The sequence below is a fragment of the Acanthisitta chloris genome, unplaced genomic scaffold (genome assembly GCF_000695815.1).
Source record: "Acanthisitta chloris isolate BGI_N310 unplaced genomic scaffold, ASM69581v1 scaffold64, whole genome shotgun sequence".
In the NCBI taxonomy this organism is placed as follows: Eukaryota; Metazoa; Chordata; class Aves; order Passeriformes; family Acanthisittidae; genus Acanthisitta; species Acanthisitta chloris.
In genome coordinates this window covers 112,970-183,276 of record NW_008668543.1, presented here as the reverse complement: position 1 = coordinate 183,276, position 70,307 = coordinate 112,970, and the positions used below count along the sequence as shown (strand labels likewise).

Sequence of the window (70,307 nt, the reverse complement as noted above, 5' to 3'; positions counted from 1 at the left end):
TTTCCCCTGCCCCCAGGAAAACTGTCATCTTATTTAGGCAAAAGAGTTGGTGTATTACTATAGGCATTAAAAATCTACCTCTTATCGCATAGAAGAGCTTTCTAATAATATAACAAGATGTCAAAATTATCTTTCTCCTGTTAAAAGCGCATTTTCCTCCCAAGCAGAAAGTCCCACATATTTTGCCAAAGGCATGTTACTCAAAATTTGGTAAAGGTCAAATACAGCTAAATACTCTTAAGACTACTGGTTTTTTTCTCCCAACAAAACAAACAAACACACAAGAAGCTTGTGTGTTGCTTGTCTCTTGTCTCCTCTCTGATAGAAAAGTTGGCAAAGATTTTGGAGAATGAAAAGAGAAGTTATAAAAATGAGAATCATAGAATCAACCAGTTTGGAAAAGACCTCCAAGATCATCAAGTTCAATTCAGTTAATTTAACTAGATGTTTTCAACTACCACAAACAAACAAGAATGAAGACCATATCCAATTCAGTTTTTGAATCAAAATTGCATTTCTTACTCTGCATTTTATTTACTCATCCATAATGTACATGAGCAGAACTATAATTACCTTCTACACATGCAGTTATTAATTCTATAACAATTTACTTATTAAAAAAAACTCTGCTCATAAAATATTTTTAAAATCCCAAGAGTAAATTCATAATTTTTCTATTGACTGAGTATACTATTTTTAATCAAGTTAATGCAAGTTTTCTGCCCTTTGATACTGTGAAGTACTCAGTTTAATAAGGGAACCAGGTCAGCTGGCGTTTTTTCTCAGAAGAGTTACTTTGCCATACCTTCAAAAATGGAAAGAAAATTTTCAAGTCATGAAAGTCTTCTAATTTGGCCAAACCCCCCATAATTTATATTGTCTGGGTTTGTTCTATCTTTGAATTAAGTAACATTTTTCAGAACTGCTGTTTTCAAAAGACAGGTCATAAACAAACAAGTGACATGGACAACTAGATGAAATTATCATGTTTCATATGGAACTATTAAGTAATAATAGGACACTGAACTTTTATTTAGACTATTTTCTTCCAATTTACATATACTGCAGTCCAAAATAAGACATTTTCAGTGCTTTGTGCTTTCTGTCCATCCCCTAGAGATGGCATATGTACCTGTATATATTTCTGAGTAGAGTTTATCAATCACTGTTCTCTCATCTTTATGTGCATATCAAAACCACTATGACAGATCATGAAGATGTTCATGAACCACATAGACAAGAAGACACCTGGCATAAAACAGTACAGAACTTACCTTTTGAAAATATGAGATGTAATCTGCTAGTAGCAGAATAAAGAGCTGCAGAGCATATGCAAAAGTATTTTGAAGTGTCCTTGACTTTTCAGAAGACAGAACAGATCTTTCAAGTATTTTTCTCCAGTCTTTTGAGCCTCTTGTAGTCAGAACAGTAGCTGCACAGGACTATTTCTTTAAGTGTATAGCTTTTTATTTGTGCACAAGAGTAGGGGGAAAATGAATGCTTTACCTATTGTGATCACATAATTTCCAGTAAATGTCACATTATCCACATTTTGCAAATATCTTTTCTTCCTTAATCTCTGTTCCTGCCCTCCCATTCATCCTAGGAAACTGTCACTCCTCAAATGTGATCAAAAAGTCTAGATATTGCTGGCTGTATGAAAAGACAGTTCACCTTGCCTCAATTTTTCTTCTTCCTGATGGTGTCAGAGTAACTCTTCAAAAAACTGAGTTTGCTCATAAAAATCTAGGTATTTAAAAAGAAAAAAAAAAAAGCAGATGCAACCCACACAAAAGAATGAGCCTATTTCTATTTAAATTAGCTTATCACAATGCATTTTTTGCCCTTTGCCAAGTTATTCATGAGTGACTGTTTGATTTCTGAATGCTAGCTAGCTCAAAAATTCTGAAAAACTAATGGAACTGTTTTGAAGGAACAAAACACCTGGAAAATCAAAACAGGCTTACACTACACTCTGCCATTGTGAGGAAGGGTGGCTGCTCGGCTGGAGGCTGTGACTAGGTGGGTAGGTGCTCCCTTGGCCCCAGAGAAGCAGTGATCTCTACTGCCTCCATCTGCAAGGAGTTATTTTTGTGGTGCCTTTCTCCCCAAGCTTTGGCTTGTCTGCTGCCACTACCTGAGTTCTGCCTGGGGTAGGATGCAGAGATTGGTAGTTTGCAGGATGACAGGAGTAACCACAGCAGTAATTGTGAGGGGGCTGTGTGGCCCCTTCAGAGGCAACTGGTGCTACTGCTGCATATTTTAGAAGTGACACCAAGACCCAAAGTGGTCTGTGCTTTCACAGAGCAGGCTGACAATATGAGAGAGGCCACTTCTGGCCAATCACCAACAGTGCCAGATTCAGAGGAGGTGGTATGTCAGGACAGGTCCAGCATGGGATGCTGAACAGCACCTGGTTTTGGGTTTCCAACACTACACTCAAAAGCTGTGGAGGAAGTAGGAGTTGTTCACAGTGAGCTACACTTCTCTCTTGTGCTGTGTGTGGGAGAGATAAGGCTTCCTGGCAGAGCTATATGACAACTAAATGAAAAAATGCAACTCTTCTCAGGTTCTTTACCCACCTGGGCATTAAAGACAGGTGATAGCTACATTAAAAATCCCCTGCTAGAAGATACCTGTAAGTACTGAACAGAAGTAGTAGTTTAAAATAAATTTACCATCTCTACACTGAAGCATCACAACCCACATCCTTCCTAGTAAAACATTTACTCTATTTACTGCAACTCTCAACCCAAAACCTTTGTTTACAGAGAGAACTCACTTCTCTTTATGTTTAGTTTGTGTTGAATTGAGAATAGTAAAGTACAAAAGGAAAGTTTCCAGTTGTCTTGCAACCGCAATCATCACTTTCAAAGAAAGCATAGAATGGAAAAGGGAACACTGTGATACACGTGAAGCACAGTTTATTCTACCTGCCAAAATGAATAAAACCAGCAATATTTTAATAAAAACCCCTATACTTGTTTTGCACAATGCAGCTAGTTTAAAGAAATGCTTGCTGTGATTCCATCCTAAAAAAACTTAAATACCATGAAAAATAATAGTAATGTTGCCTTCGACACGATGTCTTGGACAAAACAAGGTATAAGCAATATATTTTATGAGACCAACTGGTATATTAAGCCCCTGAGATTTGAAGACAGCCTTGTACACTCAAAAGCTTGCCCTTTTTTTGCTTTTGGGTTGTTTTGTGGGGTTTTTTTCTCTTTTCAGCAGTACATCTCAGTTTAAATAAGAAACAACTTTTCTACTAGAGATTTATTCCTGTTTGATTTGAAAAGCTGACATTAATTTTTCAACTTATCTTATAACAACAAACATTATGCAGATCCAGCTTACCATTTCCAAAGATTACAAACATAACAACTGTGGAATCTTAAAGTAGGATTCATATAATTTACATGCTTATGTTATAAATCTACCTTTGAGTTTGTCAACTAAAGCTCCTTGGAGAGTCAAGAGATGGAAGTGGAATTTTGTATAACACAACTGATCTGATGTTCAGTGCATCAGCATAAAGAAGATACAAGTTATGCCATGGAATTGATACCAAGAGCAGCTACCTCATGTATCGATGTAAAAACTAAACTTAGGTGAGAGGAATCTTAAATCTAGAAAAAAAGAAGCACACAACAGATCCTATACTTAGCATAAATAAACCTCCCAAAACTTGAGTAGAATTATGTTGTGGGTCTAGTGACTCCATACAGGGTTTATTAACACTGAGAATGTTTCTTGCCATATCCTGTGCCTGGAGAAATACAATCCTCTTGCTTAACATATGAACAACACAGGGAGCAGAAACAGGATGATTTCAAAAGAGGGAAAACTGACAGGCATCTTTGTACTCTAGTTCCTCTCTCTTCACTTTGTTTAAAGAATGTGGAGTAAATCTACTGATTTATACAACTTCTCATGTTTCTATGAAGTTAGATCTAATATTTTTCAATTAATCCAGTTCTGGATGTGAATATAATACTCCAAAGTGAAAGGAAAAACTGCATTAGAGAAATAGAAAATCTCATTGCTAGTTCCAATTTCTTTCTCATATTCAAACAATTATTGTGTTATCAGCTTCCCACAGAAAAAAAAAAGCAAGTTGGTGAAATTGTTTTCTGATATTAAGCTCCCACACAGATAAGTAAAGCATCAGAAGTTAAACTATTATATAATTTTGATTTAGTAATTTCTATTCCTTTCCACATATCCTTAATTTTTAAACTTTTCAGATAAAGTGCCCTAGAACACATTAGTTCTCTCGACTGCTTCATTCTAACCCTGCAGTTTTTCCAGTAAGTCAGTAGGTGTTTTACTCATGCTGATTCCAGAAAGAATTGAAACAAACTATTCACTGAGTGAACTACAGTTTCAGACAGATTCAGAATTAAAATCTACATTTTATAGTAATGTAGAAACAGATGAGCAGGTTTTCCCTTTTTATTTTGGTTTAAAAAAAAAATTTAGCCTATGAATGAACCTCTACAGTTCATCCTGTTTTGGAGGGTCATTATGCAGGTATCGTGCATTTTTCCTTTTACTAAAATGTTATGAAAGTATTTTCAAATTCCTTTTATAAAGATAGTTCATGAACTAACTGATATAAATTGCATGTCAGAATAACCAATAAAACATCCATGTGATATGCAGAGAAGGATTTTTTAAAATCTGATTTCAATTTTTAAAATTAACTCGAGTTCTGATCGTTCCTAACAAGAAAGTCAAGGGATGAAGTATTGACTCTGTTAAGTCAATGGGCAAACTGACATGGATCTCAAAGAAACTTAGATTTCAGTCTTCATTCACATTTGCAAAAGGATACCAAGTAAAACTTTTTTCTTAAATTTGATATGCACTGTTTTCCTATTATTTATATACAATTATATTTTAGATGGCTAATTAATACTGTGAGACAACAGAATGAAAAAAAGCCTGATCACTTTTTCAGAGGGGTGGTAAAGGGGAGAGGACAATATTTCTGAGGTCATCTCGGGAGGTGAATAACCTTTAAGAGAAGTTGTCCTTTTAATGCAGTGGAATATATCTGAGTTACCTTCTACATGATTTTGAGGCTATTATTCTGTGGACACTGTACTCATGTGATATTGCTGCATATGTAAACATAAAAATGACATATCTTTTGTTTCTTCTTTAGACAAAGTTTTTTCTGTCTCTAACAACTGAAATGGTTTCAGATACATGTATTATCTGGATTTTTTCTTGAACATCTGCACTATTAATATAATTTCACTTAGTATCTCAGGGTTAAGAATTTGCCTAAGCCAATTGAAAGACATTGAAAACACTGTAAAATTGCTCTCTGTTTTAAACCTAAATATTCAGTTAGCGTAATCGTGTATAGATTGTTTTTAAGGATGTGTACAGACTGTTTTTAGGATGGAGGCAACACAAGGTCCATATGCTACTGTACTTGCATATTCTTCACTCTGTTTTATTAAAGTACTGGCTTGGAAGACTCCACTGTACACATAAATTATGTGAAGCTTTAAAAGAAATGCTAAGGAAATGACAAATGCTCGATTAGGACAGTATTGGTGGATTTAAAATCCTCTAGGGGAATGTAAAGTAAAATGAAATCTTCTGATTCCATAGCAATAATGTGCAACATTAACATACATTGCAATTTATCTACACTTTAAAAGGTTCTTTAACAAGCATCTTGGGTGCCTTAACAACAGATTTATTTAATTTTTGTAAGATATTATTGAACTAAGGACTTATAAGTCTTTTATGTCTTTAGCACTCACTAGCACAGTTTTGTGATAAACATATCTGTCTACAGCTTCTTTCTCTCTGTAGAATGGAGTTCATCTTAAGAATTTCACCACACTATACTGAAACAATGGAAAACAATGTCATGGTAACAACATCCACTCACACTGTTTGCATTTCAATATTCTTATATGACTCATGAAGACTGGGAAACTAACTCACACAAACAGACTTCCATACCTCAGGAAATGGCATTTCCTTAAATATTTTTCTCAAGAGAAATAAAATCAGATTCATTTGGAGTTAGTATTGTTACTTTAGTTTTTAACCTTACACAAAGCCGCAATTGGAAAAAAGAAACTTCAGAAAAAAAAGCTCTTAGTACAAGTTAAAAAAGTTGTCAGGTTTATACCAACAACACTACGGCTAGAAATAAGTCATAATTTGAACAACAGTATGCACAGAAACACACTGTACTTCTTGCATAATATCTTATTTCAGTGGAATTCATTTCCATTAGGGACTAAGATTTTTTCCTAATGGTTACCTCGTATTAAAACATCCTCCTAACTTTCACTGACACTGTATTGCCTACAGGATTCCAACAGAAGTCATGCCTGCATCATCAATTGCATTGTTTCATAACATCTGTCCAAGCAACTATCACAAGCCATACACACTTTTTCCATTCATTAACAATGTATGAGCTAAGCAAAGGTATCAAGGGCCAGGGCACACAGTGAAAAAAGGATGTTTAAAATAAGTTTGTAAATACTGAAGTTTACTTTAAGGTACTAAACCCACAACTTTGTAATATATTTTAGGATTTTCATAACTAATCTTCTATTTTTACATTATCCACAGAAAAAGCCATAATAGACTGATCACTTCTCTTCTGAAGACATGCTATCAGGTATAGGGGAAGGACAAGGCTATAGCAAGGGCAATAAAAAAAAAATTATAATTGTATAAAAAAATCAGTAAAATAAGAAAAAATCAGCAAGAGTGACCATGTCCTGGAGGACTTTTTGATGAGTAACTGAAAAAGAGCAGTATGCTATGCATGAATTAAGACATTGCCCAGAATGGCAAGCATGTAAACGTATTGCCCAAAAGGAACAACTTATTAATCAGATCTAATTTTAGGGAGAGAAAACTACTCCTTCCAAAGCCCACAGAGACTGTTTTATTAAATAAGTTTTGACCACCCAGCTCTGTGTGCCTCTGTGAATTAACATCTACAGGAGCTTTTCTCTACCCAGTGACCACAATGGGAATAATCTCTAATAATTAAATCTTGTCTTTGTGAGCACCCCAATTTAGCATATCACAAAGGAAGAACTGTCAGAAGGTTACCAACAGCAAGGTTGAAAATTAAGCTGTGAGTTTGTCTCCCTTTAACCTTTGCATCTATTCTTTTGCCTGATTGCTGAAGTTAGTTTTCTAAATCATAGTTTCAACCTCTAACAGAGAATACATGACATCATTTGCACTTCCTTACATAAAGCTTTGCTCACTGCTGTCTTCATATAAGGCTGGTTTTGAATAACCCACTAAACTCATTTACAATAAATATGTTAAATGAACATTTATAGCAAATGTTTTAATCAAATATCTATATAACATTCTGATTTTTATTACTCAAATGCACACAGGAGATTAATTTAGGCCCTTGTTTTCAGACCTACAAAAATGATTGTACTATAAAAGATCACTCATTTCTAATTAAAAAAACCCATCCAGCTCACTCTTCAGCCATGAATTTGTTAAACCTACAGCATTTAATGTATTGTAAAATGCTAGGTTGGTATTTTGAACATGCTGATTTCATGATGAGTCTCTTGTTTGTTTTATATTTTATTAGTCTTTGCACAGAATAATGGTAAATAGAAATTCTATCTGAGTATATTCTGGAATTGAATTAATGATGAACAAAAGGAATGAGCATCAGCTCTGATAACTATTAGGATCAGCTGAAGCAAAGAGGGGCTGGCTGTATTCAAAATGGTTCATCCCTGTCACTAAATGCAGAAACCAAGCAGAGGTTATACTCAAGCTCTAAACGCTTGGGAAACAACTCCTTTTGTCCTTTAACACTTTTCTCACTTAGCACCTGCTAAAAGTAATGAAGTGTGTGCTTATTGCAGCACCTTTCTGCATTCCAAGGTATTGAGTGAGAAAGAGCAGCACACCTGGAAAGAATTAAGGTCAACATTGGGGAGGAAGGAATGGTGAACATTTTGTCTTATGCAGTTAGAACACAGTCCACTTAAAGTAGGCTATAACCTTCAAAGTTTGTGTTTGTCCCCTTCAATTTTTTTTTTTTTTGGTTTGGTTTTTTCTCTTCAGAAAATATGGCAGCTGGCCATGTAGGTAAGCTCTACATGTAGTGAGTTGTGGGGCTAGGTATGTAATTTCATTATAGTTATTTTTCATACTATTTATTTTTACAGTGAGCTTTTCAGGACTAAAAATACATACTTATGTGCAGACATTTCAGATTTTCTACTATGCTAATGAAGACTAATTCTGTTGGAAAGCAAAAGACATTAATCTTATTTGACATATCTCAAACTTTAAGCAACACTAAGGGTCAACTACTCTATAACTGTGAAACAGAAAAATTGTGTTCCTTTTTTTGCCTAAAGAATCGAAAGATGGAAAAAGTCATGGGCAGAAGATGGAAAAGGGTAAACTGTCACTTCCAAGATTGTTGCAGAAGCTTGTTAAACCAAACAGGCTAAATTTAAATAATAAAAGTAATTCTGTCAATTTGCATTAAATTTAGTATTGCTATAGCTGAATCGTGAACATGTTGAAATCCGTAAATCTAAAATTGTGCTCATTCCATCAGGAGCTGCTTTCAGGGAGACTCTAAGGGGCCTACTCAATGAATAAGGACCACAAAGTGTGTCTCTGAGGAAAGGCTTCATGAGTTAGAATCTATTGATTAGCTCTGATTCCATCTGCGACAAATAAGATCTTTTTGCTTTCAAAAGAATGGAAAAAATATTTTAATATTTAAAACTAAAAAAGTAATAGAGGAATTATCTAGGTAACGCTCCAACTGCAAGGCTGATGGGGTCTGTTTGCTTTATTATATTCATCATGGAAAACGATTTGTTATTGCACTGGAATGTGCAATAACACATTCCAGTGTGTGTATATATACCAATATACTCTCTCAGACACAGGCTGGACTTCATTTGACCTGAATGAAATCCTGGAAAAGTGGAGTTTGTGCTTGCCAAAGACTTGGTACTATAAGTAACAAAGAGAATATTATTAAACCTAACATTCAATTAAAAGAAATCACTGCAGGAAAACATCTTTGACCTATGTTGTGCGCTATGACTAAATTGATATTATGCTGTTAAAATACGATTCTTTCCCAAGTCTGAACATACTCTTAATTAAGTATGTCAGAGAGGGCAGGTATGCCTTAATTAAAATTACACATATAAAAAACCCACTGCTAATCTGACCACTCTGAAAGTACAAAAGTCTACACACGTCTTTGTACATTGCAGTACATTTTAAAATGTATGATTGCATAACCACAAACCAAAAATACTACCAATTACACTGTTTATGTGAATATTTTCATTAGCTACAAGCTGGAATAATCAGTGTATGGTTTGTGCTTTGCAAAGCAAGTAATTTCTAAGTCACATCTCAGAACAATATAGAAATTGATTCAAATCAATTAGACAATAAAATATTTTCATTGTGAGATATAGATCCTCCAAAAGGTTAGAGTTTCCATTAAGAGCAAGGAAAAAACCCCAAAACAAAACACAAAACAAACAAACCAACAAAAATAAAAAATGTGAGCTCTAAAATAGTTATTACCTTAAAGGTGTACCCAAGTTGGCATGGAGTGCATAAAATTTGAGCTAAGAAAGGCCAATTTTCTTCTTCATTCTTTAAAAGAAGGAAAAATCATCTTTTTCCATGGCTTAGGGTTTTTCACCAGCTATACTCAGATAAGCTGGATACCACCTATAAAGTGAGTTTGCTCTTTTTGAAAATGTGTGAATTCCCATCTTATTTTTCAAATTGAATACAAGATGAGAATATGAGCCATTCCACGTTTCACTATGAGGTGCACAGGTATGTAAGGTGTAAAACACTGAGGTTATCATAACTAGAATACATAACACCAATACTGAAAAGAATGTGTGTATATAATTATACCCATACTTAACAGCCTGTAATAGCAACTGTGGCTTCCCTATAGGGCACAGAAAAGATTCCAAAGTGCATTGTGTGGGAAAATAAAGGGGATTCTTAAGTCAGCAGTCTCCCACAGCTGCCCAGCAGGAGTGGTGGTGAGGGCAGTTTGCTGCCTCATCCCACCAAAGTCATTGCTGGCTCACCCTGCCTTCCTTGAAGTAATCCAGGAGCTGCTACTTAATTTACAGTATTGCAGTTTCTTATACATATGACCCTGTTCTTCCAACAAACTCTTGTGAAGATGTTCTACCTTCTACTCTAGTTTTCATGCATAATACTAGACAGAGAGCTTTCTACAAGTGTTTATAAGGTCAAGAGAGTTATTTCTATCCTTTCTCGTGCTGTCTGAAGACATCATATCTTTGCTTCCCCAATAATATTTATTTTATTCTTCCTTTTTAATGGAGAGACACACCCACATTTGCCTTAAAAGATCACCAGAAACTTCAGATTACTCCAAAAGTCACTGTACTTTCAGCATACTTACAGGACACATTCCTTATATGTAGTTGTATGCGTATGTCACGTGAGTATTACGTCTGCCTTAATACAATTCTGTGTTAGATCTATGGTGCCTATGACTTTAAAACTGGAGATTCAAACTTGTGTGTACTTAAAACAAAGAAAATATAAATTATTTGCATAGAGTAGCACAAAAGTCTGTGAGAGAAAGGTTTAGTATGTCTCCTGCACCAAAAAATTCAGCAACAGATCATTGTCAGGAGGTCTTAATAGTTTCTATTTTAATTTCATTTACAGAACACCTAAATTCTCATTTGCTTGAAAGACTGTTTACAATAAATACCTTCAAGTTGTTTCTACAAATGACTGCCTGGGCCCAAACTCAAGTTTCCAATGTGAAGGAAGGTTTTAATTAAAATTGGTCAGAGATAGGCTATGCACTGAAATTCTGCTGCTTTTCAAAATCCTAATTTTTATTCCTGTGAATGTGTAACTCTACTCTCTGCATATTCTTCCTGTTTGTCCTTGTTTCTGACAAGTAGAATGAAGGTCAGGATGCTGCTTTATCCCAATTCTTCTCTCTGTTTGAAACACTGAATGCTGCCCTGTCAATAACCTATGATTTCTTAGGAAAATATTTAACCATTTGATTTCTTCCATGGCAATGGTAATAATGAAGGCAGAGCTTCAGCTTCTAGAGAATACTACAAAAGTATATATATAACTTCTGGCTCGTGGATTTCATTCAGCAGAGGTGTGGAGGTTTTTTTCTGTTTCTAGAGGAAAGGTGGTATATACCAGGAAAGAAACGTACAAAATCCAAATCTTGTTTAAACACGTGCATGGAAACATGGCATACAGAAAATGGGAAAAAATTAATGACTGTTTTCTAATGACAGGTTTATGATGGTGGCACACTTGCCATTATCACATAAGGAAATGCTAATGAATGCAGAGAATGACTTTCCATAAATTCCAATTTGATAAACATGTTACAAGTTGATAAACACATTACAATTTCTCATATGTTTTGAAAAGTCTGATACAAATTGTTAATTCTTGTTCATATTTTTAATTTCTTTTATTATAACTAAAAAGTATGTTTGGTAGAGAAATTTCAAATGTCTTAGAACAAAAAATATAAGTCCTGGAGCTGATGAAGTTTGATGGAATATTTTCTCAGCAACAGTTCACACAAATGTCACAATTTTTTGATACTGCCTGGAGACACATTGTAGACTACGTCAGAAAGACACATTGTTCCTTATTTCAATTAATTATGTTTTCATTAACATAGCAAAGCAATCAGCTATCAATCTAATTCTTTACTTTTAATTTGATATCTGCAACATTTATTTCTCAGTTCCTAAATTAAAGTTTAATTAAAGTTTAATTCCTTTTCCATATCAAACAAACAGTCCATTCCACTCCCTCCATTTATTCCATATATTCATCAATGTATGTCCATGGCAACTCAACCTGCTTTTCAGGTCACAAAGAAAGCATGACAGGCACCTAAAGTGTGAACCTCTACCTATAAGCCATTAAATAGAAGTCTTATCAAGGCATCAATGCAGGTGTAATAAAAATTAGTGGTACTATGAGTAAATCTGTTGGTTTTGTTTAGTTGCATAATATTATAAAGATGATATGAAGACCTACAGTACTATGCAAGGAGTATACTAATTTTGAGGTTGTCCTTAAATTGGCTGGGGTTTGTAGAGGTGAAAATTGAATAATTCCTTCCATATGCATTCATTCATTTTTAGCACATCTAAATCAGCCAAGTCTCTTTCTGTCTTGTTAAACATTAAATACTGAACTCCTACCTACACTACAAGTGATGAATTATGGTTTTTTAAACTATTTCTACAAATAGTAACATGCATCTGGTTCCAATCTTTTTTTCTTCCTCTTTTCTGTCGGTCTGAGCCTGTTAAAATACTGCTGTGCAGTGGAGCACCAACCATAGGCATGGAAGGAAACACCCGAAGACTGGGGGAATATGTACTCTTCAAATCTATATATCATATATTGAAAAAGAAAACTGACAACCTCCTTCTGGTATAAATCAAATGCTCAAAGAATCTGTCTCTGCTTTCTTGATGTCGGAGTCAATCAAACAGAGGATATGGATGTTTACTGTGAGGTTAATCACTTGACAGCAATTGTCTGCCTGTACTGACCAAATAAATCAATTCCATACAACAACAACAAAGAGACCTTGGTCATTGAGCTTAAATAAATATGATTCATTACTTGAAATCTCCCAAAACAACATAAACAATGCTATTTCCAGACTTCTCTAATAAAAAAAAAATTACATACCATAATTCACTATAATATCTGATAATTTGGAAGGCAAATGAGACACATCAAAACAGAAAACTTTACACCATTAAAGGAAACCGTTGCAATTCAGCCTAACGACCAACATAAGTATGTTACTAGCTGTCAGTGTGCAATAGATTTATATACTGGATACTAAAAAGGAGCAAGAAAAGCCCACAGAATTCTCTATGACTTGCTTCTTGGTTTATTAAATTTTATTTATATTATTATTTATTATTTTGAAAGTGCAAGAATTTATACATGCAAGCATCTTTGCCAAGAACATGGATCTAGACCACTTTTAGTTTCCCAGAAAAATCCCAATCCTGCCTTTTTTAGGAAATACATTGTGGAACTACACAGCATTGCATAGATCATGATGTATCCACAGGCATCCTATAATTCCAAAGACCTTAGCTATATGTTCAACTATATGTTTTACATGTTTGTAAAACAGAGGTTATACACCTGGTGAGGAACTGCAAATTTAATAGACCATTCTTCATACTGTTCTGCCACTGTGAACATTACTATTACAGTATATATTTTGTTTTCCTCTATAATGGATTTTACAGATTGATATGGTAGTTTTAAATGCAGATTATATTTGATGCATTTTATTCAATTGCTGTTTGCTAAATTATAGCATTTATTTATGTTACATAATTACTCTGAGGAACTTGATACTTCAAAATGTTTTTTGAAGTCAAGACTAAATGGATTAAAAAATTATTCAGACTAGTGGAAAATAGGTTAATTGGTAACCACAGCACTTGATGACAGAGATAAAGAAGTTCTTGAACTATAAACTATGTAAAGCAGGGAGAGAATACCAGAGGAAGAATGCTACCATCCCTCAGTCATGTGTTGCTCAAGCACCTCTCAGCCAGTTGCAATGGTCTCACTGGGATAGAGCTACTCCTATTTAGTTGTTCCTACAGCTATTTTTGTGTCCCAAGGCATTTAATCACATGAAGCATAACGGACTTAATGACCTTATTTTCTATTATAGTTCATGGTTGCTGATTTACCTGTTCTTTGACCACATTTTCCAGTCAAAACAAAAAGACTGACCATAAGCTTTCGAAACAGACCAAAACTCAGACTCACCAAGGTGTTAGAAGTACCACTGTGAAGTACTCAGGACAGATTCAATGTATCGACCTTTCATATCTAGGCACACAGCATAATGTTGTGCAAACGATTTAATGACTCAGATGTGCTCATTTCAAATCACACTAATCAGTGGGAATTTTTCTACATATAAGAGATAGCAAGAGCTTGTAATTACCTGTAACAGTTAATTCCGTAGTTCTTCTGACAACAAAGAATCCATATTTTAACTCACAAGTGTAATTTCCAATGTCATCCTCTCTTACTTCCCGAATGACAAGAGTGTCCTTTTTAAACACAATACTTGATCTCCATGTCTTTGTCTTGCATTCCTGTTTAAAGATAATATAACACTTCAGTGACTGTGTTCTTACACATAAATCTGACCACTGTTGACAATGCTGCTCAAAGACAAGATGGCTAAGCAAGAGTCTGGGGTAGCTATAAACATTGCATGCACTAAATATCTAAAAATAAAATTCATTTAGGTGTTGATTAGAAAGAAAAAAGACGATAAAATTTTATCAGCTGATTTAATATTTGTGCCTCTGGCAAGAAAAAGGAGTTGATTCCTTTGGTAGTTTTCTTCTGACATTACTTCGCTGAGGAGTTTCTATTGAATTTACTTATTTACCATCACACTTATGTCTGTGATCTATGACTTTTATATGACCAACATCTACAGGCTGCATGGGAGAATTATTTTATTCTTTTTAGTTCATCTTTTTAAAAATTCTAATTAAAAAATATAGAGAAACAGAAGTTGATGTGAATGAGGAAAAATAAGAATGCTGTATATCTCTTTCTATAAACATCTGAGAATCAAAGCTCTCTGAATTTAGAACAGGTGAGGTGTTAATCTACAAAAATATTGTATTACAAATACCAAATCCAAGATAAGAATAAGCAAATAATTGGTTACATTACTCCTATCTTAGATATGCTGTCAGTTATTTTGGCCAGTATATTTCTAGGTCACAATTTTTTACTTATTAGATAGCATAGTCTTGTGTACCATATTTAAAAGAATTTATCTTATCTGGTAAAATATGCTGTGTGGAGACTTCATAGCACCTTTTCAATATCTGAAGGAGCCTACAAGAGGACCCAGAGAGGGACTCTCTGTTAGTAACTGCAATGATAGGGTGGTGAGACATTGGAACAGGTTGTCCAGGAAAGTAGTAGATGCCCCAACCCTGGCAGTGTTCAAAACCAGTTTGGATGAGGCCTTGATCATCCTGGTCTAGTGGTGAAGTGTCCCTGCCCATGGCAGGGGGTTTGTGAATAGATGATCTGTAAGGTCCACTCCAACCCCTAAAATTATACGACTCTGTGAAATTATTTCACTTCAAAAAATAATTAAAATGCACATAAGTACATACTTAAACTAGGACTTCCTATATACACATCTGTAGAGGTCTGTGCAGACAAAATACACAGGGCATAAATTTCAGATTTACTGAACAGTTTGCGGTTCATAAATGGGGAACTGAACTACTGAGTACATGTGAATAGTAACAATTGCAGAACTCAAGCTACTGTTCATGGAAATTCTAGTGCACTGCCCACAGGCAGCACTATTAGCAAGAATTAGGCTCTTAGTAATGATCTAGAAATCAGTACACAATATTGAAGTTATTGATAACAACAGTGAACTTATATTTGCAAGTATAGGCTTAAATATATAAGTAGCAACCAAAGTTTTAGTAGTCTTTGCTGAATTTTATGCTGCAAAATGAAGCCATTCATTCAGGTAATAGCATGCATAGTTATAAAGTTTACCAAAGGAAACATTTGAATTTCTCTCTTGGTTCCTTCTTTTCTCTCCTTGATTCTGTTGCCTGTTCTTAACAGATTTTAAAACAATCCAAGTTTCTTAACACATTTAGATCATGAAAATCATAAGAACATTGAATAACATATTGTTGAAGGTATAAATCTCTTGCATTCCTTACCTTATACCACAGAATTTCAGGCTCCCTAAATGGAAGTAAAAAATCCTCAATTTCAGGGCATGAGATTTCCTTGCTTTTGCTAAGTTCAGCTTTTTCAAAATATTTCATCTTTGAATTGTAGCAGAGTCCAGTGTCATTTTCACCCACCGTCAGCGAAATGGACACTTTCATACAGTAAGTTGAGTTTCTGTAATGCAATAAAAAGAAAAGTCTAATATGTAAAAAAAATAAATGCCATATGCATTAGAAGAAAGTTAGAAAATGTAAAAAAAATAAATGCCATATGCATGGCATTGTTTTTCATTCAAACAAAAGTTAGAATATCAGACATTGCATTTTGTGCATCTTTTATAGCTGTTCACCATCATTTTACTTATTTCTTACCACTAATTACAATATTTAGGTGGTGTTGGCTTGGCTTACTCTATGACTAAATGTTTCTCTCTCCCTTTGATCAAAATCCTTGTAACATTAGTGCCCTTACTGTGTATTTGAGAACAATTTTCCCCAAAATAAGTAAAGAATAAAAGTTCCATGTATTTACCAGTGAACCCAGATAACTTGTTTGTTCACAGACACCATAATAGCACCTCTTAGGGGTGAAGAGATCATGTCGTAGTACCACAGGAAAATGCCAAACTGGAACTTGAGCACCACACCAAGAGTCACCTATTCATCATCTCTGAGTATTTATTAAAATGAAACTGGTAGCCTTTTTGCAGCCTTTACTTACAGTGAGTCCTTGTGACCCTTTCAATTATAGAATGAAGCAACTTTCTAGAGAAAATGTGACCCGGAAAAGGAAGCTCTATAAGTAACTAACCAATTAGAGAATAGTCTTAGAAATTTAAATTCTGGAACAGAATGACCCTTAGCTATTCAGCTCATTCATGGACTTGTAAGGAAAACAAACACAAAATTATTTCCTTACAATGAAGCTGTAAGTATAATTTATTATCCCACTGAAGAACCTGGTTGCTAAAAGCAAATAAAGTTCTTTAAATTTCTATGCAAAGCAAAGAAGGAAGCCACTGAATATGGATCACTCTTGCTACTTTTAAGGTATTAAAAAGCTGATCATCATTATTACCTTTACTTGCAAATTAAAAGAATCCATTTTTAAAGACTTTTTAAGGCAGTTTTTCATTAATGTGCCTTATGTTATTCGTCCATCACCTAGCACATTGGAATATTTATTTATTCATTCATTTATTTATCCTTCCTGTGGCTCAAAAACATCATAAAAAGTCATCCAAAACAATTTTTACAAATTGGCAAAATTCATTTATTTTGTTCTTGAAAGACCTTTTCCTTGGAAGGTCATAAAGGTCTGAGGTTCAAGAGTACACTAACTAGATGAGAGGATGCTGTTATTGGATGACTGGGAGCAAGATATAGGGAGGCATTTGGTTATAAAATTTTCACATTTAAATATTCTCTTTTATTCCTTCATGTGTGTTTGAGCATTAAGTTTTATACATGTTACTGAACCTCATAATTAAAAAATTTCTAGTAGGACCTGGCAGGGAAAAAAAACCAAATAGAGGACACTTAAATGTCCTCCCATTCTCTGAGGCAGCAAGGTAGGTAAGAGTGTCATACATGGATCCTTCAGCATTCAGAGTTTATTGTGCAAAAATTATGGTTTAATGTTTTGATGTACTGAAGAACTCTGTTACACAACAGTGACAATGTCAATAGCCAGAGCTAGAATTCCTTCTGAGCCACATCCAAGTTTCCATTGCAACAGTAGATCCTTTCCCAGATGCAACAAAAATTTCCTGCTCCATAAGAAGACTAGCATTTTGGAAATCTCAGAATGTTTAAACTAATTTTTTGAAGAAGATGTTTCTAAACTGTCAGATACAAGATACTGAAAAATTTTGGGTGGATTCTTTGTCAGCTGATTTCCCTAACAGAAAGTATAACCTAAAGAACCTAAAGTTCCAGATGGCCCACAGTGACACAGACTTTCTTATTCTGACTGCAAATACTAACTGCATTGTCAATCTGACTCATCTTATACTTTCAAGGCTGTTGAGATGAAACAAAACTCAAAAAGACTGGTACAGAACTCAGAGCAACACAGAGTACAAGCAAAGGAAACCAAGCTAATGGGCTCACAGAACAGAATGAGAAAGAAAATTAAAATTTCCCCAGGTGGGAATGAAAAAGAAGAAGAAGAAATATGAGATGAATTTGCTGATTACAGCTAGAGCACAAAGGATAAAGTATATGCAAAAATTCTCAGGCAGCAGAAAAAGTAACAGGCAGCAGAGCCCTCTGGCAAGTATGCATATACTGTAGAAGGTAAAAAACTTTCATGCGTTAGAAAATTTTCCATGTGACTCTTATTAGATGTACCAGATAAAAAGCACACAAATGAATAACAAAAGAAATCCCTACATCATGATTTAAAGGATTTTTAATAACTTGTATTACTTAAACTAACTGTACTTTAACTCACTTATCACATGATAGTTTCAGGGGGTTTCTTCTGTTTGTTTGTTTGCCTTTTTTTTTCTGAACACGGTAATAATAAGTGACAAGTTAGTCAAGGATCATCGAGTCCAACCCTACCATCATTACTAGACTGTGGCACTAAGTGCCACATCCAGTCTCATCTTGAAAACCTCCAGGGATGGTGAATCCACCACCTCCCTGGGCAGCACATTCCAATGCCTGATCACTCTCTCTGTAAAAAATCTCTTGCTAATATCCAACCTAACCCTCCCCTGGCAGAGCTTGAGTCTGTGCCCTCTTGTCCTGCTGCTGGTTGCCTGGGAGAAGAGACCAACCCCCACCTGACTCCAACCTCCTGTCAGGGAGTTGCAGAGGGTGATAAGGTCCCCCCTGAGCCTCCTCTTCTCCAGGCTGAACCCCCCCAGCTCCCTCAGCCTCTCCTCATGGCACTTGTGCTCCAGTCCCTTCACCAGCCTCGTTGCTCTTCTCTGGACCTGCCCCAGCACCTCAGTATCCTTCCTGACCTGAGGGCCCAAAACTGTACAGGATTCAAGGTGTGGCCTCACCAGCTCATCTCTCCAGCCTATCCAGGCCCCTCTGCAGAGCCCTCCTGCCTTCCAGCAGATCCACACTCCCCCCCAACTTTGTGTCATCTGCAAACTTGCTAATGGTGCATTCAATCCCCTCATCCAACTCATCAGCAAAGATATTAAAGAGCACTGGGCCCAGCACTGACCCCTGGGGAACACCACTAGTGACCGGCGCCAAATGGATGTGGCACCGCTCGCACCACTCTCTGGGCCATCCAACCAGTTCTTCACCCAGCAGAGAGTGCCCCTGCCCAAGCCATAGGTAACTGGGGGGGTTACCTTACCCTCAATCCCCTCATCCAACTCATCAGCAAAGATATTAAAGAGCACTGGGCCCAGCACTGACCCCTGGGGAACACCACTAGTGACCGGCGCCAAATGGATGTGGCACCGCTCGCACCACTCTCTGGGCCATCCAACCAGTTCTTCACCCAGCAGAGAGTGCCCCTGCCCAAGCCATAGGTAACTGGGGGGGTTACCTTACCCTACCCATAAGGGTAACTGGGGAGGTGATGGGGGTCAGGAGGGGATTCTTTTACCTCTTCCATCAGGGACTTGTTTCCCCTCACCTGCCAAACTTGCTAATGGTGCATTCAATCCCCTCATCCAACTCATCAGCAAAGATATTAAAGAGCACTGGGCCCAGCACTGACCCCTGGGGAACACCACTAGTGACCGGCGCCAAATGGATGTGGCACCGCTCGCACCACTCTCTGGGCCATCCAACCAGTTCTTCACCCAGCAGAGAGTGCCCCTGCCCAAGCCATAGGTAACTGGGGGGGTTACCTTACCCATAAGGGTAACTGGGGAGGTGATGGGGGTCAGGAGGGGATTCTTTTACCTCTTCCATCAGGGACTTGTTTCCATTCCCCTCACCTGCTTGGTTTGCTCCCTCTGCCTGAGGGCAGGAGCAGCAGGGCTTCACCAATCCCATGACTCAGCCAGTCTGTTCCCCTTTCACTCCCCCTAATGCTTCTTAACCTCTCTACTTCTTCCTTGAGCTCTGCCCTCAGGCACAGCAAATCATTCACCTGCTCACCTGGTACACAGGTGTGCCTCACACTGTCCTCTGAAACTAGTGCCAGACCCAGGCACCCTGTGCAGCAGTGACCTGAGCAGCTGAGTCCTTCATGGAGAGTTCTGTCTGGCTTACAACATTGCTCCTGGCAGAGGCAGCAACAGCTTTTGCTTGCATAGATACCATTGCTGGGTCTAGCTGAGTTGTGAGGAAAAAAAAACAAAGAAAGAAAGAAAAAAAAACCAAAAAAAGGCAGCAGGGAGCACAGTCCCACCCCAGATCAGCTGTGTGAGCCTCCCTTGGGCAGCTGAGCTCACTCCCAATTAATTGCTCCCTAATCTGCCCAATCACAACGGTTCACAAGTGTAAAATTAGCTAGAACCTTTTCCTATATAGAAGTGCAGGTTTTTAATTTCCTTGTTTGATTCAGTAAGTTTTGAAGCACTAAAATAATGAGATCTAAACTGTACAAAAAACAGGAAGCAAGAAGCTGTTTGGGGGATTTTATTTAAGACAAAAATCCATTTAAATCAAATTTATCTTGAAAGGAAGTTAAATTAGCAGGTAACTTGTCTGAGAAAAAAGGAGGGGGAAGAAGAGGTGACACAAAGGGGAAAACAGACAGGAGAACACACACAGACCAAGAATAACTTCTCTGAACTTTAGCACTGGCAATATTGGCATCTACATTTAAAGAAATTACTGAGAGAACTAAGCACTTAAAGCATGATTTCTTTATAAAATATGTCTCTTGAATGAGCCAGATGGGTTACTCATATGATACTCTACTTCTTTTTCCTGAAAGAAACCAACTGAACTGCAGTGCAATAACAATACCCACAAATGTAGCAAGACCCACTAACAATGATTTTCACTTAAGACAGCAGACTTCAGTCTTTGAACTCCTCTGCACATCCTTTATTTCTTCTTTGTTTTCAAGGGGTGCAACATTTGTAGTACATGAACTGTCACAACACTGAATTTTTGCAGGGTATATTAAACATGACTACTCTGGAAGCTAACTGGAAACAGAGTAGACATGTTCTTTCAGTGTACACCATGACAGGAATTCATTTTTTAATCTTTCAGCAGCATTACTAGAAAAATTGCAAGCTTTGCATTAATAGAGATCAGTTGTTTGTACTGAGTTATGTTATGGTATTATATTATTTACCATGGTAAACAAACTTGAGAGCAAACAGGAAGCCAAAAAATATCTTTTATGTTTCTCTTCATCATACCAGCTGAGTTGGGAAAGTAACCTTATTTCCAACTCCTCCTGCACTGGCCATTAAAAAAAAAAAAAGTCTGGGAAACCTCTTTTCTTAGCATTTTTATTTGACATTTTTAAAAGTGAACTTGGCCACCGATGTCAATATTCACTTTCTATAAATAGTCCATCTCATTTCTGGGGAAAACTTTTGTTGACTTAATTAGTTTTTTAAAGCCACAATTTTGTCCTTTTTCAGCCCAAGTAACTTCTGTTAGAGTTATTTGGATGCCTGAAAGCTGGAGAGAAAAGCACTAATTCAAGAGAGAAACAAAAGCACGTTATTGATAATCTACCCATGTTCTCAGCCAGTAGCTCCAAAGGTCCTTTGTGAGCTTTAAAACTTTTGCACAAAAATTTTTAAAGTGACTACATAGCAGCAGGGTTGTTTGAGGACACGCCTGAGGCCTTGGGCCACATGGTGAGGGAGGAAGGCCAGTGTACCATACTGCAGCCAGAATTGCTGTCATGCAGTGAGGTCCCCTCGGTGTCAGGATCTGATGACCCCAGCAATCTGTGGCTTCTGGACCATTTGTTCAGGTCAGCAGTCCACAAACTTTATATTCAAGGTTCACTTTTGTTGGGTTTGCCTTTTATTTGCTTCTTGTGGTGGCTTTTCCCCCCAAACTCTGGAATGGCTGGCTCCACACTCCCTGGCTCTGCTAGCTGAAATCACAGATTGCCTTTTCCACAAAGTTTCCAGAGCCAACAGAGCTGCAAGTGCTGGGGCAGTGCTTCAGGCATGAGGAAGAGAGAAGAAAAGCGGAGGGAGATGGACAGAAGCCGGCTGGAATTTTCCTCTGTGCCTTAGAAATTATCTCCTGCTTCCATACCCTGGGGGGCCAACCCAGTTTGGAAACTGCTTTTGACCTCAATTGAATTACATAAGCCCTGATTTCTTCCCTCAAGGGTCAACTAATTATGTGTATGATAGTATGAAATAACCCACTGCACATGAGCCTCCAGGACTATTTGAATATCAATACTCTGCAAGCTACTTGTTTTAATAGGTTTGAATTAGTCACACCAGAAAATATTGTTTGGATTTAATGCCCACTTCCATCCTTGGAAGCCAAAACCTTCACATTTTATCTTTTTCTGACACAAGGAGTACATGTTGCCATCCTGAGTTTCCCCTTTTCTCCAATCCTGACAAGAGAGTATGTCAAAGTACTAAGTCTAACTGCATTAGAATAACACTTTCCTTGTGTTAGAGGGAGCTATTGACTGATGTGAAAGGCCTTTTATTGATGTTCTGAACAACAAAACTGAAATAAAAATCAGCCTTTAGAAAGGGAATTTAATTTTCTCTTCCTTATAATGCTTTAAAGCTTCTTTTGTGAATAAACTAGAAAAATATATGTATCAATTATTGCCTTTTCTGTATGATCTCTGTCTTTTTTTAAAGTCTAAGTGAAACTTATTCCTTTATGAGGGCTAGAATCAATCTGATATTGATTTCCACATTTTAATAAAACATCACTTTCTTAGTACAAAATACTTGAATAAAATTATGACAATAATCTTAATTAAGAACTTGCACTGGCAATTACATGGAAGGCAAAATTACATAAAAATAACTAATTTCCCCATCAAACATATTCTTAAAAATTAAAGCTTCCCTTCAGATAAATTCAAAGAAAAAAATCCTTGTTATTACAGTAGAGGAATACAGAAATATTACTATAATGTATCTCTGTAGTCCTACAGTATATGAATATAAATCTAAATAAATTCTATTTGAAGTTAAAGCTTTCTTATAGATATGTTTAAAAGGAATGTCTCATATTGGTACAATATATATTACAATATTCTATGTGTCTATAGATACATACATATAAATCAGTCATATAGGTATATTAGGGACTCTGAATAAGTGTAAAACTAATCAGAGAGATTCAAGAAAATTACCATATAAAGATGCTGAAACCATATTCATACTATACCTGTATGTTATTCACCATGAGTAAAGCTCAATTTTAAAAACAACTTTCTATTAAAACATTTGCTATGGGAACTCCTCCAGAGAACGGCACTTAGATATGGATTGCAGGTAAAAATGTTAGAGGTGGTTGAAAATGATAGGAATCAATCAGAAAAAGCATTGTACTGCACAGGGTATATAGGGTGAGTAAAATGCAAATTACCACTAGTCTGAATTTAAGAGTACATTTAATATTTTAGTGCTACTTACAAATTAAGTGCTAAATTAGCTGCTCATCTCAGTAAGGCTTCCCAGGATCATTAGTGAAGAACTTTTGGGCCAGTGAGTCATAAAGTGCTAAAATGGAGATATATCAGAATGATACTACATGTTTTTTACTGCAGCAGATCAATGTATATTCCCAAAAGAGGCAGAAGTATGAAGAGCTGTGCAAGTGCACCCTTACAGCTGAAAATCCCTTTAGCTTTCTGCAAACTGCATTAGGGAGATAATACCTTAGCTTTCTGCAAACTGCATTAGGGAGATAATGCAGTTATGAAATGCATCTAGGTATACCACCTCCTCATAATTCAGGATACGATGGCATTTGGTTTTTCTTGGGAATCAATGATCATGAAGAAGAGGAATTTTTATAACTAACTTAGTGCCATATGCTAGAATAGCAGAAATGCATTATTATTGCTTCTTTGGAAAACCACAAGACAATAGAGTTTTATTATTCCTTCCATTTCTTTGATTTGTAGAATCACAGGATCACAAAAAAGCTTGAGTTTGGAAGGGAACTCCGGATGTTATCTGGTCCAACTCCCTGCTCAAGCAGGGCCACCTAGATCTGCTTACAGTACTAAAACTGAAAACATTATTGAAAACAAAGATGCTGCTGAATGGCTTCTCCCTTGTTCCCTCTCTTTGCTTGATGAACTTACACAAGTGTAACCTACAGTTCTCAGCTAAGGACAGATCCTGTCATTCAGTCTCAAATGCTAAGTCAGAGTCTTCTGTTCAGCTGTTGAGCAGCTTCATAAAGAACATCCCTTGAAGGCATCTGTCTTGTGTGAGAACAATTGGATATTTATCTCTTGCTAAATCTGCATGAGTGTGGTCTTTTCTGAATAGAGATTTCATGTTCTACTACTAGTTACTCATCAAAGGTAGATATGGGCAGCAATATTCAACAATTAGGACATTTATTATAGATATTAGAAGAATGACATTTGCACATGAATAAGATTCCCTTGAAAATCTCTCCATATCTACCCAGTAAAAGTGGGAATACCTGAAAAGCATCACATTTATTAGGTTACTGCTTTAAGGCTGTTTCCTAGTGTACTGTTGCTACTTTTCCAGATTCAGAAAAATTCTCTAATGGGAATTCATTATAAATCTGAATAAAAAGTTAAGAATTCCCATACATATGACTCTTACATTTGTTTAAAAGAAAAAAACCAGGTTTTGTACACTTAGTTTACACCTACTTTCCTAAGAGGAAACAGCAATCCAGAAATCACAGTGTTCTTTACCAGAGAAGGTAGTATGACATCTCACAGAAGAATATAAGAGCATTGCTGTGTGCAGATTGAACTTGAATTCAAAAGAAAGTAGCAAGTTTCCACAGAAAAGTCAGGTTTTGGCAAAGTCTAATCTGCTACCAAAGCAGAACTTTAGAAATGTGCAAGAATTTGATGAAATTTATACAACTGAAAACATCAGAGTAAGTCCTAAATTCCCAAACAAGAAATCTGCATGCTGAAAAGGCAGCAGGATTTGAAGAAACAGATCAATAAACAAATAAATATGATACAATTTGGATTTGTCCTTCATCCAAGGAACATAACGTACAAGGGAAACTTATCTATTAACTATTTTTGGCTGTGTTCATATGAACAGCTTTACCACAAAGTAGTTTCCAAAATTGCCTCAGTGTGATCTGTATCAACACAATAAATATTTTTAGTTCACTCTAATTTTAAGCTTTAAAATGTGATCCTGATCCACTTCAGGCTGTAGCTGAAGATCAAAGTCATGGAAGCTCATGCAACAGCAACCAGTATTCATGTTGGGTTCATATCAAGAGCATCCCTGAAGACAGACACAGACGAGCAAGGACTTCCACCTACCCCAGCTACCTACTCTGCCCAGCATTGAAAGTGTTAGCTCTCCAGCCTCCAGAGCTTCTTTCAAGTCTGCATGTCTGTCCCTAAATGTACTAAAAAACATATTTATATCTGTACATTTAAAGGAAATCGTAGAAAAATAATCAGCTTTACAGAGAAGAAAACAGAGTTCAATGAGCCATTTTAGGTAAATGCTATTCAAGGATCCCTTGGAACTATTTTCTTGACAGCCAGAAGGGCACATTTTTTTGTTGTTGTAAGGCTTTCAAAGCATGAGTTGTGATTACATGCTAAAAAAATATTATTTCCCTTCTTCTGCAGCATCTCCAAATAAATTAATTCTTGTTTTCCTCATCTTTTTGACATAATGTAAAAAACAACAGTGATGCACCTTCACTCCTCTTAATGCCATCTTTCCAGCACCAGTGGCCCAGCCCAGGCAGAACATGATACACTTGAAAATTCAGCAGAGCCTCAAGTTTCAAGTATATGAAACCATACTATTTTTTGTCTCATATTATTATCAACTATCAAGGCAAACAACGCTGACATGAAAAATGAAAAAGTTACAGAGGCTTCAGCTGCCCAAACAGAGTATGTAAAGCACAGGATATAAGGCACAGGCAGGTGCCAGACACCATAGCTATGTATTTTCAGTTCTTGATTTAGTTTTCTGGCTTGCTGCTACCTCTCATCCTCAGAAGCATGAATCATCCAGAATATCCAGACACAAAAATCCAAAGTCATGTGAACAGTGGCAATATGAATGTATGAAAACATTTCTGCACAGACAACTTTGAATAATTTCATCTAATTCAAGCATGCCTGTGTAAGCTATTTTCATTTGACAAAAATGAGGTTTGCTTTACAGATTTTAATTCATATCTCAAACATAAAAGGTAAACTGGACAAGTTTAAGCACATTTCAGATAATTGAAAGTCACTTCTTTTTCACTTGGACCAAGAGTCAGCTTTTATGTGACAGTGTCTTTGTACAACATATTTCAGCACAGATGTAAGAGGGACAATAGCAGAGACTTCTCTCTCACATACTGTTTCTTGGTGATGGTCTCACAGAAAAGTCCACTTCATTTGTCAGAAAATGCAGAATTTCCACATTAGCTTGTCTGGCTGCTTCCTCCTGTAGCAGGGGACAGCTTCCAGTTGGGCTGGTGCTGCCAACTCAGTCATCTGCTCTTCTTTGTGACCTAGCTTCACCCCCAAATTCCCCACTATCTAAATATAGAAATAGCTATATAACACAGCTTAGTTCAGTTTACAAATACACTATGTCTCAAAACCCTGCCATCAGTTTTAAAATTGATAGAGAATGAATGAATATCTAACCCCCTTCTGAACAGAAAATTTAACCTATATTGTCATTTAGGTACCATATTTTCTGGTTTATTTTTTTTTCTGCAATCAATTTCAATCACATTTTTTTATTCATATCAGGAAAGCACAAAGAGAACCTGTGAATTCCTGTATTGATTAAACACTTTGTCACATTTTCATGGATGAATGAATATCTATTTGCAAGTATTTTAATATTCAGAACAATTTGGATTAAATAACTATTTTCTTGACATTTGTTCAGAAATATGACTTCTGCTCACATTCTTGATGTCTTTGTTAAAGGCAGCTTAATCCAGTAACCAGATAGATGAGGAGATGTTGCAGGACATGCACCAGGTGCATCCAGCAGCCAGGCAAAGCATGTCCCCATAGGTGGACATGTACACACACAAACACACTGCCACTCACTTAGACAGACACTTACACAGATGCACTGTGCTTGTGGAAACAATGAACTGCAGTTCCTCCCCTCCAGCTGATCAAGCTGAAGTCAGCTAGTGGAATACATATATACACAAGCACACTACTGGGTACCTCTATCAACTGGCCTTAGACTCTCAACCCAGGATCTAGCCCCAGGTCCACTGCTCTTCCCAGCTGGCACTGCCATGTGAGGTTCACAGTCCCCACCAGCTGCTGAAGCTCAGACACCTTATCCTGCTCACCAGCCAGGACAGCTTGAAGTTGACTAGTATGTACCAACATCTGCTTAGTGTAGACAACACAGCTACATTGAAAATTGAAATACCCATTAATGACAAGCTGGGACAAACTCTAGGGCTCAGACATCAGCCTATTTACACTGGACAGACTTTTATCTCCTTTTATCCCTTTGCCTTTTACACTCCATCTATTTCCCACACTTGTTCTCAATATATATTAGTCTCTTTCCCACACAGAGTCTTTCCTCTAAACATCCTAAAATAATATTCATGTATCCCCAGAAACACTTCAAAAGATCATGCAGTAATTATTTTTGCATAAACAAAAAATGCTTTTCCTCCCTGCATGCCATAGTTAAGTCCCATACACTCTTCCACCTGAAGGCCTTTATAGGAGGAAGCATCTCCAGATGATTTCTCTGGGTGCTTTTCCACTTACAGAACACAGAATCACAGAATAATCAGAGTTGGAAGGGATCCTTGAGGATTATGTGGTCCAGCTCCTGGCCCTGCATAGGACAATCCTGGTAATCACACCATATGCCTGAGAGTGTTGTCCAAACACCTCTGGAACTCTGTCAGGGTTCGTGATGTGACAACTTGCCTGGGGAACATGTTCCAGTGCCTGACCACCCTCTGGGTGAAGAATCATTTTCTAATATCCAGCCTAAACTTCCCCTGATGCCACTTCTGACCATTCCCTCGGGTCCTGCCACTGTTTGCCAGAGAGAAGAGGTTAGTGCCTGCCCCTACACTTCCTTTTGTGAGGACATCCTTAAGTCCTAATTATTTGCAAAGCATTTATTTCTTTTGTGGCCAAGAAAATAACAGAAATATTTATCTTCTAAGCTAACCAGTTTTGGAGCTACTACAAACAAATAAAATGTAACATATTAGAAAAAGTGCCAGATAAAATTGCAGGATAGCATAATTATAAATGTCAAAAACTGAGGAGAGAGTGAAAGCACGTAAAAATAAGAAAATTCTGTTTCTTTCTGAGTCACTTAGGAGTTATTTGTTTTTTAACAGGGCTTGTTATGGGAAATATTCCATTGTAATTATGGATCAACTACTATGGGGCTCCTACTCCATAATACTGATGTTTTCTGTATAATTTCTCTTTCACTCCTTTTTTTCTTTTTTAGGAGAAAAAACCTCATAAATATTTCAATTTCCAATTTCTAAAACATAAAGTGCAACAATGAAATGATGGGATCTTGAATAAGACCACAAATTGTAGTCTACCAAAGAAAGTATGCAAGGAAAAGGTTTTGTTGAACTACACAAGGCACTGACACAACATAAATATTCTGAGGAACATGATTTTGAAGTCCTCATATTATATTCTGCTTCCTACTTCTGCCAGTTGTTATTTATGAGAGACTCTTACTAACTGTTGAGAACAACAGCAGAAGCCTCACAGTCTTTAATCTAGAGAGGTAGAGTTTTCTTTTTCACATGTACTTATTGGTGTTACTGACAAGAATCTAATTACTGGCATTGTAAAATATGTTAACAACAGAATATTTGGCCCTTGGGAATTTCTTTGCACCTTCTTTAAGGATCCACATAAAATTACCAACTTTTTCCATTATGGTACGAAATCATTTTTAAAGCAACCAATTTTTGAACCTCAGTCATTACAAAATACCAATGGCCATAGTACAGCTGTCAGTCAAATGCATAGATATATTGCATCTTGAAATGTTTATTGCTTCAGAAATGAAGGGTGTGTTATGAAAGGTGGAACAATAAACAGAAGTTTTCTTCATTTTATGTATGTTTGAATCAGGAAACGAATAAGTTCATTTCTCACAACAGCCAAAGTAACTGAAACATGGGAGTTTTACGTAGAAGGCCAGAACTCAAAAATATGTTCAAAGATATTGCAGTATAAAAATAAGCATCAATTTTAATCTATGATAGCTCTGATAAACATCATTATTACCCCAGAGCCTTCTAGCATGACAGCAACATGGTCTATTATTCTGAAAATAAAATAGTTATAAAACCAAAGTTGTTTTCACACAATAAAAAACACTCATAGGAAAACAGTAAAAGAAAAGCTTTCCCAGTTTCATATATGCTTTTTAGTTCTTCAGCTATTTTGCAGTGTGTGCTAATGATATTACTCTTTCACAGTAAACATGGGAACTGCAACAAAACCCCATAATAAACCAACACCAAACTGCATCTACAGGTACTATTAGCACATGAATCTTATTTGTGACAGCAAGACAGAGGTTCTGTAGAAATAGAATATTTCAATGTTCCTTATTCCTGCAGCTTCTCATTTCAGACTACCAAGCTCTAAACCAAACTACTAAAATGACTTAATTCCATGAATTGTGGGGTTTGGAAGTTATTTCTTCAGAATATCATCATACACAATTATTCAAACAAGATATGTGTTTGACAGGAAAGCCATATCCCATGGTTATATTTCATTTAGAAATAATTAAGGCTATCTCAGCTGTCAGAATTTATAACCTAGTCCAAGAAAGCTCTTGAATTTCAGGGAACTACTCATTCTTTTTAGATTTCTTGCAAGCTATCATTTCCAGAGAAACAATTGAACATAGAAAAGTAAGGCTGGTTTGGGTAGATTTTACTTATATGAGCAGATTTTTCCAATTTTTGTGCAAGCTAATGCAGCTTCATATCAGGAATTATGAATCTCCCTGCAGAGAACAGAATTGAATTTTTTTGTGTGGAGGGAAAAGCTGTGTAATGGAGTTCTGTTCCTATATCAGCTCAGTGACAGCACATCATTGCTTTGTGACTGAAGGCTGTGCTGAACACTTGGCAGAACTGGCCTTGTTCTGTTGACAAAGCAGAATTTTGCCACAAACTGCTGAATTGCCTAACCAGAGGAGGGATAGGCTGTCTGTTCTGTCACACAGGTTGCTGTAGGACAGCTCCCTACTGTACTTCCCTGCACAGCTAGACTCATGGCTTAAGTACAAGTATCATCTGTGGTGGTTTCAGAGAGCAAGATAGCCTGTGAAATTCAGAAGAAATGAAAGTCCCTATAGTGGCATGCAGCATATGCACATTTATATCGAGATATTCAATGTTTTAAAACTAGGGTAATTTTTACAAATTTGTTTATAAAAGCATTGTCTTGATTACACCTTTAATGCAAAAAGTAGGAAGGCCCTGACTTAAATGATTATTATATACCTTTAGCTCAACCTTTCTGCCTACTTACATTCTGACTAGAGTTATTAGTTATGTGATTGCACTTTATTTTTCGCTGCGAACTTAGTTCAGTTACATGCCCAGTAAAGACTACTGTTTCCCAGTGCTTAACATTTCAAACTATGAAACATACCTTTCAATATGGTCTCTAAAAACAAACTATTTCAGGGCAGATAAAAAAGTCACGTTATTCTCCAGAATGTCCCCAGGGCTACTGGGGTCCTCAAATTAAAATACAGGCATGGATAGATCTGGTATAGCAAGTGCAGCTCAAAAGAGAAGAGAGTTGTTATATAAACCCTACATCCTCTCTCCCCACCCAAAAAATCCATGAATAAGATTGTTCTGTGGGGAAAGTGCCAGATCTGACTGCAGCACCACTAAAATATCATTCTTTTATCACTTGCCCTCATTTCAGTTTTAATAAGCTCTCTTGGCTCTCTTATCTTTTTATGTTCACTCCGCAGCAATTAAACAGGAATGCAAATGTCATAGCCATTTTTATAACAGTATCTTATAAAACTGCAATAAAGACAGCAAATTATATATTTGTTAAATGATCTATCATCTTTTTGTCAACAAAAAGAAGAAGATAATATGAAGATAGTTCATTTATATGTACCATATGTGTGTTTGCATGTTGTATAAACACAGGAAGATTATTAGTTACAATTCTAGCACAACTTCCAAGGAAGCATTAGACTTTGAAAGCTCAAATCAGTTAAATCAGGCAGGAAGAGTTTATGAATATTCAGTCTGGATTTCAAAACAGCTGCTCTATTTGACCATCAAAAAATTACCACTTTTCTTATTCACTATATACAAACATCCAGTAAAGTGAGATTGTGTTCCCTCAAATATCTCATAACTACTTTAATTCAAATGTGTTTTCATACAGCCAGCTTCCCTCTTTAAATGGAAGCCTCATCATGAAAAGAAAAAATCCCCAACAAAACCCAAGAATATTCAGATTTATTTTTCTCTGTTTCTTTGGAACCAATCTAGCAATCCAATCAAGTAATAGAGAGTATAGCACACAAAATAATTCAGTAATCATCCATCTTGAACAATGAACAACATTCTGTCACAGTGATGACAGCTGATCGCTACCACCAGTAGAAAAAAATCTCATCCAAAGTACAAGGGTTATGCTCGACCACTAGACGTATAGAACCCCATCTGTCTCCAGCTCAGATATTTGCCTGTGACCTCAACCAACGGCAGCCAAGTGTTTCACACTCGGTAATACATTTACCTCATCATCTGTGAAGTATAAAAGTGTTATTTTGCAGAGGAGGAACTGAAACGGAAAGACTCCTTACAAACAGTCCCCACTCCTTACAAACTGTAATATGACTAAATATCACAAAAATAATTTAAATCCAAGACTGAATATTTACCCTCCAAAATCAACTCAATTTCTAAATTAATGTGTTACAGGATGAAAGAGCCAGAAAGAACATATGAAAGAAAAAGCTACATTCCTATTTTATTTGCAAAATAGAACCATAGAATCATACATCCCTGGGACTGTACTACTTGTCCTGCACTGGTTCGGTCTTTACACAAACTATTCATAACCATATGTAAAGATAGGGTGGGAACATCAGGAAAACATCAGGAGTGAAATCAAGATGCAGGCAGACTAAATAGCAGGGACTAAGATTGCAGACACTAAGCATGGTGAAAAAGGAAGAGGAAAAAGTTCTCTAGCTTGTGGACTAGAGACTGTTTGTTGGCAGAGCTACATCCCATGGGGGACCTGTGCTAGAGCAATTTCTTCCTGAAGGAATATACTCTGTGGAAAGTACACATCTGGAGTAAGTCTTGAAGAACTGCAGCCCACAGAAGGACCCAAATTGGATCAGCTTGTGAAGGACTGTATCCCATGGAAGGAGCCCAACACTGGGGTAAAAAAGTGAAGAGAAAAAAGTGGCAGAGATGAGCTTCTGTGAAGTGATGACAACCTCTGTTCCCTTGTTCCCTATCCCCTTGTGCCACACTGGGTTGGCAGGAAGGAGTTGAGAAAGAAGGAATGAAGCTGAGCCTGTGGAAGAGACCCAGGGAAACTGTTCTGTTTTGGTTTTGTTTCTCACAATCCTACACTATGTTTTAAAACCGGCAATAAATTAAATAGTTTTTCCCATGAAGGCAAGTGATCGCCCTGTCTTTATCTTGACCCACAAGCTTTTCCATCTTATTTTTCCCCCTATCCTGTTGAGAGAGGCAAGTGAGAGAGCAGCTGGGTGGGCATACGGCAGCCAGCCAAGTTTAACACACCACAAGGGCAAATCGTTAACTTCCTACTGCATAGAAAGTAATTTTGAGTCCCAAAGGTATGAGAAAAAAATTTGGCTTTAATTTTAACTGCTGCTTAATTCTCTTATGATATTTTATTAGTTATATTATCCTCCTCGGCAATACCCTCATACATTAAAAAATGACTTTGTTTTAGATAGGCTATTCTATATTGTAATCTTCAAAAAGATAGATTCATTGGACATGAACTGCATGATTTTCTGAAGAGTTACAGAATGAACATAAAGGTGACATGGTAGGCAGAAGCATTACTTGTTTAAGTATTGCTTTTGGAGACCAGACGAGAACATCACTTTGATGTACAGTACCTATTTTTTTTAAAAAACTAAAAGGCAGAAAAAGACCATAAATTGTAGCATGATTGAAAAACTGTCTTTAAAAAGACCAGAATAAAACTGCACTGCAAAAGAAGTTGTTTGAATCAAATAGGAGGGTCATCATATGATAAGAAAGAACTATAAAAGGACTATACCTACGTCTGGCCACTTTTCTAAATTTGAAGTAATTTATTTTGTCTATTAATATTTAAATGTGTATTTGCTGTTTTCTCTTTATCTTGACTATGATTGACATTTTCATTTTGTCGTCTTTTTTTTTACAATCAATGCTGCATCAATAGCAAAAAACTTCTTGAATGTCGTCTTGATATGCCATATAATGTGATGAACAGAAAAATAAATGCAGAATCACACAAGTTTTCAATAGTCCTTCTCAAATGCTTTCCAAAACACTCTTAGCACCAGCTCAAAGACTCTGTGCCTTGAGGTAGAGGAATAGCTGTAGGTACAGAACCACATCTCCAGTATGCATCAGCATGCAATTAAAAATGTGGGGTTTTGATAGAATATTTGGTGGTTTTCAAAATGACTTTCAACCTTCATTTCTGTAAATATAATAATAATAACAACAAGATCAGCAATAAACATCTAAAAGGCACAAATATAATTCTAATCAATGCATCATCCAAAATAAATCACTCCAAAAAACATAGAGCAATCCTCCTTAGCCATACTTTGATGTTGGTATTCAAACACATTGCGTCTCTCTGTGAAACTTTCATTTAATCTTATCTTCTAATTAACACACAGGAGTAACTGAAAAGAAGGCCAAGCAGCATTACTCTACAGCAGAACTAGCACAGAACAGTTACTGCTTCAGGTCCCAGGAGGTAGCAGTGTTATGTTGCATACAAACAATCTGTTCTGCTCCCTAGGGAAAAAGACTGATGGGGACACAGCATTCTTTATTTCTAAAAGTTTGAACCAAGGGTTTGGATGCTTTCATTGTCTAGCCAAATGAAGCAACTTGAATAAAGCTGCTATTTACTAACCAGGCTGGCTTTTATGATCTCCTTAATAGGTCACAATTAGTCACTCAAAGGTAGAGGCATGTTTACAACAGAGCATAGATTTTACAAATCTATCCCCTACTTCTCTTTTTTAAGCCCATTATTGTGAATTCCTTTATACTGAAAATAAACAGAAATCCCACATTTTTCCTGTAGTTCAGGTCTTAGAATTGTAACATATTATTTGTATTCTAGCAGTGTCAAATTCTCCAGTCAAAATGAATGCTCTTCTAGTTTACAAGTTGTGTATAAACACTCCAGAAGAAAGCCCATGACTGAAAATCTTATGTAAGAAAAGACCTTTCATAAAGAGGAAGAAGAGTGTTTAAGGCACAAAGCTAACAGTCTTTTTCACTTCTTTTAGAAAATGTGATTATTTTTTTCCTAAAATTGAAAAAATAAGTAAGGGCAAGTGTGTTTAGACTGTACTGCTGAGAGTTAGATCACAAAAAAAAATAAAACCAAAGCCCTGAACTTTTAAAGTATTTGCAACTGTTTGTATCTGGAGGAGAAGCAGAACACAGGCAGGGCATGCAGAAAGGCTGGCAGGAGGAAAGGCCCAGAGGAAGCCCAGCTCTGAGATGAGTGATCTCTGAAGCATCACAGAAAAGGATTAAGGTCACTTTGTTCCTGGTCTAAAGTTGGTTGCAATGAACAGGAATTTTCCATGGAGTTGAGCAGGGCTGTTTTTTCTTAAGTTTCTTTCCTGCCTGAGGAGGAAGAAAAGGTAGAATAAATTCTTTAAGGCAGTCAGCTTGCAACCATGTGTCTTCACAAGGGCTTAATTAGACTTCAGGTCTCCTCAGGTCACTCTGCAAGAGCTGATACTGGAAACAGGAGTATGAAATCTCCTGAGTCATCTCTGTGCAACATGCCCTGGAAATGCCATAACACTGGTGTGTGGTGCTGCTCTGAGCACAGACTCCTACCCTCAAACACTGCACAGAGGAGGCAGCACTGCCTCCTGCAAACAGGACCTAGCATTGCTGCTTGAGGCTATTTCTCAGGCAGCATTTCTGAAGCTGTCAATATCCCAAAGTGCAAAAACCTTGTTACAACTGGTACAGGGATAGGGAATTGGATTTTTAAGGGAACTATTTATCTAACACAAGTAGTCAGAATGAGCTGGTGTATAGTATCCTCATTTCCAGCAGCAGTTTTTTCTGAAGAGCTGAGGACAGAAAAAGAAAACCCTTAAAAACTATTAAATTAGTTTATAAAATAAATCCTTTAAAAGTTGCTGCAGAGCATAAAGATCCATATGGCACTTACATATTTCAAGTAAATAGCAACATGATAAGTTGCAACATGGGGTGGACAGTGTGCTCCAGAAACAGTCCGTGAAATATGTGTTTGTCTGGAGGTTTGAGTTAAAATTAAGCCAATATCTCATGAGACACAGGTTAAAGAGGGATTTACAGTTCCAAATAGTATATTTATAAAATGGGAAAAAGAATACAAAAAAGGTGTGGCAAAGATGTGCTAAGATAGCACTCCTCTGTGGAATATGTTTTAAAATATCTCCCTCTAACACATTAGTGAAAATGCTGTGACCATACAGTTTCTTGTTTTCAGAGAAATGGAATAAAATAGCTTTGAAAGCAGAAAGAAAAAACTCACTTTGAGAATTATTGCCTGTGTCAGCAGCTGTTGCTCTAATTTTTTACATATGGTGCCAAGAGAAAGTATACTTCTTCAGACATATTATAGTACTGTGCATCATTGGGTAATTTTGATAGTCAGATATTTATTTCTTGAATTCTCTTCAGAAGAGCACATACACCAAAGCTGAGCAGAATTAAAAGTTACTTAAAACAGACAAAGTTAACAGAGTAAAGACTGCTGCCAGTATAAAACCCCACCTCAAAAAATAGTAGTTGTCTACACAGACACAAAATCTTACAGGACATACTACAATAAAATAACCTGAGTGACTGCAGGCAGATCATCTTCCAAGGAAAATCTAGGAGTAAAAAGAAAACTATTTTTCCATGAGGAAAAAAATATTTTGAGGAAAACTAAGTAGTTCTATTAATTAAAAACAACACCCCAGCCTGATTTGCCAGTAGTCCACTCAAGTATGCCTTAGTTACCTGTGTAAAGACCTTTCCTATGATTTGCAGTGGAAGGCACCTCTGTAGGGAAGGTGGATAAATTCATTAACCTGGGATTAGAGCATTAACCAGGAACATGAAGCTCAGTCATGGAACTACTCAGATATGAATACGCATATAATACAATTTAATTTGATGTTTTGCATAAAGAAGGAAACTGACATGTTATAAGCATAAAAATGAAATTAATGTCCATAGGTAATTTATACAGACTATGTTAAATTCAGTAAAACAATGAGTAACCATTTGAGAAGTGAAGGATTTGAATAAGCTTATGCAGGATGAGTTAAGAATAAGGTTTATTTGACCTTTCCAAAACATTTCCACAAGTACACATTTTCCAATGTTAAAACTACAACAGATGATCTATGAAATAAATACCATTTTGAACCATGAGAACCATATTCCACTCCCAAAAAGAAACCACATCCAGAGAGTGCCTATAAATCAAAATCTGCAGTCTTAAAAGCTGTATCAGGAAACCAAAACTCTCTTTAGCAGTTTTTTGAGTGTTATTATTAGATGGAGAAATTTCAGAAGAAATGGTGCACTAGGAATTCTCAAAAGCAGTTGAAACGCATTATTTTTCCTAGCTGCTAATATTCCTCATTAGTTTGCGAACTCCTTTCTGGGGAAATTGGGTATATGGATAATGTTGCACAGTACTTCACTTGCAGAGTCTAAATTTTACATTTTTGTTGGATCTTCCTGCCACCCTTAGACCAGAGAGTCAACTGTCTAATCCATAGGCAAATGTGTGCTGTGCAGCTTGCAGCCTTTGGATTACATCTGCTGAGAGAATTGTTTTAAGGTGTGTGAGTATACATAAGCTAAAGCCATACAAAATTGGAAAAACAACTGTAGTGGTTGAGAAAATAATAGCTAAGGGTTTCCAGTGGAAACACACTACCATGAAAGTTGTGATATCTTAAAAAACCACAACACAACAAAACCAAATGACAAACCAACCAAACGACGACTACAAATCCAAAGAGACTCACTCCACCACTCCCCTGGGCAGCCTGTTCCAGCACTTAACAACTGCTCTGGTGAAGAAATTCTACTAAACTTTGTTCATGGAAACGTGTAATGTTCACAAGCCAAATATTTTGCTTAACAGTGTTTGCCTGTTTGCTTTTAAACTATCAGGAAGAAACATAAAAAGCTCAGGAAAAGACTTTAATGTTCATGAATTTCTGCTACTTCTCCAGTTCAAATCACATTGTACAATATATTTTGAAGTTTCATTGTATTTAAAAATGAAGACTTGGCATTTAGTCTCACGTTTTACAGTATTTTCTTTAGGAAATTAAGTAGGTGTTATGTGTCTGTTTAACCCAGCTTATCTGCTCCATGCACAAGTGAAGTTTGTGTGTGAAAGATTTGCAGATCCTTATCAGCAAGGTACTGGATGGCACTCATTACTATTGCTGAGGATAGTCAGTAATGTCTATTTATTCATTGCACTACCTAAAAAAAATGTTGAGAAAGCTTCGCTATAGTCTTTAAACCACAGACAATTCAGAATTGTTCAACTTCCCAATACAAAATGTGAGCTGTTCTGAGCACTATTTTCAGATTGATATTTTGAACTAAAAGCTCTTAAAGATGGCTTAAATGGAGAGAAGATGATGATGATAAATCATTAGTATTAGTATTAGTATTATTACTTCCATAATATATTGTATCAGACTGCCTAGAAACTAAGTACCAAAATCACTAGCATCTGAATAATTTTTGTCCACTACATATTTCTGTCTGTTTCTTTTTCTTTGTTTCTTTTTTTAAAAAATAATAATTGCAAAATCATGAGGACTACATGCTGGTATTTTCCATTAGGACAGAAGAAAGTAACAGCATCAACTAAACCCCTGAAAGATATCCTGCAAAGAAACAGATTGTCATCTGCAATAGAAAAACCTTTGCTGCCTAGGCTTCTGTCTACTTTCACAGAAGTTGCCACTAGATATATCAAACTCACTATACACATCAAACTGCAGGTTTGTGTATTGCACTCCATGAAAACTGTTTCTTCTGTTATTATTCTTCTCTGAGAATACACTTCTGACTGCAACTCCTATTGATTTTCCCAGTTCAGAATGAGAATCAGGCTGCACAAAGAAGTGCTCTATTATCTTGCCTTATTCCTCAAACAAGAAAAGGGAAAGCAGCTTGGGGACATCAAATCATTGTACGAAAATAGGAAGAGGAATGAGGGTGGAAAATGAAATCTTAGGGATGTCCATGGGTGTGACATAAGAAGACAAAGGAGTGAGACTGAGGGATCGGCCCATTCCTGCCTCCTGCCCAAAGTGTCTTCCACCCTATTTTGAGTCAGATTTTTAGGGCAAGAAGGAGATGCAGGAGGTGATGGGTTTTCAAAGGGAAATAAGAAATTGGAAGAAAAAAAAAAAAAGGGAGAAGAAAAGCACAGCCAGCAAGTCAGCCAGAGGTCCCAGAGAAAACTGTCATGGAGTATTTCCCAAGATTGAGCTATTTAGTTTGCAAAACCTCATAAAACCTCTTTCAACCTTTATGTTTTCTAGATTTCCCTCAAGATCAATCAATTTGTTAAGGTTGTACAATGAATTAAAGAAAAATTTGCCACTATCTGATCCAAATATACACCCCCTGCAAGTAAATATACATGTAAATAGTTATGAAAAAACCTGAAAACTGTAAAAAGCCACTTTATAGATTTGTTCTAAATGCCTCCATTGACCATACAGGCAATGCCATTGCAAAACTGTGAAGACATCATTACATGCATGCCTTTTAGAGCCATTCTCGTGTAGCATTATGACTGAAAACCAATTAAAATTCAGATCTTCAGAGACCCAGTGGCAATGCTGTCACAATGCAATTTTAGACAATTCAATTTAGATGCAGCAGCTGCTTTTCAATGAGATTTTGATGTTTACCCAATTTTGCTGCTGGGTTAATTGAGTCATATTGAGGTCAAGTGGCTTGTCTGCAATCATCCAGATGTAGGCTCACTGAGAATTACAGCTCAGGACTATCACAGCTAGAAACCTCTGTTTTTTTCCAATAGGGCAAAAATGCAAACAGAAATAAAGTAATCAATGAAACACTGTCAGTAGAAAATGATGTCAGCTGCCACAACAGCAGATTATTTGGGTTAGTTGTATTACTAAAGAATAATCATTAAGTAAAATGGAAGAACATACATTAACATGAAAATGAGATAAAAGAGTTAAATACTATAGAATTTATCTCATCTTAACAAACTGACTTATTTTAAAACAAACCAACAAGTTAAACTTGAGTAATAACTCAAGCAGTAAAGCTTAAATAAAATCTCTTCCTTTTGCCACAGGACAGAACAATTTCTTATTGAACTCATTACATAAACTGCTGCTCTGTCTGAAAGCCATATCCAGAATTGTAGGCAATCTGAAAAAACACATGCTCAAAATATAACTAGAGCTTCTCAAACCTATTGCTAGATTCAGTTCAGCTAAAACTATTCTGGGAAAAGGTGTCATGGAAAATAGTCCTAGTGCAGCTGCAATCTCAGCTGCAGCAATAAATATTTAAAAATTGTAACTATACAGTGGCAAACATAAATAATTAAAATTAGTGCATTTCACTCTGGATATCATATTCCTCTCAAAAACCATGCTTTAAACTGGTAAGTAATCCTAGTTTGGAACTTATTTATCCATGATTAAGCTGCAAATTACAGTATGAATTACCAGTGACGAGTTTTGATAGGGTTTAGAGTGAGAGGGAGGATTTTGAATGAGTGTGTTCCCATGCACAAGTACAGATAAACAGGTATACTAAGACAGAACTGATAGCCCAATTAATAGCAAATATGATAGCTAGAACACCACTAAAAAATGCAAGATCAGAGAAGCAGAAGTGGTGTATTATTTAGAGGAAAACAGGATTGGTATGTGGTGGTGTCATAGCAGCACCTACTTTTTACTTTTGGAAAACAATAGCTAATACACTGATGAAGACAAAGCTATGCTCAAGAGGTAAGGAATAAACTAATATACAAGCAGGAATTAGAGTCTGCCATTACCTAATTTATGTTTCAACACACACACGTATACATACATCTAGAAAAACACGCACAAACACACACACATCTATATACATGCAGACATATAAAAGCTATTGTCAGTATTTCATTTAAATGAAATGTTTCTTTTCCTGTGAAAAACATTTTTCATAATGGAAAATGATATGGAATATGCTAAGTAGTTTCCTATTGGGTTAAGAAACCACTTTTTCAAGGCTATGTAAGGAATTAATTTCAAAGGAATGTAAGGAATTAAAATTTACATCATACAGAACCAAGTAAAAGCCAAAAGAGATTTTGATTGTGACTAAAGGAAAAAACCCCAACCTTTATCATTAGTTTAGATTTTGGTCATATTGTCATGAGGGTAACATATTTTAGGAGTTGTTCTCTCTCTTTTTAAAGATAATCTCTCTCTACAATGTTTCATCTGGTTCAACAACTTACTTCTCTGGAGTTCTTTTGAACCACAGGAACCATTCTCTGATTTCCAAATGCAGTTTTAAATGAGATATTTTATGTTTATATTTAATTATTATATGTAAATTTGATAAATACCACCTCATAGTTGTGTTGGAAATCTCTAATTAAAACAACTCATTGTTTGCCATATAGATATTCTGCAAGAAAAAAGGATAGAAAGATGACAGATAAATGGCAGGTAGAAAAGAAAGCAATTTATTCCAGTCACATTGAAGTCAAAGAGGGAATATAAGGCTTAAAATATATTAATCAGACAACAGAAAATGCCATTAATGAAATAAATGTTATTTCTCTTTCATTTCCTAGTTTAGAATATTTTCTCAGTTGAAATATTCATAATCACAGTTTTTAGCATTCACTTGTAAGTATGAATAATAAAGACAAACAAGTAAGAAATAATTATATTTTCCAGTCTTTTCTACATGATTGTAGAAGATCCTTTAAGACTTAGTATAATGATTGCTTTGGGGTGGAATTGAAACTGGCAAATGACAGAACCAAGTTCAAATTTTCCAACCTGTCAAAAAACACCATGTGTGTAAAGAATCATTAACCACTTGTTATTGAAATAGGCTTTAAACTAATTTATATTATTCAATGTTTTCTAGAATTTTAGTAATTGCAAACTTATGAATGTTTAAAACTCTAAAATGCTTCTGTCACAGAAATAGATGCTGTAATACCATACAAGTAGGAAATACCACTTAGGCTGAGAATATTGTGACTGTATAAAATGGGGATAAAAAGTTTCAAAACCTCTTTCTTCTCCCCATTTGCATTCACTTTGGTTAGTATTAGTTTTAGTAATTTAGTGATTATCTTTCTTGAAACACTGAAGTATTGTCTGAACTAATCCTGAAATTTCTTGGTGTTCCTTTGAACACAAAATATCTCTTTTTCATGTTTTCTACTTTTGAAACGACTTCCAAAAGTCTTTATGATAAGGTAATGAATGTCCTTATTGGGAAACAGAGACCAAAGATTAGAGAGGCAAGAAGATCAGAGATGTTACTGACTTGAGATCAGAGACTGATGTTACACAAGCAGAATTATTAGTGCATGATCATTATTTCACTTGAACTTTATGATTGCAAGACAGATAATCAAGCTTTTCAATATGATATGGCCCTGTTTCATTTTCATAATCCTGTGATTCTTTAGTGATTTTAGTTACTGATAGAATTTGAAACTTTGTTGTGAAAGAAATGAAGGAAAAAATAATAAAAGTTCTTGCACAGGAAGGCCTTGCTGATTGATAGAGTGCTATTTACTTCATTCTTTGGCACAGAGTTAAGCTTTCATGACAGAGAGAAAGAAAAGAAATGAAAAGAACTGAGGGCTTTTGTTTAACAACCGAGTGAAGTCCCTTAAGAAAATATTAGGAAACTGCAAACTATAATAAGAGAAAGATGTTAGAAGACAGATGATAAGCTTTTATTTTGTTTAACCAATATGGGTTTTGTTAACAAATGGGCAATCTGCAGGAGTACTTTCATTCAATTAACAAACGAAGACCCTTTTATTCTAGGCAAAACTTGTGTTGCTATAACTGGAGTTTCCAGCAAAATATTCCCATGTACTGAAAGCTGAGACACCTCTTCCCTTTCTTTTATGGTGGAACCATGTCCCGAACTGATGTTGCACTAGAATATGACAGGAAATAATGCCTGGTTTTCTCTTTAAATCTCTAGTTTCTATTTTAACTCTTCATTTGGTAGAAATTTGTTTTCTTGAGAGAACAGCTGGTCATGGTAATTCAACAACATTTTGTTATACAAAACAAACAAGCAAACCAACAAAAAACTCAGACAAAAGCTACCAATATCCCCACAATAACATCGTTCATATCAGGTCTATATTATCTAGTTCAACAAGGATAGATATAGAATCATCAAGGTTGGAGGAGAACTCTAAGACCATTGAATCCAACCATTAGTTATTCTGGATAAAAGAGGATAATATGGTATTTTATTTCATTTTTTCCCTTCTAACTTGTGTGGCTGATGCCTCAAGACTTGGAAGTTTGCCTCTTCTTTTGTCATCGAAATTAATTCAGTAATTCAGAAGAATCCAGTTTCAGCCAGAAGATACAATAGATTGCAGTTTTAAAAATTGTAACAGGAAATGTAATAGGAAAGCTTATCATTTAGACCTTGCAAGTGAATCATGAAAATCATGTTTAAAGGGATTTTCAAGTCCAGTGTTACATAGTGCATGCCATGATTTTTTAAAGGTGTATTATTCATACTTGAATTTAAGTTTTCAACTACAAATTTTGAGCTTTGATAATGAGAAATATGAAGACAACTGTTCTTAAGGAGTATAATTGTCTTTATCAATGCATCATGATAGCCCAAACCTATCTTGACGTTTATGAACACATACAAATGTATGTATACACAAACAATGTATGCATGTGCTAAAACATTCAAGTTTTTAGTTTGCTGACACCAAAAACATTAGCATTTGTTTTTGTCTGTACTAGTAAGATGAATGGATAATATCCATGCTGTTTGGGTATGCTAGGCAATAAATTTTTCTGGCGGTTGATTAAATACTAGACCAAAGCCAATAAATTTAATCAATGCATAAAGCTCTTGAATGTTGTCTGAAAATTCCACTGTCATGAATTTTACTGCTACTCTGACAAAAATAAAATACTTATGGACAACATGATCTTCTTATAAGCTCCTTCTATTTATAAGCCCCCTTTCTTATTTTCAAAGCTTTAAATGTGTTGTGATAATGACACAATTTGTAATCTGCAATGTTCTTCACAATCCAATCTGAAGAAGATGAGTCTATATGCATATATAAGATATATTAATTGATTTCACATTATTTTTGACCCTTACACATGCTCTTACATGCAGAAGACAAAAAGCACATTTTCAGATAAAACCACAATGAATCAACCTCATTCATTCTATTCACATAATTTGTTTCATTTCAAAAATGTGCAGGCTACCTTGGCTTCCTGTCCATTAACTTCAGTGAAGCAACTCTTAAAATTATCTATGCAGTTTTGTCTTTTCATGTGTAGTATGAATTATGTACAGAACACAAGTAACACACAACAAGAGACAAATTCATATAAATTCAAAATTTGATAAATATTTACAATGATCTGCCTTAGAATTCGTGTAGTTCTCCAAAGGATGTATGGAAATATATCTTAAGACCTGGAATTCTTTGGAACCTTTTCTTTTTGCTGTTCATAGCTTCTTTTTCTTTTCTTATCTTGCATGACTGGACATTTGCATGTTATCATACATACATCATATCCTCCTTCACTACACTACAGAAAAAGATTTAATCAAAGAACAATGAAGAATGAATGAACGAACATGTATAAAGAGTAAGGCTACTGGTCAGACATGAACACTTTTAGAACAATATCAAAAACTATTTCATAGCATTATGCTCATCATTATCTTCAGGCCTACAAAGGCTCCTTGTTAAATTTCCTGGATATAACTGGTTTAGGCTCCTTCTCAGGGAAGGATCTATTTCACAATAATAACAGGTTGCATCCTGAGGACTAAAACTGCAGTTCAATTGTCAAAGATTGTATTTTTTTCACATCAGAAGGGAGCATACTATAATCCTTTAGTCTAACCACCTACATGATGTACACTATGAAATGCATGATTTTAGTACTGGAATGTCACTTCTGTTTGAGTTGTAGCATGTATTTTACAAAGATAATTTTACTCAATTTAAGTGTTCCAGGAAATGAACTACTCACCAAACTAATAAGTAAATGGCTTTGAATATACTAGTCATAAATGAGTCATTGTTCATAGCCTGAGTGCATATTGCTCACATTTCCTGCCACAGAACCTCACCCTGCCTTTTGCTGAGACATCCTACATGATGTTCCTATCTCTGTCACAGATTTAGGGTAATTAATGCAGAAATCAAACAGGAGTTCATGTCTGAGCATTATTTATGATGACTCCGTAGACCTTTTCAGTCACTGAAAGAGTCACCTAGGCAGAGTTCCTCATCCTGTGCATGTGAAGTATTCTCTGTTCTAGAAATTTTGCTGCATATATGATGGGATTAAATAGTCACATTTTGGAAGAGGCTTGCATTATTAAAATTAAAAACAGTGTCTACAACTATCTAATTTACCAGATGCCTCACTTGCATATATCTGTCATGAGGAATGGTTGTACATTTTCTCTAGAAAAAGAAAATCTGTAATGGCCAGAGAAGGTTTGAAATGTTTAAACAACTCATTACAAAAATACAGTAGGGTTATCTCTGACTGTTGTTTAACAAGGTTCTCAACCTTATCCTCATACCTTCCTGGATGTGATCTAGTTTATTATTTACCTCTGCTGGACATGACATAACTGGTGAACTTCAATACATATTTGATTTCAACTGAACTCCTAATATTTCCTCATTAAAGAAATGCATATAATACAATGATCAAGTAGCTACATATTTATAGACTTGACTATGCACTTAAACTTTTTGGAAAATACAATTTTCAAGTTAATTCCAATGTCCTTGTCTACTAGTGTTTTGAGTTTGCAGTAGTGGCAGCTACAGTAGTGTTTGCACAATAAAGGAAAGCAGAAAAACATGGATCACAGTATGGTTTTGTAAAATAGCTGGTTTTATGCTACTCTACTTTGCACTTAATACATTACATTCTTGTTTTCACTTGGATTCAAAACAGCAGTGCATAAGTGATCAGACTTTGTTTTCCCCAATGCTACTAGATGCTTAGCCAGATATTTTTGCTCTGTTTTCTTTACTGAAATTAAAATTATTTTGAAGGCATGATTAAGGTGGTTACAGTATGTTTTTAGTCTCCCTAAAGCTCAAAATCATTACAATTAAATAAGGCAATGATCTGTAAACTGATTAAATCCACTTAAATAGTCTTTCCTCTATAAGAGTACTACATACTAGAAGAACTGGGCTATGATCTAGAAGAGAATACCTGCAACTACCCTTATTTCACTGTATGTTATGAATATATGTATTCTAAATTGTTATCTATATTGTAACACCAAATTCACTCTGAAAATTCACACATGAAAATTACTTCCATACTAATTTCTATCAATTGCTGCATAACTGTTCTTGAGTAGCAGATAATGGTCCCGTAACACTAAATATTTTTTCCTGACAGAAAATCAAATCCATCATACTATTCTCAGTGATTATTCATACTGTTAAAAGAAATGGCATCCATGATATAATTCAGATTTAACTAAGTTATATAATTTCAATATTATAACTTGTATAATCTGAAAATTTGGTATACAGTACTTCAACAAACATCACTTTGACACTCATGTGTCTTCCAGATAGAACTGTAGAGTCAGAAATAGTTGGATGCTGGTACATATGAAATGCACAAAACTATATTAATCATGTAGCTGTTCACTCAAAAACATTACTCCCCCTTTAGCAGTCTTCACACTTTTACAACAAGAGAGTCTATAATGGTTATTCTGTCACTCAAATTAAAATTCTTTGATGCATTTTCTAAACAGCAAAGAGCAAAACATGACGGTCAAAGGAAGTACTGCATGTCAATGAGATTCTCAGTGGCAGCAAAGGACTGAAACACAAGCACATTGCTCATTTAAAGTCACCATTTAAATGAGACTTTGAGAAGAGACTGACAGCAGGATTTGCTGTAGTTTCCCAAAGTTAAGGTTTGAATGCAGTATCTACTGTACCGTGTCACACAAAAATGTTAAACCATAGTCTGCTACAGAGCCTCATCCATGTATTTATTCCCCCCTCCCATCATTACAGAGGGAAGACATACATTCTTGGACATCCTCCATATCCCACATGAGACAAAACCCACTGTCCTGTGTGAATCACTTTATTACAAGCATTTGTGTGAGATACAGCAGGGACTCAGCTGTCCAGCACAGCTTGACTCATTCAGCACCCAGCCATGCATGTTCTGCCTTGGTGGGACTGAGGGACTGATACTCAGTGCTTGAAGAATGCCTTCAGAAAAATCTGGATCAGAACATATTTTTCTCATGTTATTTTTTCATGCAATTTCATCTTATTTCTTTCACTGACTGGCATTTACTGATTAAGCTCTTTAGTTGTATTGTTTTGACTATAGGCACATTCATCCAAACTCTCCTGTTTTAGCTGATATAATTTCATTTGGTCTTTGCTGATGTTCTTCATGCACTAAACATTCACAAGATTTAAACATGTGTGGGCACATTTTTCTCATAAAGAATAGGAAAGTACAGATTAAATTTACCACTCCATACAAACTGTACATTACTGCATACACTGCTTGTTTATTGCTCTAATTAACAGCTAGGTATTTTCTCTCTGGTGAGCAATATGAGAGGTTAACAGAGTAGTTGTTCACATTCATTCCCTGTTGAAGACTCCCTGTGACCAACAAGTCTAATGCTGGGACCTGTATGGGTTTAGACTAATCCCTAAATAAACTTACCCCCTCCAAAAAAATAAACAAACACAAATCTGCCCTGATAAGGAAATCTACTAATAGTGGAAAAAACGAACAGTTTTTCGAAAGCAATGGACAATATTTCAGGCCAGACAATTGATCTAATATAGTATCTCTTGAACAATGAACAGACTTGAGCCTCATAGGGTGTTCCTGAGGCCCATAAAGGAGTCTGCACACTGCCTTTATTCAGCATTTGAGAGCCAAATGGAAAAATTAGCAATTTTAATAAGCAGAAATGGAGTATTTACTGTCAGTGTATCATAACAGTTCACATTTGACTGAGGCCATGGATCAATGCGATATTGCTGTCAGCAGTAAAAGGGACTGTTCCTTTCCAAACTTGAAAGCAATGCTACTGTGAAGGAATTCTGTTGGGGAGAGGGGATTTTGGCATGTAGCAGCAAGATCTTTTCCAACCCATCTGAGCCTATGATTCTATGATACTTGTCTCATTCTTTACCTGGGGACCTAAAGAACAGCACAACCTAGAAATGTGAAAGCTGTGTGTGTCCCTATTAAATCTCACTGCCATCTTAGAGAAGTTTTTAAAAAGGACAAGGACACAATATAAGTTTGTATTGCAGTAAATCAATGAAAATTCTTATTAACATTTCTACCTATAGTGCTACAGAGACTGGGGCAAAATTCATAGGACAGAAAAGTGGAAGATAACATATTAATTTTAACAAGGTGTGCACACCCCATTAAAATCAAGCCCATGTAACTCTACTGCCATGTAATCTGTATATTTAAAATACCTGAACAAAAAATGTGAAGTATAAAATTAGATGTAAAGGAATGCAGTAATTAAAGGTTCCTTAATCCTGCCACCCTGTGCCTATATTACAATGTTATCTTTAAATAGCATGAGCACACTTCTTTTCCCCCAGCCTTTCCTCCACTCAGCCACTTCATTTTCTGATTTGGCACTCTGGATATGCAATCCCCAGTAAATGTTCTCTGATCTAATCTTTCATTCTGTCTTACCACTCAGTATGTAGGTCCTGGTTTTACTTACTGCATATCTTGAACTGAATATAAAGGATTTAATTTCCCTATAAACTTGTATACACTTTTATCACTCCACTATCCAACTTTTTAATTAACCTTTCACCTTTCAAACTAGAATATTTGGCTGCAGTCTCCCAGGGAAATTATTTTTCTTTTTTCTGCCCCATCCTGAAAACTTAGGCCAAATGATTCATAAAGAGCTAGTTGTTTTCACCGCAGAGCTCACTGAAATTTTCTATCCTTAGGTTAACTCCTCTCAAATAAACCTTGACTGAATGAAAGAGACCATTAAATGACATATGCTTGGCATGACTGCATGAGCAGCTGAAGAATCTTAGCTTACTCCATGGGCAACTTATTTAGATGCAGTTCCTGAGTTCCGGCAGCTTAAATGAGTACTCCCACATTCAAGACTCTACATGGTTATGAAGGACATTTCAAGCAACACTTGAATTTTACTTCAAATGACAACAGATTAATGATGATAGAAGGAAAGAATGTGTTTGTATCTTTTAACAGCTCTATAGATTTTAATACAGACTGATAACTGCAAATCCAGGTCCCACTGGAGTTATCACACAATTTCCAGAGACTAAGAAGTCAGAATCTCAGTCAAAATTCAGACACTTTGGGAAGGAACAGTTTTCTACTGAAAAGTACTTGCACATTCTGCATTTGGTAGTAGCATAACCCCTTGCTTATTGGGGAAAGAATTTTTCTGAAAGTAAATTGAATTCAGGTGCCTTGAAGCCAGAACAGTGGCTTCAGGTAAAGCTTTTTCTTTTTTTTTTTTTCCCTGCATCATTAGTTTAAGTGCAAATTCTCAAAATATTCTTTTCAAGCTCAGCTGGGAGTAGTGGCAAATCTAATGCCTGTCAGTCCTGGAATATTGCCTGTCCAAGGCTCCTGTAGTGAATTAAGTAAAGACGTTGGTTTAGAAACCTCATCTTCTGAGTTTTACACTTTGTTACTAGTGTTATGTAGCAACATACTGGAGGACACTGCATCCCATATATGCCTTGTCTGTATTTCAGTAGAAAGATCTGAGGGTTTCTGAGTCTGACAATCTGCTCTGTTCAGGTGGCAAAGAGATACAAAGCCAGAAGGTCTATTTACCTTATCCTTTCCCTAGCACTTAGTGAAAAGGAATAATAAAAACAATACTCACAAACAGTTACTTTAGTAGATGTAATATAAAACTGTCTCTGACTGTCATTGCCTATTATCTACTACCATGAGGGTGTGTTTGACATTTAATAACACACCACAGCTGGGGATTGCTGACTGTTATTTGTAACATGCAATAATTATGTTCATGCCATCTAAATTGAGAGTAGCTTTGAATCTGGACCTCAAAGTTATTAATCTTATTATTTACTGCATATACATATGCATACATGTCTGGGGTCTTAGCACAAGAAAGATGTGAACCTGTCAGAGCAAGTCCAGAGAAGGGCCACAAAGATATTGAGAGGGCTGGAGCACTTTGGGTTCTTTGTGAGGTTTTTTTTGGTGATTTTATGAAGGGAGACGAAAGAGTAGGAAGGATCTGAACAAGGACCATGAAATAATTTCTCAGTGTTTCTAGGACTGCTTTAGATCAGTCTTGGTTTGGGAGAAATAGTCTAATTGCTGTGGGAAGAAAGGGTTGATTGAATTGTTTCAAAGACACCCTGAAAACATAGCACCTTCCTCCCATCTTTAGTGATTCTTATCACTGTGGCTCCAGAAAATAGTCAGAAGGCAGGTTCTCTTCAGTCCTTCTACTGTATTAGTAAGCTTTCTGGGTTATGGCACACACACCGTTCAGATTCGACCCTTCTGAAAAAGTCTTGCAAAACTTCACCACAGATCATCTAATATTTGATACTTCTGGGAGCCTGAATGAAGAATCACAGCTGCTGTTTTTCTTTGCTTTTTTTTAAAGCAGGATTTGTAATATTTATTTGGTCAGAAACTTTGGAAATGTTGATCTCATTGCTAAGAGTCTTGTTTGTTGAACTGATAGCTTTAAAGTCAGTTTGATGAATTTTGTGAGCCTCAACCACTATTTTAGATTTGCATTTCAGAAGGATTTAGATTATAAATTAATTCAATCACATTACTTTCTTACATTACAGACTCTTCAAATAAGCTTAATATTTTAAAATGCCAGTCTCATGTCATAACACTAAGTACAGAGAAATGTCCCTTAACTTTCACATCAGCCAGTGCATTTCAGTGTATGTGATGTGAACACACAAATGAAGATAATTTAGTTTGGAATGCATTTTAAATTTCAGTTCTGTCATCCACTTACACTCATATACCTCTCTGCTATATCTAAACCCCTACTGTAGCTGTCACTCTGCTGATGGAGCCTAGAAAATGGTTTACCTGAAAAGCCACAAAAAGGCTCATTTTAATTACCTAAGAGTGGGTGAGCAGTGGCATGTGGCTTACCCAAATGTATTCCACATTCAAACTCCTCCAGATCTAGTGCCATATATGTGATTTGCTTGCAAATGTTTTGGAAATGCTCCTAGAGCCTTTAAAACAGTGTTAGACACCTATCCATGTGTAACGGAATTAAGGCTTAGCTAGACTTGAATGTCAGCTAAATTGCTCTCTGGCCTGAGAACAATGGGAATTAAAAAAGAGAACAATTTAGAATCTAGATGCTTTAACTGAATTTGATGTTCACAGACAGCTTATAAACAGAGAGGTAAGTGTTTTCAGGACAGAGATTCAAAATAGAATTTGAAATAAGATGTTAAGAGCAAATAAAAAAAAATGAAAAAAATTGAATGCCACTGTTTTGAAAATAAGCACAAGTCATTTTAGTTCTTTGCCTTTGTCTCCCATCTTTTTTCTAGCATTCACTTTCTATCCTTCACTTAAATATCTATTATATGGAGTTAACTCTAATTGCAATTTCCTCTTCTCCCACATTGGCTGAAGTGGTACCTGACAGGTCACTTCTTCCATACTGTTGAATGAGTTTTGTTTTTTTCTAAGATGGATGAAGTTAGAAGTAGAGTTTAAAAGGAACAAAATCCTGCCTACTCTTTAACAAAATAGAAACAATGTTTTTTACAAAAAAAAAAAAGAATATTAATGCAACCTGACTACCTTCTAGGATTTTTCCACTTAAATTATAGATGCAAAAACAAACATCACAGTCATATTTTACTATTTTACTGAAATGAGATGTGAAATGTTACTTTTTTGGTCAGAATTATTACTTTAGTTGTGACAGGAAGAACCTTGACAATCAAAGGGCAAGAAAAACTAGTTTGCTGATAGTGTTCTTAGGGCAAAACAAGCAAATCTCTAATAGTGGAAGCTATAGTTAGACTAAGCTATTTGTTGCATTGCTGTATTTCAGCAAATATCTCAACAACAGAATAATTAGGAGTAAAAGAAACGGTATCACATAAAAGGATTTTCATTAAATAATTCCCCCCTCAAGCATTATCTGTGCCACTCCTGTAAATTCAGAGTTGTTAAAATGCAATATTAACAATGCCTTCTCCTCAGTCCATTACATCTTTTCCAATATCAACATTCTTCCCCTATTCTGTGTAAGAACAGGCATTTCTTGTTTTCCCCTCAGTATAAATGAATATATCCTTTAATGAAGTCTTACACAAAAGAACTATCTGGAGAAACCTTTTTAGTTCTAGACTTGCTTACATCTAGCCCTACAAGACTCCTTCAATTCATAACTCCACCCACTCTAAGGATCATATCACTCCTTTTTCTACTCATCACCATGTTTGCTTGCTTGTCTTTCAGTCTCAAGCTGCCATTGAACCAAGCAAATAGCAAACAAACACTGGAATTTATCATTATGCATTGGTTATACCAGCTTCACAATGAGAAGATGTACCCTGCTTATCTTCTCAGCATTAGGCACTTGATTTGTCCTAATGCACATGAAAGGTATTTATCATGTACAATGAAGATGCTAATGTCAGACAGCTGACCTCCTGCAGTGTCAGCAGGACAGGAGAGTGGAGGATAAGTAGATTTCAATCATCTGACTTCCAACAATCATTGACTTCAAGAAAATCCCAGATCTCATTTATTTCCAGGACCAACTGCTTTTGCCATCTGTGCAGGACACTTAATGTAAGCTCCTGCTACCCAACCTGTATAAATTCCTAATGTTTGCCTGAAGGCTTTTTCTGCTCACTAAGGCATCCCTAAGTCACAGTGAAAAATTTTATGGATGTCTGACTAGCCTCCCGAGCTTGCATTTGAAACAGAATTGCATCAAACCTTAATCTCCATAAGAGACAGATTCCTTGTGACGGCTACCATTTTCTCAAAAGAAAAACCTTGGAAAAGGCTCAGAGAAGCCTACAAATGGAGTATAAAAATAATGAAGGATAGTAAATTGCTTCCCCTACTCCTGAAAAACAAATCAACATCAAGACAAGGACCAAGGAAGGTCCATCTCATGTGTGATAAATTTTTCCTGAACTTGCACACAACTTCAAGAGACTGTGAGAGTTGTTGACTTAGAATCGTAGAATCATTAAATTTAGAAAACATCTCTAAAATCATCAAGTCCAACTTTTAACCTAGCTCTTCCACAGTCAGTGTTTTGCAGCCATTTCCTGTTGTCCTGTCACTTGTGACCTGGGAGAAGAGACCAACCCCTACCTCACTATGACCTCCTTTCAGGCAGTTATAGAGAGTGATAAGGTTGTCCCTGAGCCTCCTTTTCTGCAGAATTAAACAACCAGCTCCCTCAGCTGCTCCTCTTAAGACTTGTGCTCCAGACCTTCTATCCTTATTTTTACCTGTTTTTCTTTCCCACCACCTCCAGCTTTCTTGCCACAGGACTATGAATAGCTATATGCTAAACGGTCACAAAACTGCTTTCCTTGTTTGGGCCAATGCTAGAAACCTGGACATCTTGGCATCACTCAAAAGCATCCCAATATAGACAAATAATGAAAACTTGCATATCTACATTCCAGATTACTTTAGAGTAATTTTAAACTTCTTTCTAGTGCTCTTTTTCTGTTAATTACTTTACCACTGTGATGATACTGACTTAGAGGAATGAATAGAATATCAGGCTCTTCTGAGACTTATTTCTGACTCTTGCTAGCACATTTGTTATTCCTTTAAGAAAGCTTATATCTCTTATCCATCAGATTCCTTTGTTACTAACACAAATAAATGTAAGCAAGGATCTTGTGCAGGTCTAGGGAACAACATGTTTTTGAATTTTAGATAAACTGCTATAAGATTTAATTTTCAGATATTTGCCTTTTTATGTTGTTTCTGATTTTCATTCAGATTTAGTATCGCGTCGCTATATGAGCATTTAGTCTTTTCTTAAGATAATAATTGGTTAAAACTGTGTAAAGAAATGAAAATATTTCTTATATGGCCACCCTAAAAGCCCTTCCTAGAGTCAGAGAGATTTCAAAAATGGTTGGCACTATCAAATAGCAATTCCCATTTGTAAATATGTTCTACATTGTTCAAGATAATGAAGAAATGGTGCTTACACAGGGTTTATAAATCACTGATTTTTTTTTTTTTGCTCACCATTTGTTTCAGTAAGGCAAAGATTTCCTTATATAGTCAGTATTCAGGATTTCTGATAATCACATGCGTACATGATATATGTAAAAAGATATATTCTTCTTAAAATGAATTGGTAATTCAACAAGAAAAAAGAAAGAGGAAAGAAAGAAAGAAAGAAAGAAAGAAAGAAAGAAAGAAAGGCAGGCTACTATTACATATTTATCTGAAAAAAATATTAATCTAAATATAACTGAACCTCCTTCAGTAACTTAACTTGTAGTTTTTTTGTTGTTTTCTTTTTAAGAGAACCATCAGCAGCAGAAAAACCATGCTGAAAATGCTATTGAACCAATGATGTGATATGAAATGTCTCAGAGGTTATGTAAAGAGCTCGTAAAATAAATGTTTTTATAAGTACATTATTTAATAAAAAAATCTCCTTTACCACACACAAACCGTACAGCAATCTGTGCTCCCCCACCCTCTACTCAAAAAGAAAGAAAAAAGGTAGCAGGCACTAAGCATCTCCAGGTGCTGGTGAAATAATTTCTTTCATTTCCTTGCATCACTGGAATAGCTGCATAGTGCACCTCTTCGAGCCACTCAATTGCTTTTGTCTTTTTCTATTGTGTATTAGTAGCAAGACCATTCTTACAGATATGCAGATAGAGAGAATACTGTAAAGGGCTAGAAACAATATTTCAGTGTAAACCATATTAATGATGAGGAAAGAAGCTGAACACCTGTTGCAGAAAGCAGGAAGTGGCATCTAGTCCAGTTTATGGTGATAAAGTTTGATGAATCAGAAAGTTAAATACTTTTGGAAAACATCTGGCACAGATTCTATTATCAGGTTAAACCAGATGTGATTCTAGAGGATGTATGTCTGTAAAAATGCTGAAATTTCACCTTCTGTTTTCCTTGATGCAACTACATTATATCAAATGGCAATTTTATTTTTTTCCAGGAAAAAGTTTAATTAAATCAAACCATTTAATGAAATCCATATGAAATTAAATCTGAATGTGAACCTTTTTCTTCTAGGATAGTGATTGCAAGAGTGAAACCAGAATCAAAAACAGGAACACATAACTTATTCATCCAGTCCCACCCACCTTATAAATTTTAGATTTTGTTATAAATTACTAAATTTATGCGAAAACCAATTTAAAATGTTCAAGACATTCATTGTAATTTCTACTTAAGCATCAAACACCTGAGGGAAGGGAATACTAGGAAGAGAAGAGCAAAAAGTACACAATCAGAAAAAAATTTTCTCTGGCACGAAGGCCTCACCAGAAAGAGCCTTGTTTCATACTTGGTTAATCAAAATGCAATATATTAAAATATAGTACCTTATAACACATGCATAGAGCCCACTGTCTTGTACCACCGTTGGTCGGAACCAAATGGAGTCTTCTTCTTTGCTCATTCTGGTTCCATCAAAAGCTATAGGTTCCTCAAAATCTCCAGGTCCAGAGCTTTTGTACCACATCAGGCTAAGTCCAGCACTTTGGGCTAGGGAGTAATTAGCTCTAATATATCCATAAAAGAGTGCACATTTTATACGAACAGGTTCTCCCACTAGAACTTGATATTTCTTGTAATCCACAGACCAGTCAGTGCATCCATCAGCTACAAGAGAAGAAAAAATGACAAGAGTTTGTCAGAGAGTTTGGAGAGCACTAATCACACAGCAACCTTTATTGTGGGAAAGCATTATATTTGAGAAAAGGTCCATTGAGTGACAAGCAGTACTCTTTTGACCCCTGAAAAATTAACTGTATTTTCACAGTGTTAATGTCATGTACCTCTCTATACTGGACAGAGTTATTATGACATTTATTGCTAAATGTTGAAAATTTCTGAGATAAATGAGCAATTGCTCTTTTATTCTTGGTGTAACTCCAGCATGACCAGTTATAAAATACTGGAGTGAAATTCGTGCAACACAGAGACCATGTGGTAGGTAAGGTATAACAATCAGAATTGCATCAATCAAATATCTTCAGGGCAACCATGTAAATAAAAGAAGGTATTATTCAGTCTCAAAATATATTAGCTGTGTTCTGAACAAAAAGCGTGAAAGTTTGGGTTAGATATGAAGGAGAAACAGGAACTGTCTTTACAATAAGACCAAATGTGCAAAACGATACTGGGAGGAAAACTACTGCCAGTAATTTTAATGGATTATTCAAGAACATTTAAACAGATTTAATTGTAGTTCCTTATTTTCTAAAAGTACATTACAAATTAATTTAAATTGTTAATACTTTAAGGGTTTTTTGCCTGTTGAAAAGCATCAGCCACTACAAATACTGTCCCACAATAACTGTTAATCAGAAAGTAATATTAGATTTGTTTGACTTTTTGAGCCTCAGCAACTAAATCAAACCCCAAAATCAAAACCCCACCAACCTCTATCCCTCCTTCACTTTATTTTTAGTTAAGAATATCAAAACAACAAAAGGAGAAGAGATATTTTCTACAATGTCTTCCTTTAAAAAAAGATTCTAATTTTTTCTTTAAGGAATTTCAACCATGGAAAGTCACTGTTAGGTTAATTCACTTAAAAACATGGTGTTCGGTCTCAGTTACCTAATTAGCTTCTGATTTAATCAGTAGAAAGCAATGCAAAGCACAATTTATTTCATCTTAAAATAAGTATCTATGTCGCATATAAATATTTGGTCTTTGAATTTGGCATTTCTTTTTATTAACTTCAAAAGAGCTTGGATACATAGCTAGCTTAGAAAATCAACTTTTGCAAAGCAGAAGTCTCACCCTAGAGTTGGTTGAATGCAAACTACTGTGCAAGATAAAACAGTATTAGCACTTTAAACCTGGACAATGTTTTGATCTGTTACTTGGGAGATTTTTGAGATCTATATTTGGATAATGCCACAGAACTTATTATACATATCAAAATACGAAAGACTGAGACATCTTCACACATTACTGTGTAAGCAATAACCTAAGTCCATACAACATTGAAAGATGGAGGAAAAAAAAAACCCCAAATTTAGAATGAATTTCCACTGTGAACAGAATTCACATAAAAAAATGTCATATATCTTTGTACTGTATCTTCCTGCATTTACTTTTAAGAGCAGGAAGGGAAAGAAATATGTCCTTGTTCCAATTTTCCTACCCAACAATTCATAAAAATTAGCAATTACTACAAGGTCCTAATAAGACTTAGTTGTGTTCTTGCAAAAATTGAAGTGAATGAAAGCAAAGCTACACTATTAACTTCCCCATAGGACTTAAGAAACTAACTTCCATTTATTTCAGAATTTAATTATGTCTTTGATCATTTCATTTTTTACCATTCCGAAAGAGCATTCTGTCTCTGATCTGATTCTATTTCTCTTTGCTTCTAAATCCCCATGCCAAAAGTGAACTAACAGACACCTCTAAGCACTGCTAATTTCATTATATAAGTTGCCAGGTAATAGCTTCTTCATCATACTTTATCATCAAATTGTAATCTTGCCTTTCACTGCATAATTAAGTTAGCACACTTTGGTTCATATTATTAGTCTGTTAGTCATGTTTTTTCTCTCAGGATATTCAGTTCTAATGGTTCCCAGTTCCTTGAGCTGGATCCATGAGGCTGTATTGCAGAGTAACACCAACTCTGTTTCAAGCCTTTGTGTTGAATGAAGGATTTATTATGTAGAACAGATACTATTGACTTAGCTATTTCTCTTGAAAGTGTACTTAGGATCATCTGCAGTCCATCTTAGTAGGCTCCCTCATATCTTCTAGTAGGTATTTTATACTCACATGCAAACCCAGAGAGAACATTACTAAACTCTGGTAATTAACATTATCAAAGTTCACTTCCTGAGTTTTAAGAAGAGCATTAACAATAGATGGAATATATAGCCATTTTATTTACAATATTGCTTAGCTCAAGCGTAAATAAATTAGATTTTTTTTCTTTTCTTCGAGTGTAAGTAGAGCATTGACCAAAGAAAATATGTAATGTTTCCCTTAGTCATGGCTGCTACTGGCACAAAATCAACACCTACAATTAGGGTGGTTCAAAACAACTGTGGGGAAAAAATGCATTCAATGCTATTCAATGTTTTTATTATATTGTCACATCATGAAGCAATCATCTTTTATTTTATTTTATTAATTGGAAAACACTTGAATAATTCAACAGCTTTGAAATTTCAGAACTGCCTTCAAATAAATGGTTGTAGCCCCTGATCTCTATTTTAATATGCTGCCAGTTTGGTACATATAATAGCACAATACAGGGTCCAGGATAAATATCATTCACTTAGTTATTTCCTTGAGTGATTTCAGGGTATGAAATAAACCACACTACATCACTGTCCTAATAAGGAGATTGTTCTGCTGGATAAACAAGCTTCTTACAGGCTGTACCTGCTGATAGGACCTGCACACAGAATATTTAACATTACTGAGAATATCTTCCCCTTAATTTTTCAGTATCATATGTATCATTTTTGATGTGAAATTCAGTGCTGAAAAGGAGAAAAACATAAAGCTAATAACTCCTATGTCCACTGATACAGCCTGGCTTCATTCAAAAGCTACAATTTATAGGCTTCAGAGTTAAAAAATATCTTCAAATTTACAATACATTGGTTAAAATCTGATTTGCAAACACCTAACAAATTAGGTCTGACTGTTGACAACAGTTCTTCTAAGACATTTTTAACAGTAACAGCAAATTATCCTAAATTTATTTCGGTTAATAATATTTAATAACACAAAAAAGTAACAGATTTTTTTCCTGCTTATCTGTGTTTGTAATCCTGTTCTTGATGTCATTTCATAAGAGAGATTTATGCAGTGTCACTGTTCCTTCTATTTATTTGTCAGGCACTTCCAAGTTTTTTTAACATGCATTAGGCATTTGCAAACATGACAAAAAAGTGATCTCATAAGTCACAAGAAATTCTGAAAAATGAGAGATAGTATATAGAAACTGTGATCTTGGATTGAAAATACTCATATTCTATGTGAAAGAATATGTTAACTGCACACAACTCCTAGTGATTTTGATGACTAATTCTTGCCTACAGGTAGTCTTACTAGACTGAAATTATATATATGGAATTGCTTAAAGCCACATATGCGTCAGACAGATCTTTGTGGCTATACCTGCAATTAAACAGAAGTTAGAATGGAGCATGATGCCTAAGAGAATAAAGCAGCTCTAGGAAGTTTTCCTTGTTCATGCTAAATTTATTTATTTGTCCAAAAGCTGGCAAGAATTTTAAAATAATCTTTAGTGTATATCATTGCTTCAATTTGATTAAGTGTGTGTGCATTTGCCTGCAAAAGGAACTGACCTAGTAATTACAGTGTTCTTGGACATTGATATGATATCAATATTCATGTCAATACGTTAATACAAATGTATGGTGCCATTAGGAATCTGTTAAGGAAGGTTTCAGGAATCATCAGCAGTTTTGAGACACTCCAGAAACATTCAGACACTTGAGGAGAGAATCATGTCTCCTTCCCATAGATGTTTTGGGGCATGGAGCAGAGGTGGACCAAGAGGCTGAGCCTGGGAGGAGGAAGAGAGGCACAGGGGAAGAAAGTTCTGGAAGAGCAGCTGCTCTGTGGCCTGGTTACAGCTGTCATGGCACCCATGAGTGCCCTGGCAACGAGCACCACTGCACTGGGAGACCAGAGGATTTTTCCACAGGACAGGTCAGATCAGGACCTACGTCGTGCTACCATCAGCCAGGGGGATATAACAATTACAGACATAAAAAAACCAACACAAAATGCATTCTCCATGCAGCTGTACCTTCAGGACACATCTGCTTTAAAACATAATTGTCCTTTCAACAGTCTATTCTATGTTGTGCTATTGCATATCTTGACAAATTTTTAAAACATACACTGAGAGCAGATACTGGTGCACTGCTTTGTGTACTTGTAGACAAGTATCCAAGCTTCAGAAAGGACACATTTTCCTTCTCTTTTGCATTTCTTTGTAGTTCCAAGAGTCTGTTAACATTTTCTGTGTGAATGACTCAAAGGAAAAATAAATTCTTGAGGTTACTCTGAAGCTTACTGCCAGCACACAATACAGCACCTACTATAATAATAATTGCAAAATATATACTAAGCAAAATAAGAAACTTAGCCATTGTCAGTTTGTAGGTTCATTTTTCTACAATAAAATACTGTTATTGACCACAAGAAGTACAGTATAACAGACTGTGGGGACAAAAAAAAATTTTCTACAATAAAATACTGTTATTGACTATCAGAAGTACAGTATAACAGACTGTGAGGAAAAAAAAACCCAAACAAGAAAAACTGCTTGTTCCACAAAAACCACAAGAAAATCTTACAGATATGCATAACACTGGGAGAATTTGCCATCAAGCTGCTAAAGAAAGGACATATTTGCTTATGAAATAGAAATTAATTTTTAATTTAAGAGGTTTTTATTCTATATGTTCTTTTTCTGCAGATGGTCCTAAGTACCAAACATGGTACTTTAAGCCAATAGTTGTGAAAGGCTTAGCAAGGAACAACATTAACTGAACTTTAAAGAGAAAATATTAACTACAGTAAATCTGCACTCCATGGATTACAAAAAGTCATTATAAATCTGTTTGTACATTTTTTTCTGTTTTAAAAGAACCCATATTATTATAGCATCTGGCATTTTCCTTGCTTTTTTTTTTTGGTCCATATTAAGTCAAGAAGCTAAAGCTTGTGAAAGTTATTAAATTTTGTAAATCTTTGCTCCCCAGTTTGACATTTCCTCTGTTCCCATATGGCACATGTTTGCCACACTTGAGACAGCTTACCAAAGAGAAAGAGGTCACCAGAGTAATACAGTGGTTCAGTACTTTAATCTCATTAGGCAAAGGAAATTAAAATCACTAGTATTTGAGTTTGAGAAGAAAACTTTGCGTCTTTCACCAAAGTTTACTGTAAAGCTTAGTATGAATGTTTTGGTTGAAGCAAATCTAAAGAAATAGAATGGATTTAATTGAGTTAGGAATTCAAATCCCACAAGACTCAGATAAAAAGCTTCCTCAGCTACATTTGTACACCAGATAAGCACACTGATATGCTTAGATGCATTGAATTTCAAAGAAAAATATCAAAACAACAGAGCATTTCCCTTTCTCTCCTTATGCTATATCCTAGAATGCGTCCACAACAAAATTAAGACTCCTTAGATAAAGCATATAAAATACATAATTAAATTGAAATAAATTTTTTCATCTTGACTCTATGAATACTATAGAAATATTTTTAGAATGCAATTCTGAAAATATTTTCAATCAGAAAAGTTTGTCATCTTCAATTGAAAGACAAATTTATGATATATTATTACATAAATTTTTCATTCTGTTTTAATGAACAGACAGAGAATATTTCTTTGATTGTGGAACTGGTTTTTCTTCCACTGACAGTGGGACTCGTGATCAGGCCAGATGGCTCAAATTTCTCCTAGAAATCACACTTCTTAGTGGTCATCTCATGATTTTCAGAATGCTACACCTTTTCTTCAAATAAATTGAATCTCATGCTTCATTCTCTTCTATGGATTACAGAGATTCCTTAGCTGACTTGTAACTATATTTTATGACCCATTAGTCTGTCCTTTCTTTGTCATTAGATGTATCCTTATGGGATATATCATCTAAAGAAGCCTGGCACACAAGACCAACAGGACTAGGAATTGCAATATTGTATAGGGAAGTAGCAATATTTCCTCTCCAGCCCTATCATTCTATATTTTTTTTTCTTCAAAGGAAGAATCATTTTTAATTTGAAATGCAAAACACCCTAAAATAAAAATCACTACATATAATGAATCATGCTTTCATTTAAGCCTAGCACTCACATGCCTTCCTAAAGATGAAGATGTTTCTTTAGTTCAGAGTAGGCACCAGGCTTGATTGTATTGGATGATCATAAAAATTGTCTTACTTTCTTTGCCTTCAGCTAATTTTAGAGCATATGGTCATACTTGAGGTACATGAAAAAGTGAGTTACTTTTAGTAAATAAACCACTTTTCTGAACACATTCAAAATTCCACTAGTGTAAAATAATTAAATAGAAATGTCTGTATTTTAAATTACAGAACCCTGACTACAAACTCATACTATGCCTTTCCAGCCACTGAAGGAATGAACATTTCTATAAAGGAATTCAATGAAATTAGAAATGGTTGTAAGAGCACCTTATAACCCAAATATTCCACTGAGAGTAACTTTTATTGAGTGATGCTTCACTCTCTTTGATCTCTGTGCAGCCTTTTTGCTACCTCAAATGCACTGAGGTAAAGAAAACCCTAGTATATTTTTCAAGATAAGGTCACAGAGCTGAAATAGATTTTGATCTGTGATTATTTAAAATTTCTTTGGGGATTTTTTCAATTTAAGAACTGATTCACCTTCTATGTATCCTCACTGTCCTCCTCTGCACATATGGGCACACTTAAATACACAATTTAATTATTAATGATGCATTTTGCTGCACAGTATAAGAAATACCAATGAGAATGAAATCTGAGTGCAACTTGGAGCTGTGCAATTTGAGGGTCACTGGAGTCATAGCCCTCTGTTAATACTGTAGGAAGGCAACATGTAGAATGTTCAAATACAGTATTTAGATTTATGTCAGAAGAAAGGAGATGTGACTCAAGTAGACAAATAGGTATAGATCCCATCATCTGTACAGTCAAAGATGAATTTGTGTTCCTATGTAGAGACTAAGAGGAAAAAAAAAAAGGCCAGGGATTTTTTCTATCAGAAAAAAAAAAAAAAATCAACTGCTTCCATCTTTTTCTCTCCCAAACTAAAAGGAAAAAAAATAAGGGTAATGAAGTAGAAAAAGAGTTCATTAAAAATATCAGAAAGAACCAAGACCGGATAATCCTGAACAGCAAAGAAGGCATATGAAAACCAACATAATTAATATTAAGTTTAGCATGCTTTTTGTTAACATAAATGCTTATAATGCTTCTTGCTTTGTTTTGTTCTGTTTCTCCTCAGCATCCAAGTCTTTTTCATATGAACTCAGTAATAAACAAGTGAATTTCTGCAATGGTTCATATTACATCCCCAAATTTTCTTTTCTGTGGTAAATAATATATATCAATTTAGAAAATTTTCTAACACTAAGTTCAGGCATGAAGAAGTTTGACTGCTTTATGATATGATGAGGTTAAGGTCTCTCTCTTTCTGGAGAGGGTTGCAATTTCTGGTAGAAAGATGCAAGAAGATAAAAAGCAGTCTAAGATTGCAACATTCACTGCTGAATTTGCAAGCAATTCAAATAGTGGGGAGGAAATTTCACCCCAATACAAGCCCCTTTTTGATAATCAAGTTATTCTTTTTGATTGGACTTACTACAGTTTCTATGCCTTTGGATAAAACATTCTAGTTTCTTCAAAGGATGTTTAGACAATGGGTTAAATGCATGAAATAGGGATACAGCAGGAGAGCAATAGTCAGGAGAAAAATCCAAAATGACATATGCAAATATAAACATTTCTATAGGTTTGTTTGGGTTTCTTTTTTTTTTTTCTTTTTTTTTCTCACCTATATCCATACCTATTCTGAAGGAAAAACTACATGCTACATATATTTATAAGACAGGGTGATGTTGGCTCACTTTAGCTTGGCCTACATTGACTGGGCATGAATTAGCACAGTAGAGTGTTCAATCTGTTAAGTTTTGTACTTCAGGTTGGGAGCAACTCTGTGCTAATGAGACTGCACAGCTTCCAGTCTGGAAAGCTGCAAAGCTCACAACTGTCAGTGCAGGCATCTCCAAGTAATACAGAACTTCTGCTCCTCTTTTGAAGATGAGCTCAGTCTCTGGAAGCAGTCAGAGAAGTTACATCAACCCCTCATTCATTTTTCCACACACCTTCCCCAGGGTTTCACGGGCGCTGCCGTTCATTGTTCCAGTTCCAGTAATAAGCTGGTGGCACTCCAGCAGCTCAGGGTGGCTGTGCACGTGGCATTTCTCAGCACATTGGCGAAACAGTAGCAAAAGTCATACTTGTCTCCCATTTGACACTTGAGTCTCATTCTACGCTTGGGTTTGCAGACGGAGTAAGAATTAGTATTTATTAAGGTTCTCCTCAACACAGTCTTCTTAATATCAAGGGAAATTTGTCTTTGAGAGTAAAATTGCCTCCAGCTGAGCAATGTTTTCTGCACTGCTATGCTGCAGTTTGTAAGTAAACTTAGCTCTTATGCTGGTCATCAGTAGTTTAATTACAACTTTTCTCTACAACTTGATCTTTATTAGCAACAAACATACCTGATGAAAAGGTTTTATTTTTTGTGGCTTAAACACAGCAAACAAAGTCATCCACCAGCATGAATAAACAGATTATAACTTTACAGCAAAGACTGATTAATATGAATTACCCTGATGCACAAGATTTTGACACAAATCTCTTTTTCTTTCAGCTAACCTTTGAAATTGGGGCCAACATTTTTCTAGAGGATTATTTTTATTTAGGAAAAAAAATACATTATGATACCCACAGCTACAAGCAGCAAGACAGAATAAAGAAAATCTAAGGCAAGATTATATGCCTCCTGAAATGGCAATTGCAAATCTGTTCTTTAATGTGCCACTAACCCAGAGGGGTATGTAAGGAAATAAAATCCAAACTGAAACACATCCACTGTGCAGTATGTGTGAAATTTGATGGGATTAAACCTCACTGTATGGCATGTGGTGTACTATTTCACACATGTAATAGAGCAAATAAACAAGCTAAGGTACATAAGTATTAATCCCAAGACTCACACAGCCTTCATCCTCAGGAGTTTTGATTTTTGTTTCCCCAGAGGAGATTTCTTAAATGGTGATAGAGGAAAAAGGAAAGGCTATTTTCAGTTGTAGGAATTGAGTGATCAAAATTAAAATCCAGGTCTCATAATTAATTTGGAAGACTTTACATGATTATATATGAACTCTAGATGATATGACATTTTCATTATTATAAAAATATTATTAGTAACTCCATAGTTAAGGACACACTGAGTTTTTTGCTGAAAGTATAATTAAAATCCTTCAATTTCACACTTCATTGATTGCAACTCTTTTCCAGAGTTAACACAGTATCTTCAGAGCAGAACTGATTTTCTCTTTTCTGGAAAATATTATCTCTCAGACACAAAAAAAAAAATTTAACTGTTTTTTTCTGGATTTTTTAAACCTTCTAGATGCCTGCTATTTTCTTTTCAAAATCACAGTGACCACGCATTTCAAACCTACATTACATATCTTTGTATATAGCCATATTTTAGACAGGTCACATTTCAAAACCCATTTTATTCCATTTACGCCTTATAACTCCCTCATAAAAGTCGAATTAGAAACCTAAGACCTCCTATTCTCTTTTCTACTATTCAGCATCTCACCCTATCTCTATGACTGCCTTTTATCCAGTTTTTTGAAGACAAGATAACTGCAGAAACTTCAGCAGAATTATCTGCCCAATTCACTAGAATCAGGGTGACTGTAAAATTGGGTCAATCTTAATAAAAATTCTTTTTTTGAAAGGAAGTTGGAAAAAACCACAAGGGGACAACATTAAACTCATGAGCATATTCATGTTTCACTGATAAATAATTATATCTTGTATTCATAATACTGCACAACATAGAATGTAATGTATCAGCACTTGAAATAAAACATTTACTAGGCTTCAAATTTTTTCTCTTTTGTTTGTGACAAAATGGTCAAACATTGCTATTCATAACAAATCTAGATTTTAAGATGATCCCTCTGTACAAAATGGTATTACCAACCTCTGAACTTGCCTTATCCAGTAAAAATTTCTACTTGTAGAGCTTCTCCCCTATGAAGAAGTTCCCTGACTTGATGCTCAGTAAGGAGGCATTTGACTACCTGCATATGGACTGCTGTGGTGGTTTGACCATGCCAGGTGCCCACCAAAGCTGCTCTATCACTCCCTTCCTCAACTGGAAGGGGAGAGAAAACATAACAAGAGGCTCATGGGTTGAGGTAAGGACAGGGAGAGATCACTCTCCAGTTACCACAGGAGGCAGAACTGGCTCGTGTTGGGGAAAATAGTTTAATTTATTACCAATCAAAATCAGAGCAGGATAATGAGAAGCAAAGCAAATCTTAATAGGGCCTTCCCCTCACCCCTCCCTCCTTCCCTGGCTCAACTTCATTCCCAGTTCTCTACCTCCTCCTCCCCCCAGTGGCACAGGATGATGAATGGGGGTTACAGTCACTTTGCTTCTGCTACTGCTTCCTTCTCAGGGAGAGGAGTCCTTCCCCTGCTCCAGTGTGGGATCCCTCCCACAGGAGCCAGTCCTCTACAAACTTCTTCAACATAAGCCTTTCCCAAGGATTACAGTTCTTCTTGAATAAGAAAGCAATTGGCCTCTGAAGAAATGTCTTCTTCCTTCCCTCTCAGCACCATCCTGTCTGTCTTGGAGTGTGGTTAATGGGAAAAAGGACATTCAGGTTTCGTGTCTAGTCCGTTACAGAGATACCAGGTATACATCTCTCTGTGGTCTTAAATTTTCCCTCACTTTATGTTGCTGGAGGGGATCAGCAAAACAGAACTACAGCTCAGCTAACTGACAAAGGTATTTGCCTAAAAGAGAGAGGAGCCCACTTCAGCCAAGTATAGTAAAATTGTCAGAAAAGAACAAATTAGTACATGCTAGACACACTCATGAGACAGTGAAGGTTTCGCTTTGGCAAAAAGGTGTTAGAAATATAATGTTTTTGTTCTGTTCTTTGATTTCCAGGCATATCGTAAATTTTCGGACTGTTAAGAAAATGAATTCGTGTACAAGGTTTTCACCTCATCTTTGAATTCCCCAGTTTCTTTTTAAAGCATTCTTATGCTGGGTTTATTTTTATTGTGCCACAGATATCCAACACAGCATTATGGCGTTAATAAATACTGCCTGCAATGGAAAATTTTCATTAGAATATAAAATTATTCTTATTATGAGACAAATAAACTTCTTGTCATGGAAACAGAAAAAAACTTTTAGAACTAACTACAGTGTTACGTGACAGATATTTTGTTTCCAGCCTGAAATATCCTGCAGATCTATTGTGGAAAGCATGTTTGAAAGACCCATTTGAATATCAGGTCCCATCAAGGCATTCAAACATGTAGAATTATTAACTTCTTTGTGAATCAGGCCCTATTGAAAAGGTGACTACATAATGTAACAGTAAAAGAATTACCCACTGCAGATAAAAGACCTCGAAATTAAAGTCTAAAATGTTAGAATCAAAAAAGTTACATAGCACATATACAGTAATGAAAACTCATCCAAAAATAAATAAGGAACTGAAGATTTCATAAATTAATATTTTGATCTTTTTTCTTGAGTTGCCAACAGCTGCTTAGCTTTTAATTTAATTTGCATAAAAATGCATTATTCTGTCTTTTATTAGAAAAATCATAAGATCCATTTCACCAAAATGAACATTTAGAGATACTGGAGGTTAATGAAAATAACCTTTCACATGAAAATGATATACACTGGAATGATAAACAAAATGAATTATACATAAACAAAAAAGAAATCTATTGAGTCATATCACAGTAATGTTACTCCTAAACACTATTGTGTAGTGTACCTACTAGGTAGAGATTTTGAAATAATTTTTAAAATCCCACTTTTTCCCTTCTTTAATGAAGCAATCCATTGGCAGGATAGGGCCAGGACTTCTGGGTCAATGTTTCTAGTTGTCTATCAGTTCAATCAATGGAGGAAATAGAGATTCTTATATCAATTCTTATGTTAAGGCCACTTAAATACTTATTTTCTGAAATTCCCGATGGAAATTTTTTCATAATCTCCTTCCTCAAGTGTTTAGAAATTACCTTGTAATTCATAGCCTATATTTAATTTATACCTCACATCTATCTGTGGTCAGTTTATATGAGCACTTCTTTGTGCAAGTGTACATAACATATTTTCTCTTATTTCACTTCTTGTGCAAGTGTACATAATATATTTTCTCTTATTTGAGCCTAGCAATCTGGGAAAGCCCTGCAGACACCTGATGGTCATCTCTTATACTAGTTTGAAATACAGAGCAGAGAAAAACCAATTTGACTCATCAATGTGGAGTTTGATCACAGTAGGACAAGGAACACTCCCCTTTGAACAGGTGGGATATTACTAGTAGCAGTAGTAAGCATACTTGTAGCATCAAATTATACTAGCAAAAAAAGTTTTTGAAGATACATTAAAAATTTTGGAACAGGTGTACTTCAAAGGCAAAACTCAAAAAAAAAAGCACTGAAAATTGCTTCAGCTACTGATGCTATAAGTTGACCTCAGATGGATCTATCTTTGTCTAAGGAAAAATGCAAACTTGTTAGTTGTAAGAAATACTTAGAGAAATTTTTATCAGTATCTTTATCAACCCTCAGTATGATTATCTCAAATTATATTCAGTTATTTCCTTTAAGTTTTCTCTGGTGTGATTAAAACAAATACATGCTACAGCCTTTACAGTCCTAGAAAAATACTGATGTCTCCCTAATTTTTCCCTTGTATTCCTAAATAAACAGTTTGAGAACTACAAATTCATAACTGAAAATTGATATGCTGCCTGGCAGAATTTGAAATCACTCCAAGAGAACCATTACATACAATATTCATTCTCTGTTTCATCATTATGATATATTATTTACATCTTACACCTATTGGTAAGTACACACACAGAAGGAGTGGATCCCAGTATGACAACAGGAAAGATAAGAAGGATGCTCTTTTAAGAGAGAGAAAATAATGTCATAAGCAGTATATTTCCTTCATTTTTGCCCAGAGATGATCATTAAGAATGATCCAATTCATATACCATAAAACATGGAAAATTGACACTTTGGGTACTGACTACTCGACTGTCTACTTTAGGTAGCTAATCTGAAACCAACAGAAACTTGGTTTCCTGTTTACTTGATAGAGAAAGATCTGTGAGGATACAACCTGGAATGTGAAAATTAAACAGCTGAAATTAAGTAATGACTAAATTGCCTGTATATGCAGATGGAGACCCTGAGTACTGAATCCTGGGAGGAGAGACCTCACTTTGGGAATTGCAACAGCAGCACCTGCACCTGCTCCCCTGTGCACCTCTGCTGGAGGGACAGACCATCTGCCTGAGCAGAAGCCAACGAACAAAGACAAGTTACAGCACAACAGATGAATTAAAACCAAGCTGGTTGACAGTTCTTCCTCTGATACTAAATTATGAACTGTGTTGGGTCCTTCAACAAGCGTAAGAAAACGCAAAGGGATGTTGTTCTGTGTAGCCACAGATTACAATCCCTACAATTTCTGAGACAGAGGGTCAGCACTTGTATACCAGAGCATGTACCTATGCCTGCAAACGGACCGTTCCTTTTTGCTAGAAGGATAGAGTAATTCCCAGTTTGCTAGTGAAAGAGAATCATATCTCCATATTTCAGCTTTTTAGTATTGTGGTCCACACATAGTTGCCAACAATACACTTCCTCATCCATTTCCTCACATCCCTGCCAAGAGGAGGGTTGGAGAGGAAGAGAGAAAACCAAGGTGACATTACTTCTGAGAAACACTGGTTGAAGATGTTTCCTCCCCTTTCAGCAAAACATGAAATTACTCCCTTCACTCCACCCCCTGTGAGTATGAGTCTCCAAAAATCAGCTCTCAGCAGCTGTCAAGCAGGAGCCAAACTAGCTAGCCTGTGTGAAGAAATCAGACAAGTGAACAAACCCAGGGGCTGAAATCAATCCTCAGTGCTCCACAGATATTCCACTCTAAAACATTTCACAATATACACACAGATACATTACAGCAGATCGGTTTCACCCAGTGAGAAACAAATTAACATCTGTCTAGAAAATGATGCTCTGTTGTACACTTTGACTTTCTCTGCAGCTCCCCCTCCAGTTTTCATTCAATTTTAATTCCTGCTCAATTCTATTTTTCTGAAGAGTGAACAACTCGGGGATTGCAACTCTGAACTGCATGTTTTCTAGCCTGTGAAAAATGTATGTGTTCTGGTAGGTGTTCTTGCCAAGACAAATACAATGTAAACCCAGTGATTTTCATTATTAAGTCTGCTTTGTCAGATATGGGATTTTCAGAGTCCCTGAATTCTGGAGTAATATCTGCTATAAGAGATTAGGTAAGCAAGTGCTAATTAAACTCCTGGACAACAGCCAAGTTATCACTGCTAAACAAGAGATACCTGAACAGATGCATCTCAAACAAAGGCAGGAGATGCTGCTTTAAATACTTGTCTGTTTTTTCAGTTCACCAAACCTGATACAACCTGAAGCTTGCAAAGATAATGGATTTTGTGTTTTGGTTTTGGAAACAATTAGGAAAACAGTTGAACTTAAAAAAAAAAAAAAAACCACAAAATATACTCTAAGTGGCATAAAAGCTGCAACAGAACAAATGTGTGTTTTCTATAAATTCTGTCAGTTTCTACAAGACAATCCCAACA

General features: G+C 35.8%; 1 protein-coding gene across 1 annotated transcript; it reads right to left on the bottom strand.

Moving 5' to 3' along the window:
• Positions 1-13,897: 13,897 nt before the first annotated feature.
• On the bottom strand, positions 13,898-55,438 carry LOC103800539 (interleukin-1 receptor accessory protein-like 1; the record flags this gene model as incomplete). The annotated part of the gene is made up of 4 exons (XM_009072918.1): positions 13,898-13,953; positions 14,072-14,225; positions 15,849-16,035; positions 55,159-55,438. Coding segments are annotated over 4 exons (677 nt in total), but the record flags the coding sequence as incomplete, so codon positions are not given.
• Between the last annotated feature and the right edge of the window lie 14,869 nt (positions 55,439-70,307).